Below are 72,089 nucleotides of genomic sequence, written 5' to 3'. Positions count from 1 at the left end.
ACGAAAACTTACAGAATTAAAGTTCAATATTTTCGTACGTACAACATTTCCTATAACTACCACAAAGTCAAATTTGGCTCAACAAGTCTTACCTCAACTTAGGGATGATTCCCAATATTCCCAATCAACACCATTGGAAATGAAAACTCACAGTATTAAATTTTAATATTTCAACGCGTATAACACTTTTTTCAACTGTCACAACTTCAAATTTGACTTAAAAAGTCTTACCTCAACTTAGGGATGATTTCCAAATTATTTTCTCCAACGATCCGCTCCGGCATATTTGTAGAGAATTTCGCCAGGAGCGTCGTGGTGACTTTGGTTTGTCGATCCGACGTAAAATTGGCTCAAAATCGAAGAGAGAGAGTCGTAGGAGAGAGAGAGAGAGAGAGCACTTCCAAAAAAATCTAAGCAAACTTCTTGAAGAAGCTTACACACTATTATGTGTGTGTGTATATATATATATATATATATATATATATATTAATATCATACTAAACATTAATTAAAGTAAAGCTTCTTGAAGAAGCTTTCACACTATTATATATATATACCTTTAACCTATATATTAAATGTATATCATAATAATTTACTTATATATATATATATACACACACACGTATATATATATATATACATGTTTCAATATTTATATATATATATATATTTTCCTTATCATACTATTCATTTTACTTGTTAATTTAAATAATTTATTTTATTTTATTATTTTATTATTATTAGTTTTTAAAATTTTATTTTTCTTGGTTACTACATTCCTCCCCCCTTAAAAGAATTTCGTCCTCGAAATTTACTATTCTCGTAACTCGCCATCCTTTAATCAGGAAAAAGGGTCTACTCATTTTATTACATATCCTCACTTATAACAGAGGAATACTGTGGCTACATTTCAAGTCTTGGGAGATTACATATATACAAAAGAAAATTTCTCCCAAAACTAAAATACTACACAAATTAAACCATTACATGTACCTGCAAAAGAAACTACCTAACTATTTGCATTTTATCCCATCAACTTTCTTGGAATAGATGCAAATATCTCTGTTTCATCTGCACCTCGGATTCCCAAGAAGCCTCTTCTACCGCATGATTCCTCCATAAAACCTTTACTTGAGGAATTTTCTAATTATGTAGCTTTTGCACTTTCCTATCCATAATCTGTACTGGTACCTCCTCATATCCCAGTGAATTACTAAGCTCCAACTCATCATAACTGATGACATGAGAAGGGTCTGAGACGTATTTCCTCAACATAACAACATGAAATACGTCGTGAATCTTGGACAATATAGGTGGCAAAGTTAGCCTGTAGGCTACCGGTCCCACTTTATCTAGAATCTTAAATGGACCGATAAACCTAGAACTAAGTTTACCCTTCCTCCCAAATCGCATAACCCCTTTCATCGGAGCTATCTTCAAAAATACGTGATCACCTACGTCAAACTCTAAATTCCTGCGGCGATGGTCGGCATAACTCTTCTGTCAGCTCTGAGCTGCACTGATCCTGTACCTGATAAGACGAACTTTATCACACGCTTGCTGAACCAGCTCTGGCCCCACTACTCGCCGCTCACCCACTTCATCCCAAAACAAAGGAGAACTGCATCTCTTACCGTACAGAGACTCAAATGGTGCCATGCCAATGCTAGATTGATAACTTTTATTATACGCAAATTCTACTAATGGCATGAACTGAGTCCAACTACCCCTAAAGTCAAGTACACACGCTCTGAGCATGTCCTTTAATATCTGTATCGTCCTCTCAGTCTTCCCGTCTGACTGAGGATGGAATGTCGTACTAAACGATAACTAAGACCCCAGAGCCTCTTGCAGACTCCTCCAAAATCGTGATGTGAATCATGGGTCTCGATCAGACATAATAGATACAGGCACCCCATGAGAACGTACTATCTCCTGAACGTAAATCTTCGCTAAACGGCTGAGGGAGTAGCTGATCTTGATAGGACTAAAGTGGGCGGTCTTCGTCAATCGATCAACAATCACCCAGATGGCATTATGACCATGTAACGCCGTCGGCAGTCTTGACACGAAGTCCATCGATATGTGATCCCACTTTTACTCCAGGATGAATAACGGCTACAACTGCCCTGCCGGTCTCTAGTGCTTAGCTTTTACCTGCTGGCACGTCAAACACTACGCTACATACTCGGTAATTTCTCTCTTCATACCACTCCACCAGTATAGCTCTCACAGATCTCTGTACATCTTCGTACTACTGGGATGAACTGTATACAAAGATCTGTGAGCCTCCTCTAGAATAGTCTTCCTAATCATAGTATCAGCAGGAACACATAATCTGGAACGGAATCGCAAAGCTTCGTCATCTGCGATACTGAACTCCTCCCCCTGCCCATTTTGTACTCTGCCTATCACCCCTACTAGCTCTGGATCTTCCTTCTGAGCAGCTTTAATTCTCTCCTGCAGGGTAGGCTGTACCACTAGGCTGGCAATACATATTGGAAGATCGCTCTCCACTAACTCTATGCCGAGTCTCTCCAGATCCATCATGATCGGATGTTGGATCCCCATAGCTACCAACACTGGCTCCCTGGATTTCCTGCTTAACGCATCAGCTACCACGTTTGCTTTCCCTGGGTGATAACTGATGGTACAATCAAAATCCTCAATCAGTTCTAACCACCTTCTCTGCCTCGTATTCAGTTCTTTCAGCGTAAAGAAATACTTCAAACTTTTATGGTCGGAGAAGATCTCACACTGCTCACCGTACAGGTAATGCCACCAAATCTTTAGTGCATGTACCACTGCAGCCAACTCAAGATCATGGGTAGGGTAGTTCTTCTCATATTCTTTCAACTGCCTGGATGCATACGCCACTACCCTGCCATGTTGCATCAATACACAGCCAAGTCCCTTCAAGGACGCATCACTATAAATGGTGTACCCCTCACCCCTAGACGGGATGATCAATACAGGCGCTGTGACTAACCTCTGCTTCAGCTCCTAAAAACTCTGCTCATAGCTATCATCCCACTCAAATCTGACATTCTTCCTCATTAGTCGTGTCAAAGGTCCTGACAGCGCTGAGAATCCCTCAACAAAATGACGGTAATAGCCTGCTAGCCTTAAGAAACTCCGAATCTCCTGGACATTTCTTGGTCTAGCCCAATTCACTACAGCCTCAATCTTGCTAGGATCCATAGATATACCGTCTCCAAATACAACATGCCCCAAGAACACGACCTTCTCAAGCCAAAATTCACATTTACTGAACTTGGCGTACAACTTCTTTTCCTGAAGTGTCTGAAAAACCTACCTCAAGGACTCTATTCATCAAGTCCATAAATACCGCAGGAGCATTCGTCAAACCAAACGGCATCACTAGAAACTCGTAATGCCCGTACCTGGTCCTGAAGGCCGTCTTCGAGACGTCTTTTGCTTTCACCTTCACCTGATGGTAGCCAGATCTGAGGTCAATCTTCGAATACACCCGTGTACCCTGGAGCTAGTTAAACAAATCATCGATACGGGGTAGAGGATAGCTATTCTTGATTGTCACTTTATTTATCTCCCTATAGTCTATACACATCCTCATAATCCCATCTTTCTTTTTCACAAATAAAACTGGAGCTCCCCATGGAGATACATTGGGTCGTATGAAGCCCTTATCAAGCAGATCCTGCAACTGACTCTTCAACTCTGCTAACTCCACTGGCGCCATCCGATATGGTACTTTAGAAATCGGCGTTGTACCGGAAGGTAGATCAATAGAGAAATCTACCTCACGATCAAGTGGCAAGCCTGATAACTCATCTGGGAAAACATCTATAAACTCCTTTATTACAGGCGTGCTAGCAAGTTTCAATTCATTCTCTGACATCTCTTTCACAACAGCCACAAACCCCTGACAACCACTCAACAGTAGTCTCCTAGCCTGAATAGCTGAAACGAGCTGAGGCGGGGATTGCACACGTGACCCTACAAACTTGAATTCTGCTTTCCCCGGAGGTCTGAATATCACTTCTCGTGCTCGACAATCTATGCTGGCAAAATTGGCTGCTAGCCAATCCATACCAAATATAACATCAAACCCGTGCATGTCTAACACTATCAGATCAGCAGACAAGGTCTTCCCTTGCATACCAACTGGACAATCTCGAAGTACCCTACTACATCTTACTACCGACCCAGTCGGTGTAGATACCAACCGTACAACATCAAATGATTGTGTTTCAGCCTCACATAATTTAATACACCTGAAGGATACAAACGAGTGTGTAGCTCCTGAATCAAATAATGCAATAACTTTAAAAGAAAGCATAATGACCATACCTGTCACCACGTCACCTGACGCCTCAGCCTCACCCGGCGTCAAAGTAAACACCCTGGCTGGAGCCGTATTCCTCTGCTGGCCCCTATGTGACGTCTGATAACCTCCCCGGTATGGTCTAGGAGCTGGAACTGCATCTGGTGGAGTAGGGTAGTCTCGTACCATGTGCCCCGATCTACCGCAGTGATAGCACACCGGAGCTGCAGCTGGCGGGGTAGGGCAATCTTGCACTATATGTCCCGATCTACCGTAGCGATAGCACACTACACCACCAACTCGACACTCTCCCCAGTGCCTCCTACCACAAGTCTAACAAACTAGAGGACCCTGCCTTGTCTGCACCTCACGTCCTCCCATCTCCTGTCTCCGCCCTCTACCATGATTACCTTTCCTCCACTGACCCGGCCTGTGACCCTGCTGGTAGCTCGTAGATGCAGATCTCTTCCTCTGTCCCTGCTCATCCGCATCAAGACGCTCACCAATCTCTGCCAAGGCCGCCCTGTCGACCAACTCAGCAAAGTCCTAGATCTGCAGCACCACCACCTGCCTAAATATACTTCGCCTCAAGCCTCTTTCAAACTGCCTCGCCTTCTTCACCTCATCAGGAACAATGTATGAGGTGAATCGAGAGAGCTTGATAAAATGTGCTACATACTGCTGGATGGATAGCTGTCCCTGCTTCAGACTCAGGAACTCTTCTACCTTAGCCTCCCTCACAGTAGTTGGAAAATATCTGTCAAAGAACAGATCTTTAAATCGGTCCCATGTCATAGCTATCGGAGTCACCCTCTGTTGCTCCAATAGTCTCACCGTAGTTCACCACCTCTCAGCCTCTCCGGTCAGTCTATAGGTGGCAAAGAGGACCCTCTGTTCCTAAGTACACTGTAGCACAGCCAAGATCTTTTCAATCTCATGCATCCAGTTCTCAGCGGCTACAAGATCAACTCCACCTGAGAACGCCGAAGGATTCATCTTCGTAAATTTCTCTATAGTGCACCGATGGCCTGTTGATGGACCACGTTGCTGCAATCTCAGCCATAACCTGCTGAGCCACACTACGTAATACCACATCAGAGTCGGTCCCAACTGCACCTGATGGTCCTGCTCCATCACTGCCACTCGCATAGGCACTATTTCCTTCTAGATCCATCCTGGAAAATAGCAGTTGCAATTCAGTAATCCTATCCTCATAATTTACCCACCTATCTTCACCACTTATCTCAACATCTCTAACTCATTGCTAATCCCCAGTCCTATATTCTAGGAACACAACTCGACAATAGCTTACTATGGTTTTCCTGAAATCGTCACCCTAGGAAAAACACAGAAACTACCACGGAAGTCCTGCCTCTAGACTGTAGAACAAAACCTCAAATCCTTTCCTAAACTCTGGTATTGTTCCTACTGCACTCTAAAGTCTACAGAACCTAGCAACCTAGGCTCTGATACCAAGCTATCATGACCTGCTCATTTTCAGTGGGGCTTTTCCGGCTCTCCTATCCGAGGCTCCTAAAAAATTAATAAGATTTAGGGGTGAGACACCTCTCAATAAGGGAAATAAACTAATACCAGTGTGTGGCAACATGAGTAATCTGTGTTCTACATATACAATACATAACATATTCAGTATTGTTTATCAAATCTAGGAAAACTTATATATAAATCAAAAATGGCAAAACATACTTCATTTTCATAACATATCTCATCTTCTATCATAATAATAATAACATAAAACAATCCTGGTAGGTTAGCTGGCTGTTGTCATGTATTATCACCACATGACTAGGTTGTGTGGCCCGAATGCGGGACCTCACAATGGTTAGCTAACCATTGTCAAGTCAAATAGTAGTCTGTAGGTCCGATGGGTCTACCCAGACTGGTCCGTACACCAAGGGCGATAACAGCACACTTCTTGAAAATAACCACATCGACCATCCAATCTCACACCACTCCATACAGCGGCGTTAACACAAATATCATGATCACAAAGACCATGGACACATAGCAACGGTACCGTGCAAGTGCTAACCTAGACCAAACCAACCAGGTTCTGATATCATATACATATACTAAAATCGTGATACATGGATAACTCATATCATTAATTATCAAATCATTCATATCATTTTTTACATATACATATATCATGAAAATCATTGGCACGTACGCCGGCAAATCACATAGCACAGCCCGTACGTTGGCAAATCACATAGCTCGGCCCGTACGCCGGCAAATCTCATCCACATAGCACGGCCCATACGCCGGCAAACATATCCACATAGCACGGCCCGTATGCCGGCAGACATGTCCACATACCACGGCCCGTACGCCGGCAAATCACATATATATATATATAAATATCTCGGCCCGTAGTCCGGTTTTCCATCATAAAAATCCATATCATCCACATTCCCAGAAAACAGTATTTCACAACATTTTTATACTCATGCTACACTGAACAAATTTTCCACGTATTCAACATATTATCATTTAAACAGTATTTTCCAAATATAAGTCATATATATAAATATATATACATTTTTCACAAATCAGATGCTATATATATATATATACATACATTTTCTCAAAACAAAATTAGCTTAGTTTATCCCCTTACCTGATTCCTGCAAAGCCCCTAAGAAAATCTTCCCTGCACCCGCAGGGTTCCCAACTCAACAACCTTGGAAACGAAAACTTGTAGAATTAAAGTTCAATATTTTCGTACGTACAACATTTCCTATAACTATCACGAAGTCAAATTTGGCTTAAAAAATCTTACCTCAACTTAGGGATGATTCCCAACGTTCCCAATCAACACCCCTAGAAATGAAAACTCCCAGTATTAAACTTTAATATTTCAACGCATAACACTTTTCTGAACTGTCACAACTTCAAATTTGACTTAAAAAGTCTTACCTCAACTTAGGGATGATTTCCAAATTGCTTTCTCCAACGATCCACTCCGGCAGATTTGTAGAGAACTTCGCCAGGAGCGTCGTGGTGACTTTGGTTTGTCGATCCGGCGTAAAATTGGCCCAGAATCGAAGAGAGAGAGTCGTAGGAGAGAGAGAGAGAGAGAGAGCACTTCCAAAAAAATCTAAGCAAACTTCTTGAAGAAGCTTGCACACTATTATGTATATATATATATATATATATATATTAATATCATACTAAACATTAATTAAAGTAAAGCTTCTTGAAGAGCTTTCACACTTTATATATATATACCTTTAACCTATATATTAAATGTATATCATAATAACTTTTATATATATATATATATATACATACATACACACACACACACACACACACACACATATATATATATATATATACATGTTTCAATATTTGTATATATATATATTTTCCTTATCATACTGTTCATTTTACTTGTTAATTTAATTAATTTATTTTATTTTATTATTATTTTTTAAAAAATTTTATTTTTCCCGGTTACTACAACCTATATGGTGGAAAGTGCGAGATTTTCACAGATCACAAGAACCTGAAATATTTCTTCACCTAGAAAGAGCTAAATAATTGACAAAGAAGGTGGCTAGAACTCATTAAAGATTACGACTGCACCATTAGTTACCACCCGAGAAAGCGAATGTGGTAGTTGATGCTCTGAGCAGGAAATCAGTGAGTCCAGTGTTAGCAGCCATGGAGATTTAGCACTTGATTCTGATGGATTTGGAGAGGCTCAACATAGAATTGGTAGAGGATAGTCCTCAAGCATTTGTTGTCAACCTAGTGTTTCAGCCTACGCTATACGAGAGGATTAAAGCAGGTCAGGGTGCTGATGTGGAGTTAATAAGGGTGATGGCTAAAGTGCGGGATGGTCAGGGAGAGGAATTCAGCATATCAGATGACGGAGCCCTGCAATTCTGTACTAAACTCTGTGTTCCTGTAGATACCGAGATCAGAAGAACTATACTGGAGGAGGCTCACAGATCCCTATACACGGTCCATCCCGGTAGTACTAAAATGTACAGGGGTCTGCAAGAGTATTTCTAGTGGAGTGGAATGAAAATGGATATAGTCGAGTTTGTACAGCAATGCTTGACATGCCAACAGGTTAAAGTTGAGCACCAGAGGCTGGTAGGGCAGTTGCAACCATTGTTCATTTCAGAGTGGAAATGGGACCACGTTTTGATGGATTTCGTTACGGAGTTACCACCAGTATAGCAGGGACTGAATGCGATTTGGGTGATTGTTGATCGTCTGATGAAAACTGCTCATTTCATCCCTATTAAAATCGGCTATTCCATGGACAGGTTGGCAAAAATATATGTTTAGGAGATAGTTCGTGTCCATGGTGTGCCGGTATCCATAGTCTCAGACCGAGATCATCGGTTTACTTCATGATTTTGTAAGAGTTTTCAGGAGGCTATGGGTACACGGTTATCTTTTAGAACTGCTTTCCATCCCAGACAGATGGTTAGACGAAGAGGACAATTTAGACACTAGAGGATATGCTTCATGCTTCTGTGCTTGATTTTGGAAGTAGTTGGATTCAGTTTATGTCGTTAGTCGAGTTTGCTTACAATAATAGCTATCAGGCTAGTATCGGCATGATTCCATACGAGGCATTGTATGGTAGGAGATGTCATTCTCCTCTCTTCTAGGATGAGGTAGGCGAAAGGTGAGTTTTTGGTCCAGAGATAGTACAACAGGCTTATGACAAGGTTCGACTAATTAAAGAAAGAATCAGTACAGCACAGAGTCGGCAAAAGAGCTATGCAAACACTCGCCACCGAGAGTTAGAGTTTGATGTGGGAGATCGAGTATTTTTTGAGATAGCTCATCTGAAAGGAGTTATAAGATTTGGAAAGAAGGGCAAGTTGAGCTCTAGGTATATTGGCCCTTTTGAGATACTAGAGAGAATAGGGTCAATTGCCTATAGGCTAGCTTTGTCGCCATCTTTGGCTAGAATTCATGACGTGTTTCATGTTGCTATCTTAAGGAAATACGTTCCAGACCCGTCCCACATCATTAGCTATGCAGAGATAAAGCTTAAGGATTCATTGGCATATGAAGAAATACCAGTACAGGTTTTGGACCGAAAGATTTAAACTCTACGCACTAAAGAAATACAGTTAGTTAAATTTTTGTGGAGGAATCACGCCATGGAGGAAGCTTCTTAGGAGCTTGAGAAGCAGATTAGACAAAAGTACCCGCAGTTGTTTTAAGAGGTATAGAGGTAATCAGGTAAAGTGTAATAGTTAGATAGTGTTTCTTTTGCAGGTACATGTATAGATTTAGTGAGTAGATAGTTTCAGTTTTATATATGTAATCTCCCAGAACGTAAAATGTAACCACGATATTCCTCCGCCATAAGTGAGGGCAGGTAATAAAATAAGTAGACCCTTTTCCTTTACGAGATGATGGAGTGTATAGATGGAGATATAGATAGTAAATTTCGAGGACGAAATTTTATTAGGAGGGGAGAATGTAACGACCCGAAAAATAATGGTATTTAAATAATAAAGAGAGAGAAAAATGGAAACAGGAACAGAATGAGGCAGTAGGCTTCGTCGACGCACTTTGGACGTAATAACTCAGAAGTTTTACACAGGGCCTCGTCGACGAACACAGGGAGTTCGTTGACGAGCTCATAAGTAGGCCTCGTCAACGAGAAGATACCGAGAGGGGTTTTTGGACAGTCTGAATTTTGTCAACGAGGAGATTGGGTTCGTCGATGAAATTACTTAAGGACTCGTCGACGAGGTGACATGTCTTGTCGACGAATCCGGTTCTATAAATAGTGAAAACCCAAATTTTTCAACACAATTCTGGCGCAAAAGATACTCTATCTCTCTCTAAAAACGTCTTTCCCTCCTTCTCTATTCGATTCTGGCCCCATTTCTCGCCGGATTGAGGATTGAAGATCTGAGGCCACCACGACGCTCTTGACGAAATTCTCTGCAAGTCTGCGAAGAGCTGATCGTGGGAGAAGTTGGTTGGGAATTCATCCCAAATCCGGAGTAAGACATTTTATTCAGATTATGCCTTCCTCGTAATTATAAGAAATGTAGTAGGTAAGAAAATACTGATATTTTATTCTGGGGGATTTTGTTTTCAGGGTGTTGCGTGGAGAACCCTACGGGTGTAGGGCTAGAATTTAGTGAGAGGCTTTTCAGATTTAAGGTAAGGGAAATATGCTATGCTAGGAATTTTTATAATGTTATCAGAAATTATATATATATATATATATATGCAAGTATACCAGATATGATACAGGATGTGAATTTTTAAAGTATGTGTGGCCTGAGTACGTGATATTGATATGGAGTTTTATGCAGTTTTTTAGTATTTCAAGTTATACAGATATAGTTAGATAATTGCAAATTTTATACAGACAGAATATGTATATATATACAGTTTTATTCAGATAACTGCATAGACAGAATATATATATATATATATATATATATATATATATATAAAACAGTATACGGATATTTATTCATAACAGTATTACAGTGTATATAGAAAGCTATGATTTTCCTAAATGCCATAACACTCATATTATACAGAAAGAAAGTACAGACAGATTATACAGTTATAGCATCAAGATACTACAGATATTACAGTATTTACAGTACAACAAAATAGTGTTATGGTTATTTCGGAAATATAATGAAAACAGTATAAAGAGTATAGTATGTATATATATAGTATCAAATCCCTGTGGAAAGATTATAGACAGATACAGTACAGATAAAGAATACAGAGCACGGTATCGTTGCTAATACAGATAGAGTGCAATCACATATCTCAGATAGTGTGTGAGTATCGTCAACCGTGCTCAAAGAGTATGCAGCTCCCCAGTTCGCTGGGTTGAGGGGGTCGGTTTGACGAGGTAGCAACCAGTCCCGCGCCTAGGAGAGTATGCAGTGTGGTCGGGCTGAGGTAGTGTAGAGTATAGTGACTTACCTGGAGGGTCGACCAAGTTAAGTCCCGCCTACGGGCCGCACAATCTTATCATGAGGGGTCAAATCATGACATACAGAGTCCCAGGGAAATAGCACAGTTATTTATATGTATACAATTTTACAGCTTTTATTGTATATAGTATGATATAACAGTATGAATGATAGAAAGTTCAAATGGTATAAATGTTTTAAACTACTATACATGTGTTTTATAGATTTGCCAAATCATGCTGTTTTAAATACTATTATTATAATTTTATGACTTGGTTGCCATACACTAGTAATAACAAATTTCCACTTACTGAGCGTTGACTGACCCCATTACTTTAATTTTTTTCAGGTGAGCCAGTTAGGCGAGCAGATCAGGCTCGCGAATAGAGATCACTTGGTCACCCTAGTTATAGGGTAAGTTTTGTGTAGGGTTTTGTACTTTGGGGTAGTTGACACTGGAGAGAGAGATATGTTATGTAGCTATGGTTGAAAATACTGAATTCTAGTATTATATATATATATATATATATATATATATATTTATTTATTTATATGTGGTTATGTGATTTATGTTTTCCGCTGCATAGGGGTGCCCATTATATTCAAATATTGAAGTAATTTGTTATTATATAAAACAAAATAAAAATGGTGAAAATTTTGAGGTTGTTACAAGGAAGGTAAGACAGTTTAATGAAGCTTTGCTTGGGAAGTGGTTGTGGAGATTTGGGATGGAGAAGGTTGCTCTTTGGAGGCAAGTGATAAAGCTAAAATACGACTGTGAATGGGGTGGTTGGTGTACTAGGCCTATTAATGGTCCATATGGTGTTGGCTTGTGGAAGAATGGAGATTGTATTTTGGCTCTGATTCCAAATGATGCTGGACAGGATTAAGGATCTTCAACCATGAGGGAATGTAGAGAGGAGAAAGGAAGAAGAAGAAGGAATAAGAAAGACGGAAGAGAGGAGGGGATGCAAGCGGGAAATCACACATTCACTTCTCAATTCAAATTCATCAACAACTACATCCTACGTGGCTTTCACAAAGTATTTATAAGAAAGCCTCTAAGACATAAAATTACACATATACCCCTAAAAAACATGAAATTACAAATACACCCATAAAATACACAAATATTACAAACAAGCCCTCAAATACACATAATTTAAACTAAACACACCTAATTTACTAATTGATTAAACACAACAACCATTGTCCAATTCTTTAATCTCCAATAAGAGTCAACTCATGGTTTGACTTCTTGTCCTACGTCACTCATCTTTTCTGAGCTGGCTTTCCTTTTTTTATATATATAAACTCTGGTTTATATATGTTGTTATAGTCATATATATAAATAGACTTGTTTTTGCATTAAGTTTTTTTTCTATCGATTGGGGCCCTCCCCTCACCACTTGTGTGAGGATGGGTCTATAAAGTTCATAACTGTTCCTATTGTAATAGGATGCTTACCTAGCAAACACTTTGATCCAACTCCATTTCTTCATTTTCTAAATAATGGTTCAAGATGTCAGAAGCAACGAATAATGCATCTCCTACTATAACTTAGTAATAACAGTATATAACAAAATACTTAACCCTAAAAGTCTATATTGTTGAGAATTCCACTTCTTAGTTAATGCAACCACTGAACTACCTTAATCTGTTTCAAATCTCTTGCATTAGTTTAGATTTGCTTGTGCAAAAATTAAAAAAATATTATCTATTTTTTATCAACGAGCGAAGTATTATAAGGTGAAATTTCTATTTTAGTAAGTTTATTGTTTGTAATTTCCCAATTAACCTCATTTATTTCAACACATCTTTTATATGTACTATTTTTTGCAGTCTGTTTGTGAGAGAAGAAAATATTAATTAGTTATTTTTTCCTAATTATTAAAATGCATGCACTGTAAATAAAAAAATGAAAAAATACACATTGGTAATTTGCAATAATCTAATTAATTAATGCAATTCGTTTCAACTCTTGGATACTATGTTACTATATGAGGCCTTTAATTTGCTATGTCTCTCCTACAAAAAATTTATTGCATTTTTTTTTTTATCAAAAATATATTAACCTAATGAATAAGATTGAAAACAACCAAATTAAATTAATTAATTAATTAATTAAACAATAAGATTGTTGTTTCACATCTCCTGCTATATCGTTGAGAATTATACTTCTTGTTCCCTCGGTACTTGGAGAGCTGCAAATTACATATTTTTGAGGGGGGGATTAATTCTTATCATTAAAAATCATATCAATATATATATATATACTCGTTACCTGTACCAGTGACCCTAAGCAATTCCCATAGCCCAGACAAACTCAGAATCCAAATCTTACAAGCCTTGTCCTAAAATTTTTTAATCTGTGTCCCATTTTTTTTTTAATAAACAAGCCTCAATTCAAGTTTTTTATCTATGGCCTATTTTAAAATAAGCCCATTTTTTCTAAAATTATATAATAATAATAATAATAATAATAATAATAATAATAATAATAATAATAATACAGGAGCCCGTTATTTTTAAAATTAATTAAATCAAAACCTCACTATCAAAAATAGTACTCAATGAGTTGGCTCATTCTCGGAATCCCTAGGTTCAATCGCCTAACACCCTATTCCCCACAAACTCAGACCAAAATAGATCAAAGTGATCTGTTCAAATCAAATGCAAACAAATAAAATAAGAAAAAAAAAGGAACTAATCCCGAATCTCTAATTTGGGGATTTTTGTTTCTCCAAAAAAAATTTTAACCTGCAAAACAAATCAAAAGAAAACATAGACAAAATTAGGAATACCCAGAATTGTCAATGTCCTAGACGAGAGAAAAAAAAAAAAACATATCAAATGTTAGATCAAAAAAAAAAAAAAGAACAAAATACAAATCAGAGTAGATCCGAGGAGGTTTTGGCGAGCAGAAGATTTCCGTCATCATTTTTTGGAAGACAATGATGACCTCCTCAACAAAGGCGACGAGTACGGATCCGGAGCGTCAGCTACGGTGGCAATGATCTAGTCGGTGACGAAGAGTGATGGAGAGACTACGAGAGAGAGATCGGAGAGCTTGAGAGATGGAGAGATTGAGAGGTGGAGGGAAAGGAGGGAGATTTGGGGAACCCGCGCAGGTTTTTCAATGTGAGACTATTAGCGATGAATTTTCCAAACCGTCACTAATAATATTAAATAAATTATTTTTATATTTTTTAAATAAAAAAACTATAAGTGACGAATGCTTTAAACTGTCACTAATACCTTATTATTAGTGACGAATTTGACAAAACGTTACTAATATTTTTAACTAAATTATTTTTATATTTTTTTAAATAAAAACACTATTAGTGACGAATTCTCTAAACCATCACAAATTGTAACGTCCCTCAATAAAATACAACATAATAAATAAATGGTCAACCCGAACTCGTGGGTAACGGGGACTCCTGTCATACACAGCGGAAAACTTAGTAGCAATAAACATAAAAATCCATACATCCATCCATAAAACATAATACCAGAGCTTTCTATTAACATCAATATACTGTTCATATGTACAATCTCCAAAAAGTCAAAATAACACTAGGACTATGCAACAAAATCTCCTAGTCCTAGCTCAGGGCTTACCTTTCTAGTAGGGAAGCACCAATCACTCAATGGCAGCCCTGACCCACCGGTCTCTCTGGGTTTCCTGAAAAATATATTTATGTTGGGGTGAGACATTTCTTAGTAAGGGAAAGTAAACTAAATATAGCTGTGTGGCAACATAAATATTTAAAGTGCTTATACATATACAGTACATTTCATAACTCTGGAAATAATCGTAATATCATGCTGGATAATCATGTATTTTCATAACTTTGGAAATAATCATAATATCATGCTGGATAATCATGTATTTTCATATTCGTTAATAAATCATAACATACATAAACATCTGTTATAACTCGTAATACTGAAAATATACCCAAGATAAATAGCTAGCTAATGTCATATATTAACCCCCCATGACGGGTTGTACAGCCAGAAGGTGGGACCCGACAATGGCTAGCCGACCACTGCCGAGTCAAATATGTCTGTAAGTACAATGAGCCCACCACACCCTGGTCTGGACTGCCAGGTGGACGTCCAAACTCTACTGAAAGCCACATCGACTATCCATCTCCCATCCCCTCGTGGAATGGTTAGCACTAGTACGACCTCATGCCAAATCTGATCTACCCATAGCTACGGTATCGAGCTCTTGGTCTGAACTAAACTAACATCCTGGTTGTGATAACATATAATACATGATCATACATAACATCATTACGGCCTCATGCAGAAAACATAGATACGGCCTCGCGTCGAAATCATAGTAAATATGGCCTTGCGCCAATAATATAAATACGGCCTCGTGCCAATAGCATAAATACATGGCCTCGTGCCAAAATCATATAAATACGGCCTCGTGCCGATAACATAAATATGGCCTCACACCAAATACATTTTAGGTATTTACATTTGAAAATAACTCATTTATCATATATTCGTTAACTCAATATAACATAACCCATCTTTCCAAAATACCTGAAAATGTGTTTTACTCGTAAAAGCATTCATATCTTATCTCATTTCACGTAAAATAATATTCATGCCACACATGCTCTATTAAAAGTCATACTTCATATTTTAAAATCATGATTTTCTGACATCTCATACATACATATACTTTTTAAGCATCATAGTAGTATTTTCCCAATCGTACATTTCATTCATAATAAACGAATATATCATATGTTTTTCTGAAAATAAATCTACTCATAATCAATAATAGTTTGCATGGAAAAGAACTGCTTTAGTTTACTCCCTTACCTAGCTACTGAGAAAGCCCCTCAAATTTCCTAGCCTGACCCCCGTAGGATTTCCTACTCAACACCCTGAAACTCAAAATCCCCAGTACTAATATCAGTATTTTCATGCGTACATCAATTTCTATAACTATCACAAAGTCTAATTTGGCTTAAAAGGCCTTACCTCAACCCAGGGATGATTTCCAAATTTGTTTTCCCGACGATCCGCTCCGGCAAACTCGTAGAGAACTTTGCCATGAGCATCGTGGTAGCCTCAAATCTTCGATCTGGTGACTGGCGGGGCCAAAATCAAAGAGAGAGAGTGAGAGAGCCGAAGAGGAGAGAGAGGAGTGTGAAAAATGAATAAAAAATCAGATTTTTGATATTTATAGACGGCAGAATTCATCGACGAGCCCAACCTTCGTCGACGAGTTCTTCACAAATTTCATCGACGAAATCCACTCCTCGTCGTTGAAATTCAGTCAGCCCCGAACCCCTTTCGGTATTTCTTCGTCGACAAAACCCTGTGTTCGTCGACGAAATCCTTTAAGCCTTTGTCGACGAAACCCTATGTTAGTCGACGAAGTTTGGCAGCTTCCTTCTTTATTTTTGTTTCCATTCCCCTTTCTTTATTAGTTAAATTTCATTTAAAAATTCGGGTTGTTGCATAAATACCCTATTATTAGTGATGAATTTTACAAACCGTCACTAATATTTTTAATTAAATTATTTTTATATTTTTTTTAAATAAAAACACTATTAGTGACGAATCCTCTAAATTGTCATTAATACACTATTATTAGTGACGAATTTTACAAACCATCACTAATATTTTTAACTTAATTATTTTTTATATTTTTTAAATAAAAACACAACTAGTGACAAATCCTTTAAATCGTTACAAATGTACTATTACGGTTCGACATACGATACGATGTACGGTTCTTATACGGTACGATATACGATTCGATGTGTAACAACTTGCTAATTCTTTAACATTTTTTTCATATCATAAATAACATATGTATAAAATACTACTGACAATCCCAGGCTCAGAGGAGCACTGAGGAAACTCTGATGTCATACACACCTAAGCAGCGGTAACTGTAAAACTATAATTGTCATATATATATATACAATACCATAAAACTACAATATTCTGAAATATATTTACAACACAAAATACCCAGTGACATCCCCAAAATCTGGAAACTACCCCAAACCACTAGTATCATAACAACACCTACCCTTCCAGTATGTGCAGTGCAAAATAATCTCTACCCGTGAGCCCGATCAGTTCTCCTATCTCTTGAAAAATAATAAGTCACTGGGATGAGACAACGCTCAGTAAGAGGAAATATGCTATTACTAGTGTGTGGCAGCTATGTTACATATATAATACAATGAAATAATACTGATACTGTAAAATGAGTAAGCTGATATACTGTACAAAACATATGTAGTGTAGTTTAAAATACAACTGTGTATCTGAGTTTGCTATCTGTACATACTGCTAGTATAATAATATAAACTGTTGTTGTGTGATATATCTGTACATAGGAACTTCTGCTATACCCTAAGATCTGTATATAATGATATAACCCCTTATAATATGGTTGTGCGGCCCGTTGGCTAAACTTACTCTAGTTGGCCTACCATGCAAGTCAATCTATATCTGTAACATCCGCGAATCTAGCCCACTGCAATCTCTCCGGGCAATCTCCATTGCTATCATCGTCTAATCGGCCACCTTAACCCAGGTCATTGGGGAGACTACAATCTCTTTTGACTCGGTTAGATGGAATCCACATATTAACTGAGTAATGTGATTGCACTCTATTTGTACTAGCAATGGAACCGTGCTATGTTGTATATTTATCTATCTATAATTTCCACAGGGTTCTGATATCGTGTAATACTGTATACATATAGAAATATATATTTATCCTGTTGCTTTTAACATGATTTCAAAACAACCATAGCACTATAAATCTGAGCTGAAATATCTGACTGAAATATTTATAATATTTGTCTATAATATCTGTAATATCTGTCTAAAATATCTGTATATGTCTGTAATATATGTATATCTGTCTGTAATATCTGTCTGAGTGTTATGATTTAGAAATCATGTTATTCTGAGAAATGCTATAAATCTCATTTTCTGCTAATAAACTGTATATCTAGATATCTGTAAAATTTCATAAGCATCTTATTAAACTATAATAAACTCAGGCCACACAACTAGGTAATCAAAATCTCATGTTTCTTATCTGTAATTTCACTGAAATAATAATACTCATAATATTCTGGAAAAATAAATTAATCAACATGCTTGTAAATATACATACATAATCTGCTAATAAACATTCTAAAAATACCTTGGTATAGCATATTTCCCTTACCTAATTTCTGAAAAGCCCCTACTGTATTCCGGCTTTATACCCGCAGGGTTTCCCACTCAACATCCTGAAAACAACAATTCCCTAAATAAAATATCATTATTTTTCTATGTACAATATTTTATATAACTATGGTAAAGACAAATACTGAATAAAATGCCTTACCTTGAGATTGAGATGAAATTTGAATCACTTCCACCAACGATCCGCTCTGGCAGACTTGCAGAGAACCTTCCCAGGAGCGTTGTGGTAGCCTCAGATCGTCGATTAGACGAGAAACGGAGTCGAGATCGAAGAGAGAAGGGGAGAGGGTCGTTTAGAGAGAGAGAGGGAAGATTCTTGCGCCAACTTTGATGAAAAAATCTGGGTTTTTGCTATTTATAACCCCGGGTTCGTCGACGGGACACGTCATCTCGTTGACGAGTCCCTGAAGAAAGTTTGTCGACGAACCTGCCCCCTTGTCGACGAATTTCAAACTGCTAGCATTTCTTTCCGTTAGAGTCATTTCATTTTTGGACCATTGACTTACTTAATTTAGATGAGCCTTAGTAGGATGTGGAGAGTAGGTAAGAAGGCACTAGGGTGAAATACCCAACACCTTAATTATGGTTGGATTCTTTCTCTAGAGACTAGTGTCACTCCATGCTTAATTTCATCTTTTGTTTTTATATGCGAGATGTTTGTTCACATTCTTCCTCACATATGTAGGTAAAATGAACCAAATCTCATGAATGATTTTGAGTGTATGTCTGTGAGGCTAAGTTGAGATGATGGTTGTAGGTGATTTGAGAGGTATCTCAGCTATAAGCAATCAATCATACACTTTGCCTTGCTCCTTTATTCTTATGCTAACTTTTATATAATGATGTTAACACTTATTATGGGGTTATATTTGAATGACTGAAAAGGACATTCATATTCTGCACAATTGTAAGGTTATTGTGGTAGGCATGTTTGGGCTATACTTGGTTAACTTTCATTGTATCTTATTCATTATTTTGAGCATGTTATTTTGATGTTTTCTAGCCACTATTACGTGTGTGATTAGATATGTGGTAGGAACTTAAGTTGCACTTTATTGGTTGTCCATCATGGTAGGTGTTTGTGGGTATCGCCTTAGAAGCTCTCACGAGACTATAACTCGTCCACTAGGCTACCTAGGGGTTTAACGTCTTATTGCATATGGTAAATGCAATCATGTTTTTCGCGGAAGTGGAAGTAGTTGAGATTTATTATTATTATTTTTATTTGTTTTGTTTTTCTCGGTGACTAGCAAAATGTAAGTTGGGGGCGTGATGTGTGCCTAAATATGTATATTTAGGCTTGCTAACTTAGTTTGCTAGGATGAGCTTTAGGGTCTATTAATGCATATTTATTATATTTTTTGACTTCCTTTTGGTTTATCTTATATTTCAGGTATTTTGGAGCTTAAACTAAATAATTGGGTGTGAAAAAGTTGCTGTAAAGATATTCAATATTGGGCTCGATTATTTATTTATAGATGAATAAATTGCTCACAATTTGCTCTATGAAGTAAATGAATAAATAAATTAAAGGAATCATGGGATAAGGAGGAAACTTTCCTTTTCAAATTCAAATTTCCTTCATCAAGAGTCCTTTTCAAAACTCAAATTTCTCTTTCGAATTTCCTGAAACACCCTTCAGTATTTAGAGTATAACTTTTTCTAGAGAACTCCAAAAAGGACGATCTTGGTATCTATGGAAAGCTACGAAAAAAAAACCACAACTTTCATGTTGAAAACTTTTAAAGATGAGAAGATATCGACAGAGAAAATCGCACATCAAGGTGGCGGCAAAAAAGGAGGGGATTTTGATGATCTTATTTTGGGGAGATAAGAAGGGAGGATGACCATAACTTTATAAAAGGAGGGCAACCAGGGAGCACTGCACGAAGAAGAGAGAGTTGCACATCAGCGTTTTTTCTCAATGTTTTCTTTTTCCAAATATGTGATGTTTAACCTCATGATGAGCAGTTAATTTCATTGTACCTAGATCTGGATGAAGCCTAAATTAATATTTGGACCAAGTGGTATCCATGAACTAGATTTTCCTAGACTTAAAGAATTTGCATAAGTTTTTAGGGCACTCTAGGAAAATTCATAGAATTTGAAAATTTCTACATGTAATTCAATTTAGCGCAAAGCATATAGGATCCAACATGTACCAACTTATCCCATTGATTTTGCATGCATTTTTCAATAAATGTAATCCTAAAGTCCAACCCATATGCAATAGTTTAAGTGACCACTTAAGGTTAAAAAAATAAGTTCAACATTGTCACTACTATAATACTTCATAAGACTTGTAAAATAATTTTGTATTTAAAATCAATCTTATGGAGTTATATCCTCGCGGTCAACTAGTTGGCATGTATGACTGTATATGATCATTCAAGACCACATGCAAGATCCTAGTTAACTACCAGCATGCAATTTATAAGGATTTGCATTAGCTATGCAGATGGCATTTAGCTCAAGCATGCAAGTACCCTAATTATCTCTACAGTATGCAATTCAGTATATCTCAATATTAGTTCATGTTGTAAACAATATTAACTATCCATCAAATATATTTAAACATTTAGCAGGATATGGATAGTGATATGCAGTTCTCACCAAGGCATAAAGCATATAGATATTCCTAAAATAAGCATAATGTCTTATAGTGTTTATCCGATGAATTTCAAAATTGCTGCTGCTCCCCCTCAATAATGCGGCCAACTCTTAATTATCTTATGCCCTCAATTCTTAATATTTTTTTATTGAACCTTGAATGTATAGGCTTAAGGAACCAAAAGGTCACAATCAATATTTATTTAGTGAATTTAGCCTATTTTCACATTTTTGCAGCATGTGAGGGGCACTAGTGCGAATGACCTTCCATTTTGACTACTTGTGCATAGGTTTCTTAGACATTTTAACCTTCTTTTAGATTGAAACCTAGTGCAGCCATTCTAGCCATTTAACATCATTCAAAAGCTCTAATTAATTTGATTTAAGGTCAAGAGCTAATGAGGGGAGAATGCATAAATACTTTTACACAAGATAAATCAATTGTGAATTTAGAAAAGTATTCAAACTAACTTTACTTTCTATTTAACTCAATCGTATGATGTGAATAATAAAAATCATATTGCATTTCACAAATACTTTGAGGTTCAAGGTTGAGTGAGGGTTCTTGGATTAGTATTAGAATTTATCTTTAGAGAACCCATCTTTGATAACATCATCCAAACTTTCCACTAAGATGTTCATTAAAAAAATGTAAAAATTTAGCAACTCTAGTATTATGATCTTTCTTGAGAGCTCTTGGATGAGTTTAGGGTTAAAAGATAAACAGTACTATGATCATTTCCCTAAAGCTCAAGCTTGTGTAATGGACAAAATATGCTATAATTAAGATAATCACATTTAAGCATTCATGTAGCATTAAACTCATTTAACAAATGAAGACATGTTTGCCCATTTGGAAGTGGATTTATTTGAGCAAGTTATAACCAAAATTATCATATTTTGTCCAATCATTATGATTTGTTAACGTTAAACGATTAGATTGGACTTATCACACAAATTTTTCAAATTGGCTTGCTTTTCAATGGTTCTTAGTATAACAGTGAAAGTCTATACAAAGACTAGACATTAAAGCACTATTCACTAATTAATTATCACTACCCCTTTTAGACAAATTCTAAAAAACTAAGGAAAAAATAATTTATGTAATTTCTTTTGGAACTCATTTTTCCTTGGTTTCTAAGGGGTTGATTTTCTTGATAACTCATTCTTCTTTGAGTCTTGGCGGGTTAAAACCCGACGTTTCTTTGACTCTTCAGACTTATTTGGGTTTCACACCTTTTCTTTTGAAAGGGCAATCAAATTTGATATGACCCTTTTTTTTTGCTTAAAAAGCACGTGGTGTGAGCATATGGGCCGGAGGAGGTACTAGCATAATGTTTAGATACTCTTACAAAGTATCCCATGTATAGGTTATTTTTCTTCATATTTTCAATGTCATTAAAATCTACACCTTCCTTATCTAAGGTCATCTTTTGAGAACCTAAGAGCTTATCAAAATTTTCTTTGCCCCTAGTAAATGTGTGAATGATCTTAGATTGGTCCTCTACTTTTCTTTCTAGGCTTATCATTTTTAAATCTTTTAAGCCTTTGCAAACTGCTTGCAATTTTACGAATTCTTTGGTCATAATGTTTGCTTTACCCTCAAATTCAAAAATAAGAAGATCCTTTGTATTATCACTCGAAATTTGGGATCTTAAGACTTTCAGTTTTTTTCCAATTTTTCATTCTTATTTTCTAATCTCATAATTTTCAAATCTTTTTCCTTATTAACAAGAATTTCATATTCTAGTTCTTTAAATGATGCCTTATTCTTATTTTCTAATTCCTTAATTTCTACTTCCTTTTCAATCTTTTCCTTCTCTAGGATATTATAAGATTCTTTTAAATCAACTATTTGTTTTGCTAAAATTTTATTTTCATTTTTCAAAAATGTTTTCTTTTTAGACAACTTTATTAGAATCTTATGAGTCTTAATAAATCCCTTTTGTAATTTCTCATAAGATGGCATGCTATCATCACTACCAAATTCATCACATGATTCACTAGAATTTTCACAAGATAAATCGCAAGAATCAGTGCATGAATTATTTAAAGAAATAGAAGGAGAGGAATGTACCTCTTCATCAGTTAGAGCAATAAAGCAAACATTTTCTCCTTCTTGATCTTTTGAACTTGAAGCATCTGGAGTAGTAGTTACATTCTCCTTGGTCTCTCCATATCTCCTATTGAGTTCATCACATATCTCCTTTACACTTGAGCATGCCATGATTTCCTTAAAGATGTTGCACTTGAATTAATTTGCAATAAATTCATATCATGCTCATTTAACTCATTCTCTAATTTAGGAATTTCAATATTATCAACAATTTCCATAGGCACAAAATTCCCTTGAGTTATTATTCTCCAAGCCCTCAAATCCATAGATTTGATAAAAACACTCATTTTTAATTTCCAAATAGTAAATTTTTCACCACAAAAAATTTGAGGCCTAAAACAAGATTGTCCCTCACAAAATAGGGACACACCAACATAAGCCATTGCGATATTTGACAAATGCATTTAAGCTTTTTGTAACAAGGCTTTGATACCAATTGAGAGTTATGATGTATTTCCAAGAGAAGGGGTGAATTGGGTATTTAAAAATTCTTTTTAGGTCAATTTATCCCTATTTTAATTTCACAATCAGTATAACACAACCTAGGGTCTTTCTAAACAAGCATGAATCTCACAAATAATAATGTATGCAAATATTTAAAATAATTATAACATTTAGCACAAATTGAACAAAAGCATACAAGTGTAGAAAGTAAAGAACGGAAATTAAATAGAGTAGGGAAGAGGGAGCGCAAATACAAAGTTTTTAATGAAGTTCGGCAACTCCTGCCTACGTCCTCACCTTAGGCAAACCACCCAAGAATTCCACCATCCGCTCCTTTAAACTGGGACGGAGCTTCCTGTTACAATCCGCTTCTTATTAGGGTGAAGCTTCCCTTTACAATCTGCTACTTACACGAGGTGTAGCTACCTCTTTATAATTTGCTGCTTCCACACGAGGTGTAGCTACCTCACCACGGTTCACAATCCAAACCGTAAATACAAATGACATAAGGAATGAATTTTCCATACAATGAAATGCTTCTCAATAAGATTAGGTGTATAATGTAAAAACCTTAATGCACTCTCAAATGATTTATAAAATTTGAAACTTGGTAGAGTAAGGATATTCCTATCGAAAATATTTTTCAAATAAAAATGAGAGAGTGGAATGATTTGTTCAAAACGACCTTGTAAAACTCAAAATATTTTCTCCAAAGGATTTTTCAAAATGAAGAGTAAGAGAAAAATATTTCTTCAAGATTGACCTTTAAAAACAAAGAGCCAAAAGGCTCTCAGGAAAAATATATGGAAGAGAATATATGCTTAAGCCTTGTTTGTGTAACCTAAAAATAATTTCCCCAAAAATATTTTCAAAAAGAAAGAGTAGGAGAAAGTAGATTTTGATCTTCAAATAGAGTATAAAGATGAATAAGAATGAAAGAATTTTCAACAAGGCTTTCCAAGTGTCTCTCTTGTCTTCTCCAAGTGTATAAACTTGGTATTTATAGGCAAATTGGAGACATAGCCATTTTATGGCCGTTGGGGTATTAAAATATGAATAAATTTGAAAACTAGCCGTTTTTCGGCTGTTTGGGCGCTTTCTGCGCGAACACCCTTCAATTTTATAGGCATAAATTTTTCTACACAACTTAAAATTGGACGTTCTTGGCATACATAAAAAGCTAAGAGAAACTCTCACAACTTTCATGTTGAACACTTTTTAAGCTAAGGAGTTTTTGATTGATAAAATTGCTCATCAATGAGATGGAAGAAACATGAAGGGAATTTTTCTATTGCGGACACCTTTCAGTATTTTGCACATAACTTTAACTATATAACTCAAAATAGAACTTCCTTGGTATCAACATATATCTAAGGTAAAATCTCACAACTTTTATGTTGGACACTTTTTAAGATAAGGAGTTATTGATAGAGAAATGTGCTCATCAATGCAACGTAAGAAACATGAAGGGGTTTTTTGAAAAAAAAAAAAAAAACTTGTTTTGGAAAAAATGTTTTCATGAAAAGTTTATGCCCCTAAGGTCAATCTAAGGTCTTGGTCATTTTGTGAGAGCTTCAATTCAAATCATAAGATTATGCATGCACAAAATGGAACCTAATTACTATTACAACTTAAAGAATAAATAAAATCTTCATGCTTCTGCTTCTTAATACTCCATGGAATACGCCAAAATTTGTTCTCGATTAGGTACTCCTCGACTTCCATTTTGCATCCCTCATTTGTGCCTTCTGCATCATAAATCTGTTCAAAGACTAAACATACAAATAAGATGTTGTGGTTTGTCATAATCAAAATAGGGATCAGACTCAAAAAATCAACAGGTAGCTAGGTGTCAAAGATACTAATTGCGTGTGGTGCTGTTGTTGTCAAGCAGGTGGTGTGTGTAGACTTATAGGGAGCTCATCAAAGACAACATGCGGGAAATAAAAAGTTTTCTACTTGATGGATGCAAACATTTATAGGCCTTGTGTTGGTTGTTGTAACCAACAAAAATGCAGAGAAGTGTTTTGGGGTCAAACTTGTGACGTCATGTATCCCAAGTGTAGGGAAAACACTTAGACCCGGGTTCGAAGTGTGGAGTAAACTGGATGTGTTCCATGTAATGCATAATATGGAATTTCAAAATTGAGGGTTGATGAGGGCAGTCGATTCATTAAATAAATAGTGATAGTGAAGGCTTCTACCCATAAATATAAAGGTGCACCTCAATGAAATAACATGGTCATACCTAGTTCTCTTATAGTCTTATGGCGTCTTTCGACCATACCTGTTTACTCGGGTGTATATGGAGCTAATTCTTGATGCACAATGCATGTGGAAAGAAAGTGAGTAGACAATTTGGAATTTATGAACTCACCACCTCCATCTGAATGTAAATTTTTAATTTGCTTGTTGAATTGTCTAGCTACATAATTTTCAAAAGCTATATATGCACTGAAAAAATCAGATTTTTGATGTAAAGGAATAATCCATGTATATTTAGAGAAATCATCGACTAAACAAGCATAATATCTAAATTTTTCAATAGAAAGAGTAGGAGCAGGTCCCTACAAATCACAATGAATTTTTTCAAAGGAACTAGTATTTGAATGTTCTGAACAAGAAAAAGGTAACCGACTAAGTTTTCCTAATTGACAACTATCACAAAGATGCTGCGTTTTTGTTGTCCCTATAACATCAATTAATCCTTTATTTTTTAGTCTTTGTAAAGCTAAAGACTAGGGATGACTAAGGCGATGATGCCAAACTGCTGCAGAGCTGGATATGAATCGATGTGAGAAATATAACTCTAGTGAAGTTGGTAGGACATAAAGATCACCCTTGCGTTTCCCTGTTATCACTACTTCTCTTGTTTCCCCTTCCTTAACACAAAAATCAACATTAAAAAATTCACAATTAACAGGAAATTGAGTAGTTAATTGACTTACAGAAAGTAAGCTTTTTGTTAAGTTAGGGACTAATAACACATCATGTAGGGGTAAGGCATACTTGTTTTGTTTTAAATAAGAGTCTCAAATGGCAAGAATTGGCAATGGAGATCCATCTCCAATTAGTAGTGAGTCAGAACCAGAGTATTTCCAAAGATTATTTAACATATTTGACTTACCAGTCATATGATTGGAAGCACCAATGTCGGTAGTCCATTCTGTGTCTACAATGGTGTTGTCCAACATTAATATTGCAAGTGCTTGTGGAATGTCATATTGAGAAACTGTATTCTTGGGTTCCCACCAGCATATTTTTTCAATGTGGTCTATCATGCTACAACATTGACACTGTTGGTCACAATATTTGTTCCTCTCAATAGGTTTCATGCGGTATTCATTTGGTGGTGGAGGACGCCGCTGTGTATTTGACTAAGGGGTATATTTTGTGTGGGCTTGCTTTGAGTCCTTGTTTTTTTTTTTTTGCCTGAAACTCACGTCTAGTTGATGTGAATTTTTGTGATGGTTCACGATAGCCTGAAGGGCTTCATTGGGGTCGTCGCTGTTGTTGTACATAAAATGCCACCTGATGGGTGAGGGATGTGAGTAGAATATTTGTGTGGTTGGAAAAACAATTTCACCTTAAATCAAAATTTTGGAGTTGAGAGACCAACTCAAAGTACGATGGTCTCGGAGGCTTTAACATAGTTGTTGTGAAGAATTCATATTGTGGACCAAGACTAGTGAGAAAGCAAAATACCTTTTCTTAGTCTAGAACAGGCTTCCCAATTGCTGCTAAATTGTTACAAAGACCTTTGAAGTTGCAGATGTGGTATGTGATTGTTATGTTATATTCTTTCTGAAGATATGTAACTTGTTGGCACAAAGTAAACTCATGTTCTTGTGAGTTTTGAGCATATGCATTTTTTAGATCCTCCCACGTCGCATGAACTCGAGGCCAACAACAAATTCAAGAGTCTCCTCAGACAATGTCCTAATGATCCACCCTTGAAGGAGACAATCGAACTTTCGCCATGCTATAAAAGCATCTAATAATTAGGGAGTTGTGTCCCCTACATTCATGGGAATGCTTGGATTTGGTATGTTGTATTTTGTTGGTGCTTGCTCTTTATTTATGAGATGCCTAACTAATTCTTGACTCTCAGCTAAAGCCAGTGCTTGCTCATGCCATAATGAGTATTTGTTTGGGGTGAGTTTAAGGGTGATGAAGTTGCTAACATTGAGGGATAGTGTAGCCATGGAAAAAAAAAAAAGAAGGATACAAAATAAATGGAGCAGAAGATAAGCAAGAAGGTTGAATGTCATAGGGACTATATAAATTTTTTTTGCCTAGTGTTCACACAGACTTTGATACCATAAAAAAATTAAAAACACAATGAATTTGGAAGAAAAAAAATGATTTTATTTCAAAAAAAATATATGGCAACATGAACATTTAGGCTGTACAATGAGTAGTATTTATAGGGGATGAATGATACAGTTGTGGTATTTTGAATTTAAAAAATTTGGCTCCTTGAAGATTAGAATAAGATCGTAAATAAGTGTGCATCAACTGTTTGAATGTTTGAATTATTCTTTGATTGGCAAGGAGTGTTCTCATGGATGGAATTAAAGTGTCTTCATGGGTGGAATTGATTTCTTCATGTTGGTGGAATTGAAGTGTCTTCATGGGTGGAATTGAAGTGTTTTCATGATTTGCTGAAGTGTCTACATGGGTGGAATTGATGTCTTCATGAATGGAATTGATTAAGGGGAGTGTGTTGCTAATATATAGTAGGCACATCAATATACTCTTGCGTAGACTAGGTCACGTACTCATTCACAGACACATTGTAATTTTTACATGCAATTTAGTGTACTTGATTGATCACTTTGTTGAGCTTAATTGTGTTAAATTGCATCATATATTGTTGATTAATGTCTTAGAAAAAAATTGAATCCTCCACGTCAAAGTTCCAGTGTTCGAATTCAAAATAAAAAAATCAAGCAAAAATCTCTGATAACTAGAAGTTTCCTTCTTCAATTGGGTATTGATGAACAACTACATGTGCGTAGATCCTCTAATGCAATCAAGCATTAACTATATAATTGAGAAGGAGCAAGTTGGACTTTTACCACTTGTTTTATAAATACTAGCCAAGAATGACTGAAATTGAGGACACAACACACAAGGACATAGAATTCTTGTTATTGTTTCACACTACTATTTGATTAATTTGGTTGTTTTGTTGCTGCTGTAATTTAATAGTTTTATTTTATATTCTATCTAATAGGTTGAGTCATTCTACTAGGTTCTCTAAACTCACGGTTTTTGAATTTTAGAACTTGTTCAGGAAACTTAGAAAAAGACCTCAAAGGTTTACTAGTAAGTCGTTAGTTTCTTGGGCGTTATCCTAGATTTGGATGTGTGTCTTGGAGTGCTTCAACATTGGGTATTGGGTGTAATTTTAGTTGGGATTGTGCTCCCAAAGTATTGAGGCACTATGTTTCGCTAAGGGTCATATTGGGGTTGTGTTGACCCCATAAGCCTATGTTGTCCCTTGTGCTACGACATAGTTGTTGACAGGTGTTCAACAACAGTCCTAGATTATAATATCGCAAGAATTAATGAAAAGTTCAGACGTGTTTGTTTGAGGAATGGATGTAGGTCAAGGTCCAAACCACTATAAAATCAGCATGTGACTTTTATCCTTCTCTCTACTTTATAGTTTGATTGAACACTTTGTTTTAAATATCCTTATTCAATCAGTTATATAGTTGGATTGTAAGTTTATCTTGCACTCTTAATTGATCAATTAACTCAATCAACTAGATTTTTATACGGTAAAAATATATTATGAATAAATTTTTTCAAAATCTTTAAAAAATTATAAATATTTTTTATTTTAATTATATTTATATTTGTATGGATTTGAGCGTTATTTATAATTTTGTGTAAAATGATTGATTTCGTTTAAAAAAATTAAGTTTGAACATAAAATTACTGTAGTTGGTTGAGGAATTAAAAAAAAATTATAGAATTAAAATTTTTAATTTTCTTTAAGGTTGTGCAAAAAAATAGACCACTTAAAAAAATAGGAAAAACAAAATCATATGAGCAAGAACAACCCCTAGCTAGTTCCGCAAAAGTTGCAGGAACCCTGCGTTTTTTCGGCGAGGAAGAAGAAACGTAGGTGAAGCCTCTGGAGTCTACGTGTGGACCGAGGGCTTTTAGAAAACGTCGCTGCGCAAAACGAAAGCAACCGTATCTATTCCGGCTGCTGACCAAACCGCCACCGCCGTGCCCAGCTGCCTGAACTCGTCTCCGTCTTTATCATAGGCCGTCACAGAGTACCCTGGTGCTTTCGTGTTGGGGTGTCAAGCTTGAAGGAATCCAGGCCGTCCATTCTTTAGAGATCCAGCGGCTGTTTGTTGACATTTTTGTTATGGGGGCATTGATGTAATTTACCTGTAATTAATTGTAAATAGAAAAAAAACAGCCGCGGCGGAGGGGGAGTGGGTTTTAATTTTTAGCTTGGCAGCTTCAGAACATTTTTGGAGGGAGACTTCTTGCAGAACCGAGAGCCTTCGCCTGCGGAGAGACCTACAACCCGAGAGAAACGTCGCCAGCCGAGAGAGATCCTTCAGCCACAGCGCACGAGAGAGGGAGACGGCAGGAGGAGGGTTCGTTGTTGGGAGGGAGAGCATTTTTGGCTTGGCAGCTTCAGAACATTTTTGGAGGGAGACTTCTTGCAGAACCGAGAGCCTTCGCCTGCGGAGAGAGACCTGCAACCCGAGAGAACCGTCGCCAGCCGAGAGAGATCCTTCAGCCGCAGCGCACGAGAGAGGGAGACGGCAGGAGGAGGGTTCGTCGTTGGGGATCTCTAGCCTCCGGCGGAGGTTCACGCACGGGTAAGGGCTAAACTTTTTCTTTTGCCCTTTTTCTCCAAGGGCTAAACTTTTTTTTCGATTCCATAAAATGTTAAGAGCTACAATTCTATAATTTTCCTGCTTTTTTATTATCATTTAGGTACTTCCGTTTGCTCCGGTCCCAAACCACCCAAACCAAAAAAAAAAAAAAAAAAAAATCCTTATAAAGCTGATCTCGAACTTTCTTCAATTCATTTTTGGTGGCAATGCCTCTGGATGTGTTCAATTTAAAACATTAGACATTCTATTGTTTTAACCATCTTCAATTTACACAGGACCTAATTAGAGGCTTTCTCCTTAAAACGGATACTGACATTACCCAGCCCTTTCATATTCTTAATTTTTGGGGGCTGAGAACCTAGGGAAAAGCCCATGGTCTCCTTCAATGTTGCTCTTTGTAGTTGCATGAGCTACTAAAAAAAAGTATGGGTCCCAGGGCTGTAGATGATGGGGTCTGAATGGAGACTGCTGCTGTGCGGGACGTTCTTTAACTTCTGGGTGCGGGCCCACATGTTCCCATTTGCGAAGGGGTTGACGGTGAAGGAGAGGGAAGGTGCCCACCATTGTGCATGTGTGGTTTGGATTAGTTTCCCATAATTGTATCTATGCTTTGGATAGCAATCAGAGCTCCTACTGGTAGTACCAATGCTTCTGGCGGCAATGTTAGGAAATTTTATGTACAATATATGTAAGTTAATTACAGATTGAGGGTCTGAGTTGTTGGAACAATTTTTAATTTAGATTAACATTAAGTTATTTGAAGGGCAGCTTGGTGCACAAAAGCTCACACGTATGCAGTTCCGGGCAAGGGTGGACCATGATGGTTCTGTAGTATGCAACCTTACCATACATTTTTGCAAGAGGCTGGTTCCACACCTCGAACCCGCGACCTCCGGGTCACATGGCAACCACTTTACCATTGCGCCTAGGCTTCCCTTCTACATAATGTTATTTTAACGTGTAATATTTTTTTGGAGGCATCAATAAGGGTTTGTACCTTACAACAATACTGTCCTAAAACTCAGCCTAGAAGGCACTCTCCTATATTTTTGTATAGCAAATTTAGTCTACAATATCTCAAATAGTGTTCATTACAATGGCTCCTGTTCTACCTGAACTCTAACATTTGTGGTCCTTTTTAATCTTTATATTTTTCTATTAATTATAAAGGTGGCATCTAAATTAGTCATTTTCTTGTATAGAAAATTTAGTCTACACTATGTCAAACACTGTTCATTATAATGACTCCTGCTCTACTTGAAATCTTAAGTCATAATGTATCCTTTGGAGTTCAGCATTGATTAGTCTAAAAGTAATTAAAATTTCAATTTATATTCAGTGTAGGGGTCTTGCCTTGCAAAAAAAAAAAAAGAGAGAGAGAGAGAGTAGAGTTATTAGTTGTACTAAAATTGGCCTAGCCTGTGTTGATTATTTTTCTTCTTTGGTTATTGTTCTGTAATATTTGTTGTGGTTGTACATTCCTGAAGGGCTAAATTGTTGGTGGTAGAGGAGTATTTCAATTGGATGGACTAACTAGAATAGAAATTATAACTGAAGCTTATTTATTGTGCTTATGAGCCACATAGAGCTTTGCTATTTTTCTTTCGTCCTGCTTACCATAAAGCAATACATCGTTGGACTAATCGAGAAAAACATTTGTGGAGCTAGTTGTATTCGTTAGAGTTTGATATGGAACAAGTGAACTTGGGTTGTTTTTATGTCTTCTATATTAGTAGGATATCATGGATCTTATTCTTCTCTTCTGGAAGTCTTCTTGTTGGTTTTTTTGATGACAATGGTATTTTGCATTAGCATGTTCCTTTGTGTTGCAATTGAGTCACTTTATTTTAGATGTTTTATACTGGAATTGTATCTTGATGATGATATTTTGAATTAATCTTTTTCCTTTGTGTTGTGACTTAGTCACTTCACCATATTATATGTTGTCCACCGTATTTATTACTTAAGCTCTGTTGTTGCTGAGCCATATTGTTCATGAAGCGTTTGATTAGGTTGTTGTGGAGCATCTATCATAACTTTATTTTGGGGATAAATTCAAACTTATTGGTATTATTCTACCGAATTTTCCCTGGCCATTAAAAAAATAATAATTGCAATTATGCAGTTTTAATTTATATAGGAAATTAGTGCTACATTTGCCATATATGCTAGCTACGGTAGCACAAATGGGAATGCATTAGTTTGTTAGCTACTGAAGATTACGGAAAATGGTTGGTGGTTTATTCTTAGGAAGGGGTGAAATTGGTAAGAAAATAGTTTAGAACCTTAGATAAAATGGGGAAAAATGTTTTTTTTTCCCCAATTTTTCAGCATAGGGGGAGAAGTAGAAATTTAGATTGATTCCAATTCCGATGTTTGACTAGACCAAATGACAATATTTTATTCCATTCCATTTCCATGTCAAACCAAAAAAGTAGGAATATACAATTCCACTTTCAATTCCATTACATTTTGATTCCAATTCTGATTTCAATTCAAATGCAAACCAAACACCTCCTTAGTTTTTTGGGAGAGAAATGTTGCAGTTGTGGGAAGAAACATGGTGTGCCAAATTCTTATTCGACCTTTTTACAGTATTTTGACTATTGTGGATGTAGGGTAATGCGTGTATTTTTCTAGGGAAGTAGTCGTCTTGCTGGTTTGGGAAAAGTTACATTATTTGATTTCTATTTGGTGTGTGGGGCAGGGGTATTTTAAGGGGGTGAGCTTTTATGATATTCAGTGTAATTGATGTTATGTCCTGGAATGTTAGTTTGTGTTTGTTTCTCTCTTGTTTTTTAGTTTTAAGTTTGTTTCTTTGTGTTTTTTATTTGGATTTTCCGGACTATGTTAGGGAGATGTCTTATTCTCCTGGCTGTATATTCTTATTCTATTTTTTTTGCTAGACTATATTCTTATTCTATCAATGTAATTCTTTACTATCCAAAAAAAAAAATAGTCTTCCATTCAGTTAGAGGACCCATCCTGTAGTTGAACCTTTTGAAGTTCCCAAATAAATCTATAAGGTTTAAAATAATTTAGTTCTAAGACGTGGCACACTATATATATATATATATATATATATATATATATATATATGCACATATATGTATTTATTTATATACACGTGTGTGTATATAGTTGATGCAAACATAATATGAGGATATCATGGTTTGGGAAGATGAAACAACTCAAGCTCAAAAAATAAAATAATGTTCAGAGAGCAAAAAAAGGGTGAAATATTTCATTGCGTTAGTATATCATTACCTTGGAAGAATCTCTAATTTGACTGAATTGTGGTTCATATGCTTAGATTTTTGAACTAATAGATGAGGCATACTGAGTTGAATTTTGGCATATTATTTGGCATATGGTTAGACTTTTTGTTCTGTTATTCTGATGCTTCATTGAAACACAATTGTCCATTGAACAAGTTGATCCATCGCAATTAGTTTTAATTCCTTTCTAGAGTAATTTGGTTTAATTTTTTCTATTTGTATGGGTTGTTTAAATAAGTTTCATATTTTTCAGCCACTTCAGAGAACTGATTTTTTTTTATTAAAGGATGTATTTACTTATGTTGGTCTGTATTATTGTAGGTTTCTCAATTCTTAATTGCTGTATCTGGTGCCTTCAGCTGATCAGTTGAAAAAAAAAAAAAACTTGGTCTTAAGGGATGGTATGTGTGCCTATATTTTTTTCTCCTTTTCTCATATATCATGTTTTAAGGTGTGTAATAATTAATTTTAGTTTATAAATTTTTTTGTTTTAAAAGATTTTTATCTCCTGGTCTTTTTTCAGCTTTATTTTTATTATTATATTTTTGGAAGATCTTGTGTTGGGGGCAAGGCAGCACTTCTATGTGTTTCAGTAGCCAGTTTTTTGACAGAGTATGGGTTATCATATTATTATTTCTTGCATAGCAAAAGAAGTTCAATAATGAAAAAAAGAGAGAAATATTGGATGATGAGAATTTCTACTATGAGAATCTAAAAGCACTTATAAAAGTGAAGAAAAGAAAGAAAGATTTATAGGAAAAGAAGCTGAAAGTATCCCTTGACCAAATATGTAAGTCACACCATGATTGAAAAACAACAAAAGAATAAAAAACTTTCAACAAAATAGCTTGCTCATGAACCTCTTTTCCATTAAAATTTTATAAAAATTTCCCAAGAAAGAGAGCTCCCTTCCAAAGAATAAAAGAATGTGATGGTACCATTATGAATGGATGACGGCCTAAAAAGGTGAGGCCCTGAAATTTACAAAGAAGCCCACCCACCCACATATCTTCCTGAAGCTGAGACATATTACCACTAGAAACCTTGAGAGGGGTAAAAGGAAAGAGCAAATAAGCAACCTAGGAGACGGATGGACTCATATAAGGATACAGAGGTGTGTTCAACAAGTTCAAGTGAAATTGGTCTGCGGGAAGGTGACTTAATAATGCAAACAATGTTAATTCTTGAAGTTGTGAAGGTTTTGGCCAAAATTTGAGCCTGATTTTGAAAAGGTTCTAGTGCTTCAAAATATGCAGATCACCTATGGAAATAAAGTTGAAGAAGTGCTCTTTTTAGTAGATTAAATTACACAGTAATTGGAGTTCTCTTGTAGAAAATATGTTCATCTGAACGTTAGTATGCAGTCTTATCAGTTTAAGCTTATTATTTGTCTGTTTGTATTCCCTATTTAAGAAAACGTTAAGTAGCATTTTCCTATGCATGGAGGGCTTTTCCAAGTCTATAAGCATGTCAAGGCATGCATTAGTAGATGAGTGTGTATTTTTGAATTGAAATTGGAGACTTGGCATTGCCTTGTTTTCTCTTCTGTTCTGTATCTCCTTTCTTATCTTTTAAACTCTTTATCTCTAAAGGGTGAGTTATTTGTTATCTATATCTTTAGAGTGGTTAGTTTTCATGTTTCTGCATCTCTTTGGTGGATTCCATCAAGCGATGAGGAAGCTATCTAGTGTGTGTGGTCTGCTAGCTCCTCATTTCTATTAACTGGGTATCAGCTGGTGTTAGAGCATGCTTCTTATGATCATTTGCGGTTGTTATGTGCAAGGACAACATGAGAGAGACATTCGTGATTTTGAAATGGATGAAATGAGAAGGAAAATCCAGGAACTCCAGCAACATGTTGAATGTTATGAGAATCGTGTTGGTGATGAAATTAGTTCTGAAAATGATTCTAGCAATGATGATGGTGATGTTAACCCTTTCAATCATGTTCTAGATCGTGTCTCTAGTAGCAACTCTTCTTTCATCACTTTAGAAGAAACAATGGAAAGTTTTCTAGAGATTTGATGTGAAAGTTGATATTTCAGAATTTGAAGGGAGAAGCAACCTGATGATTTCACTGATTGGATTCAAATTGTTGAGAGGGTCTTTCATGTTAATAAGTACTCAAGACAAATGCAAAGTGAATCTAGTTGTTGTAGAACTCAAAAAATATGCTTCTTTATGGTGGGAAAATCTCAAGAAGCAAAGATCATGTGAAGGAAGAAACAAGATCAAGTCATGGGACATAATGAAAAGCTAGCTAAATAGGAGATTCTTGATGGAACATTGTTGGCAAGAAACTTTTCTAAAATTTGATAATCTGAGTCAAATCAAAGAGATCTACTTGTGCAGGAGTGCACCATGGAAGTTGGGCAGCTGATGTTCAAGCGTGACATAGTTGAACTTGAAGAACAAATGATAGCTTGCTGGTGGGTTGAAGAAGGAGATCATGAAATGGTTAGTTTACCCCCTTATTGGAGTTCTAATGATGTGAGGAAGCTTGCGTTGATAATTAAAAAACAACAAACTAGAGTTTGAAGGTGGTCTCAAATTTGGCATCAGGGTGAGCTCTTCGAACAAAAGGAGTGCATCCATGTCAAAGCCTAATACATCAACTAAATCCTTTTCTTCCAAGGCACCAGAAAGAAGACATGATGGGACTTTTCCTAAGGCAGCTAGTTCATCAAATGCTAGCTGAAAAAAAATTGTTTTTTAAGTGTCAAGTGTATGGACATATTGCTTCTGATTGTCCAAATTGCAAAATTTTCTGTGTATAGAAGAAGAGATAGAAGATGGAGATTGCTTGCTGATTTGCTCTGATAAGGAAGAAGAAGTTAATCTGACCAAGGAGATTTGCTCGCCATTCAAAGGAGTTTTGAGTGCTGCCCATGAAGAAGATGAAGATTGGTTTTGTTGCAACATTTTTCACATAGGATGTAGTTCTAACAGGAAAGCTTTTGATGTTATTATTGGGAGTTGAGCTTGTGCTAATGTTGTGTCCACATAAATGGTAGACAAGTTGCTGCTTGAAACGGATGCACATCCTCATCCTTACAAATTGAGGTGGTTGGATAGGGCTCAAACTAAAGGTAAACGGAAGCTGTCTTGTTTCATTTTCAATTGGTAAGAAGCACTATGATTAGATTTAGTGTGATGTTAACCTATGGATGCATGTCATTTGTTGCTTGGCTGTCCATGCAGTGATAGCAGAGGTTATCATGATTGTTACAAATATACTAATTTTTTTGTCTTGGACCCTTCTAAACCTGAGATCATTTCCAAATCTTTTAAGAGTTTGGAAATTAATTTGATTACTTGTTTTGAACAAGAAAAGCTTTTGGGTAGTTTTGAAATGGCACATGCTCTTGCTGTTTTTTGAAGAAAATGCTGAAGTGAGTTGCTACTCGAAATTCAATCTTTACTTGATGAGTTTCAAGTATGTTGTTCTTGAAGATATGCCTCCAGGTCTTCCTCCAACGTGATTATTCAACATTGCATTGATTTCATTCCTGGTTCTAGGCTTCCCAACAAGGTAGCCTATAGAATGAGTTTCGAAGGAGCATAGAAAAATTACAGAAGCAAGTAGACGAGCTTATGCTAAAGGGTTTCATTTTGAATTGGTAAACAGAATCTATCGTGTTTCATTTTCAATTGGTAAGAAGTACTATGATTAGATTTAGTGTGATGTTAACCTATGGATGTATGTCATTTGTTGCTTGGCTGTCCATGCAGTATGATAGAAGAGGTTATCATGATGGTTACAAATATACTTATTCTTTTGTAGAAGATGGTATGAAGATTGTCTTGGGCCCTTCTAGACTTGAGATCATTTCCAAATCTTTTTAAAGGTTCGGAAATTAATTTGATTACTTGTTTTTAATTAGAAAAGTTTTTGGGTAGTTTTGAAATGACATACGCTCTTGTTGTTTTTGATGAAAATGCCGAAGTGAGTTGCCGTTTGAAGTTCAATCTTTACTTGGTGAGTTTCAATTATGTTGTTCTTGAATATATGCCTCCAGGTTTTCCTCCAGTGTGAGCATTCAACGTTGCATTGATTTCATTCTTGGTTCTATGCTTCCCAACAAGGCAGCCTATAGAATGAGTCCGAAAGAGCATGAAAAATTATAGAAGTAAGTAGATGAGCTTATGCTAAAGGGTTTGGTGAGAGAAAGTAAGGTTCCATGCACTGTACCAGCTCTTTTTGTGCCCAAAAAGGATGGATCTTGGCAAATGTGCATAGATAATAGAGCAATGTTTTATATTTCTATTGGTTATCGCTTTCCTATTTCTCGCCTTGATCATTTCCTAGATCAACTACATGGTGTTACCACTTTTTCAAAGACTGATCTCTGAAGTGGTTATAATCAAATTAGAGTGAGATTGGGAGATGAATGGAAGACAGCTTTTAAAACAAGAGGTGGTATTTATGGAAGGAACATCTTGACCATAAACCTAGGAGATTAGAGATTGTGTGCTAACTTGAAAGAAGTATAAATTTTTACCTAACAGCCTGGTTTTCTTTGGTTATGTTGTTTCCACTTAAGGACTAATGATGGATCCTAACAAGATTGAACCAGTTATGTGCTGGCCTAGAAAAGCTATAATTCTAGGGTTCCAAACTCTCTCAACCAATGGAAAGAATCTAGATGCTCAACCAAACAGTTCAGAAATTTAAAGTGGGTTTTTTTTATTTACAGAATCAATGCTACCTTTCAACTAGATGATCACGGGACAATAATCAGATAATTCCGGTGATAGAAATTCAACAGATGAGAAAAGATAGAGAAACCCTGATGGTATAGGTTGTGTTAATTGTCCAATTTCCTTGCAATGAACCCATCATCTCTCTTATTGCAATAAAAAAGTACCAATAAATGGGGAATCATCAAGATCACTTTTGAGGCAAAAGTGCATTGAAATCAGCATAATCGTGCATACTAATATTTGAAATTACATTGTTGCGTTAACTGCTTGATCCAACAGTGTTAAGAGTCTCTCATACTATCCAAGTAGAACTGAGAAGAACCAATATGCAGAGCAAATTGATGAAGTGGAGATTGGAGAGTTTTCTTATTGGAAACATTATTAAATGCATAAAACAATAAAATCTCTAACTTGTCTAATATAAAATCTTGAGTCCTTGAGTTAAGATGACGTTAAAAAAATGAAAATTTGGAAATTTATAGGATCGGTTAACCATACCAATTGAAGTTTGGAATTGTTTGAGGGATAAAGAAAATATTTGGTTGACTAATTTTTTCAACATTATTGTAGAAACCAGGAAAATGCCGGAAGAATGGAGGAGAAGCACATTAATACCTTTATACAAAAACAAATGTTATATTTAAAATTGTAATAACTATCATGGAATCAAGATTATGAGTCATATAATGAAATTATGGGAAAAGGGTAGTTGAACGAAGAATAAGACTAGAAATGAGGATTTTAGAGACTGAGAGATCAACAATAGAAGATATTTATCTTTTAAGAAGATTAATAGAAAGTTTAGGGAAAGGAAGAGGGACTTGCATATGGTTTTTATTGATCTAGAGAAAGCATATGATAGAGTACGTAGGGAAGTTTTTTGGTGGGTTTTAGAAAAGAAGGGGGCTTGCACTACATATACAGAGGTTATTATGGATATGGATGACAGAGTAGTGACCAATATTAGAATTGTAAGAGAGGAATCTAGAGATTTTTCAATCACAATAAGTGTACATCAAGATTCTAGTTTGAGTCCTTATCTTTTTACTTTAGTGATTGATGAACTTACCATGGATATTCAAAACGAGATCCCTTGGTGTATGTTGTTTACAAATGATATTGTGTTGATTGATGGAAGTAGGAACTGAGTGGAATCTAAGTTGGAACTTTGGAGAACCGCATTAGAGTCCAAATGTTTTAGGATAAGTAGGAATAAGACAGAATATATGAAATGTAATTTTTTTAACATGAGGAATAGCGGAGAAGATTAAGCTTGATAATCAATAAATTATTAGCACTAATAGATTTTGATATCTTGAATCTTTTATGCAAGTAGACGGGGAAATTGAAGAAGATGTAATACACATAATTAAAGCAGGCTGAGTAAAATGGAGGAGTGCGTTAGGTGTATTGTGTGATTGTGGAATAAGCTTAAAATTAAAAGGAAAGTTTGCGAGAAAGGCTGGCTGTGCTTTATGGTTCACAATGTTGGAAACTAAAAAATAACATGTATAAAAAGTAAAAGTTTTCAAAATGCGAATGTTAAAGTGAATGAGTGATATAACATTAAAAGATAAACTAAGGAACAAGCATGTATGCAATAATTTAGGCGTAGCACCAGTCGAAGACAAGATAATTGAGGGACAACTTAGATGGTTTGGGCATTTGAAATGCAGGCCTAGTACTACAATTGTGAGTAAGAGTGAGTTAGTTATTGTTTCTGGCATGAAAAGGAGTTGGAGTAGGCCTAAAATAACTTGAAATGAGGTAATGAGGAAGGATTTAATAACCCTTAATCTAGTAGAGGAAAATGCTCTTATTCGGGTGAATTGGAGAAAAAAGGGTCTTGTAGCCGACCCCACCTAGTGGGACTTAAGGTTTGTTGTTGTATAGAACACTGAAATCCAAAAAGCTTCTACCAAAAATATATCTTCAGCTTTCATAGTTATATATTAACACAAACATCTATAAGCTTCCAAATCATCGAACCCAAGCTCTTCCTATAATAGCTTTTGAGTTGCAGAGAGATTCTAAAATATATCTTCAGCTTTCACAGTTATATATTAGCATAAACATCTGTAATCTTCCAAATATTTGAATCAAATTGAACCCAATAGAAGAGCTTTTGAGTTGCAGAGAGATCCTAAATATGAGAAATCCCCCTTGGATTCGAGAAGGAAATGAAGAATGGGAACAAAACGAAATGAGGCATTCTAACTCTAGTTTCTGATGGGCTTTTCCCAGTTATGTCTGGTAACAGAATATGATGGCTTGCTCTGACCAAGACACCACTTTTTGTTATGATCACGGAGCGTATATATTTCTGGAATGTATAAAGACCAAATAGGGAATGAAGGGATATTCAAGAAGACCCACTTTTTTAGAAAACATTTTGTGATATTCTAGAGGGATTGTTACTCTGGATTCTGGCTTCCTAGAGTCCCATAGAACTGATAGCTTTGTTTTTATAAATCTTCCTAGCTGCACTTTGCTTTTGGGGATCCTTCAATCCTCTAATACTGTAGCATGACATGCTTAACATAGATCACTGGGCTATTTTTAGGTTTTCTTCCTTTACGAGTCTCTTGAGCTTTTGTTAGACATTGAGCTAATCTTTAAGTCATCACCCAAGAATTATTGTTTTAGGTCTCTAATTAGAATCTTTCTCATTAGTATCTTCATGTGGAGAATATTCAAAACCTGTGGACCAGCAGAAGAATTAGCAATAACAACAACAATGACAAATTTGGATGGAATGGTAATCTTATCATCCACAACCTTTCAATTAGGAATTTTTTTCATATAAGTTCTTTAACTTCTTTAGGACTCCAAAGATGCAAAAACCTTGGCTTGTTACTAATATACCAGGGTTTGTTATGAAGAACCCAATCCCTTTCCTTTAAATCCAGTTTTTGCTTCCTGAGGTTTGTCATATGTGTCCACAGAAGAAAAAGAAATATTTAGCAGATCAATTAGATTTGTGCATCTTGAAACAGTAGGATCATTAGAAGAGAAATCAGCAACAAATAATTCTGCAGGATCGAACGTCAGAGAGCGTAGAGATTCTTACTCATTTAACTTCCAAAGCTGGTTTTTAAAGCTTCATCGAATATCACACTTGCTTTTAATCTTCTATAAAAGTCAATCAATGAACACTGTGAATGGATGGAAATTAGTTCAAGAATGAAGATGGTGTAGGTTGAGCCCCTTTCTAAAATGCACTGAAAGCAACTTCCGTTCATAGTTTCTCTATTGAACTTTTGATTTCTACTGAATTGTAGTGAAAATTTAGTAGATGATTCTTAGATGGCCCAAACCTTAGCAACTTCTAATTTGAGTCTCTTCCAACCCCATCCCTGTCCCACTCATGCCCCCACGCCTGCTTCTGCTACCACTCCTCCTCCTTGCTTCTAAAACATCCAATTTAACAGTTTACAATGTCAGTGCGTAGGTCTGATGGTTGGTTTTGGTAATTATGTTGTTGGATGTACAGCTTACAATATGTTGTTGATTGTTACAGGCTGCAAAAATTCTTGCCAACTTGATTGTGATGGGTTCCGCAATACTAGGAAGGGCTTTTATCCAAGCATACCGCCAGGCACTTCAAAGTATGTATTTGTGGTGAAATACCTTTGTTATTGAGATACAAACTTTTAGATTGAAATGAATATACAATTTTTTTTTCCATGTGTGTGTATTGTTTTTCTTTGATTTCAAGAAATTACAGGAAGCCTCTCTCTTTTAATTGCATCAACAAGTCATTGATGTCCAAAACCAATTGATCCCCCAGTCCTACCATGAATATTAGTGTTCGATTCCCATATGAAACATTTAAATTTATATTTTCTAGCCCATCAATATTTGACTTAGGCAGTGTTGTTCTATAAATTATCGTATTTATGCAAAATTGTATGATGGAGTTCTACTTGTGCTGCTATTTAAGCAATTTTATTAGAGGATCAATTCTAAGAAATTAGGTGATGTGGACAGAATGAACAAAGGACAAGAAAGAGAAAGAAGAGAGAGAAATGAAGGAGAAAGGAATGAATGAGAGAGAATGGAAGGTGGAAGAAGGGGAAGATGTGAGAGAGAGAGAGAGAGAGAGAGAGAGTGTGTGTGTGTAAATGTCCAAATTCACTCAAAATTCAATTAATCATCAAAATTAATATATCGATAGGAAATTAAAAAAACTGTGGAGATAAAACATTCAAAATTAAAAAATAACCCCAAAATTATACAAACTTATAAAATAATCCAAAGTACTTGAATACCAAAATAAACCCCACAATAACTAAAAGGGCAAAATTTACTGACCTTCCCTGAGGTTTGGCAAACAGACAAGGACCTCCCCCGAGGTTTCAAAAATTCCATTAACCTCCCTTGAGGTTTTAGAAATGCCACATACCTCTTGTGAGGTTTGAAAAAGACACATACCTTCCCTCAAAATGTAAGTAAAAGGGGGAATCCCATTCCTGCATGGAATGGGAATCGGAATAAAATTACCGTAAAGCAAACGTTAGGAAGGGGAATCAACCATTTTGATTCCAATTCTTAGAGTTAATTCCCAATTACCAAACACCACCTAAGAGATTAAGATCAAGCCCACAAAGATACCATCCTAGGAATCCAAGACTAGGCAAAATCTTCCATCAAAGAAGTCAAAAAAAAAAAAATCTAGTATGAGCTCAATCTAGTATGGCTACTTTTATAAGAGGCTGAAGTCTAGGAACTTAGGGTGATGTTGGATATGATGGAAGGGGAGAAGAAAGAGAAATAAGAGAGAGAAATAGAGGAGAAAAGAAGGGAGGAGAGGGAAGGGAAGGAAGAAGGGGAAGTGCGGGGAGAGTAAAACCCAAATTTTATTAAACATCAAAATTAATATATTTATTGGCAATTAAGAAACACTAAATATAAAACAACAGAAATTACAAAAATAACCCCAGGCTAACTCTGGCCCGTCAAAGAATTTTATTTTTAACCTGAGATCCTGACAAGATTTTTTAAATCAATTGTGAGCTGTATTATTTTAAGCTGCCACTAATTTGTGCTCTCTTTCTCTGCTGCACATGTTTTCTTCATTTCACATTTTACATTGGTTGATTGTAGAAGACAATTTTGCTCAAATTATTTTTGGTTGAAATATTCACTATTGTTTGTTCATTGAGTAAGCTGCGGAAAATTCTTAAATGTAAAATGTTAAATACTTTTACCAGTTTGTACTATTCTGACCACTAAGAAATGCAATATTTGGTTTCACATAAGAAATTGAAAGCTAGGTATGCTCGGTGGGTAGAATTCTTGGATGAGTGCGCCCTTGTTGTCAAGTATCGTTCAGGTGTTGAGAAATAAGATTGCTGATGGCCTTGAGTTCATGTGATGGCTGCTGATGTTGGATTTGAAAGATTTATGGACTAGTATCTGATTTGCCCTTATTTTGGGATCATCTTTCAAGTGGTGAGTGGTGGTAGCCATAGGAATTATCCATGAGGTTTACATATTTATGAGCATTAGGCTATGTGTTCCTCACACTTAATATATAGATTTCTTAGTTTGGGAGTTGTATGCAGGTGGTTTATCTGGCCATTTAGGTAGGTATAAGACCATTGGCATCGTTAAGAATGTGTATTTATTGGCCTTAAAGCAAGATATTGGTAGGATAATATCTATTACTGAATTTGTCATAAAAACCAAGAGAAAAAAATACTAGACTCTCACTCTACAGTTTGTTGTTTGCCATGCATACCTTTGAAAGACATGTATTTTGTTTTACGTTGGATAAAACAACCTGCAATCATGATTCCGTTTTGTTCGTAGTTGATAGGCTCTCTTAAATGGCACATCTTATTCCATTGGAAGATGCTTTGGAAGTTGTGTGGTGCTATCTTGATGTTTTCATTTACTTTTAACCCCTAATTGATGGTCAAGCTATGTAGTTTGGGTATTTTCTTAGGGTGTTGTAGGAAAAAAAAAATAGGTCACATGGACTTCGTATTGAGTCTATTGACTACCATTGAGTTTACTTATAATATTTTTGTGAATAGGTTTTTGTGATTCCATTATGTTCGTAGTTGATAGGCTCTCTAAAATGACACATCTTATTCCATTAGTTACTTTTTGGAAGATGCTTTGGAAGTTGTGTGGTCCTATCTTGATGTTTCATTTACTTTTAACCCCTAATTGATGGTCAAATCATGGTGGTTAACCGTAGTTTAGGTATTTTCTTATGGTGTTGTAGGAAAAAAATAGGTCACATGGGACTTCGTATTGAGTCTATAGACTACCATCGAGTGGACTTCGTATTGAGTCTATCGACTACCATCGAGTTTACTTATAATATTTTTGTGAATAGGTTTATGGGCATAAATCTATTCTAGTCTCTGTTGAACACAAACGGCCAATTCCCGTTGATCTTTTTCATTTACCACTTAATGTGAGCTGATTTTCAGTTCTCCAAGATTTGTAACTGCTCACTTGTGGAAAAAGTTTTATCTTTCATTTCCAGTTTTTCAAATTATTACAAAAATGGCACCTTGTTTTCCAATTTTATAAATTTGTTCAGGAAAATTGGGAAACATCTTTCGATTGTTTACTAGATTTCTAATTTTCTATACCATATGTTTGGATTTTGGAATGACCTTGGATTTGGATTTATATTGGATTTGGATAAGATGTAATATAATATTGTATTGAAATGCACAGGTCCTTAGCTTCTTTCCAAATAACATTATTCAAAAGAAAAGAACTAGCTAGAAGTTTTCAACAAAATGAGAATAAAAATTTCACAAAGAGCTAGACACATTCTCAGTCCAAATTCTTAGTCATTTCTCATTTGAGGAGCGAAAGACGCAAAACTTAATAGAAATAGTGAGCTCATCAGCCCCTCTTTAATTGAGATTCTTGAAGAAATGAAAATCCCAAGAAAGATAACCATTAAACCCCCTTCAAAAGAATTAAAGGAATTAATTGAAGCATCATGAACTTAAGATAATTTATAAAGGCAATGAACCAACGATTCAAATGAGCAACCAAAATATCCTCCCAAAACCTATGGATATTCCCATCACCAACTCTGGGCCTTGGTAAGAGGATAAAAGAAATGAGCAACCTGTGAAATTTACTTCTATGAGCTCGCATGAGAAGCATTACTACTTCCTCTGATATCCCACCCATTCCAATGCATGCTATATAATAAGTAAAAACCTTGTGTCATAAAGAGTTATCTTTTGGAATCTCCATAACTGATTTCCAACTAAAGATATTCTTGAACACCATATTACCGGGGTCCAAATCCCCCTCAGACTTTCTGATCCCAAATAACATGATGAGCTCTCTTCTTATGTCTATCTTCTTATGTCCTGTTCCCGAACACAAAATCTCTTGCAAGCATCCAGGGCAATTACCACACTCGCAGGAACTCTATAAGGTGAAAGAAAATAAATAGGACAATTAGAAGGAACTGTGCTAACAAGGTTATGATGGCATCCATAACCATTTTCCAACTAAAGATATATTCTTGAACGCCATATTACCAAGGTCCAAACTCCAAACCCAAACCCCTTCAGACTCTCTGATCCCAACTAACAAGATGATCTCTCTTATCTCCTGGCCCAATCACAAAATCTTTTGTAACCTCTCTGGGGCAATTGCCACACTCGGAGGAACTTTAAAAGGTGAAAGAAATTAAATAGGACAATTAGAAGGAACTGTACTAACAAGGTTATTACTGCCTCTAGGGATAAATAAGCCCTCTTCAATTCATCTAACCTTCTATCCACTCTCTCTGCTTTAGGATCTCAAAAAGCAGGAGAGCTAGCATTACCACCAAGAGGGAGATCCAAATAAGTCAAAAGCTAATCTGAAGTTGTATAACCTGCTGACACAACAAAGCCCTTTAGTTCATCTTAATACCAGCTACCCCACTCTTAGGCATGTTAATCTTCAACCCCAAAGTTCTCTTGAAAATTGAGTAAGTTAAAAGCTTTCAGAAATTTCACAATGCCGTCTTCAAGAAAAGCATGGTAACATCTGCAAACTGAAGGTGGGAATTTGAGACACTACAACCTCCTCCCTGCCTACCCCAAAACCACGAATTACATTTAAGCCAACCTACTACTCAAACACATCGACCACTACAATAAACGAGAAAGGAGAAAGAGGTCCCCCTTGTCTTAACCCCTGAGAGTCTTGAACCAATCTCTAGGTTGACTTTTACAATAATGCACATATTCACTGTAGATAAACACCTTAAATTTATTCTCTCCTAGTTAAAACCAAAACCCTTCTTAGCCATAGCCTTATCTAATAAACCCCAATTCGCCACCTCCATCCCCTCCTAACATCCTCAACCACCTAATTAGCAACCAAAGTTGCATCTAAAATCTGTCTATCATTAATTAAGGCCACCTGCTCCAAAGTAATAGTGCTCCTGAACACCTTAGTCCAAATATTGCTAAATTTTGCAAAATCGAGCAACCAAACAGGTCTGTAGTCCCTAACCCTCCTAGAATGCTCCTTCTTGGGGAACAAGAGCAAGAAAAGTAGAGTTGGCGCTCTTCCCTGCCACCCCATTCTGATGGAACTCATGAAAAAAAACTCATATATCCTCTTGAATCACCTCCCATCTATCCTGGAAGAAAGGTATCATTAAACCATCAGGGCCTGGGGCCTGATCCCTTCTTTTCAGCCCAAACAGTGCTCCTAACTTCCTCTAACCAGAAGGTTGATCTAAGCAGACAGCTAGGTGCTTATCAATTGGGCTTCCAATCAAATCCTCCACCAGCAGCCTGTGCTGAAAACTCTCAGTATACAGCTTCCTATATAAATCCAAAATCCCCTTCCCAATCTGTCCATGATCTCTCAAGTCTCACCACACATCGTGAATATCTCCAACTCCTTGATGATGATTTCCTTCTCCTCCCAGTAGCTACCTTATGGAACAGCATAGAGTTAAAGTCCCCCTCTTTCATGCACTTTATGCTCGAATTCTGCCTCCTACTTTTGTGAAAAGTATAATCTCCAAATTATTACCAAGGCAAACCATTCTAGCCCTATTCTCTTCTCTAGCCAAACAACAATCTTTCCAAACACTCAAATCTCATCAAGATCACCCTTCTTCTGTGCTTTTATATTATAAAAAATCTGTTTATTCCGCACTTCCAAATTGTTTTTCACAAACTTCAATCTTTTCAAAAATTTAAAACCTTCCCACTCATTTGTGCAATCTTCACTCCCGCAAGTCTTAATGCAATCCCGAAAGGTAGGGTGCTTCGACCACATATTTTCAAATCTAAAAGGGCTCCATTGAACGGGATTGACATCCAGCAACACAGTATAGTAATCTGAAACAAGCCTAACTAAAACCTCTTGTACTACATTTGGAAACATATGTTCCTGATTGTTAGAACAAGCTACTCTCCGCACTGATATTGAAAAGCTCACTCTTTTAGAAGAGATTAGTTGGAGACAGAAGCCTAGGGTGCTACATTTGAAGGAGGGGGATGCAAATACCTAATTTTTCCATAGAATGGCTAATTCTAATAGAAGAAATAATGGTATTGAGAGCCTTGTGGTTGATGGTGCCTTGTATTCCGATCAAGGTATGATTGCTGATTGCATCACTCAATTTTTCATGAATTTATACTCTGAGCAACAAGTTAGTCGATCATTCCCATAAGTCTTGGTATTTCCAAGAATATCCAGTGATAATGCAGATTGGCTGGATAGACCATTTGAGGAGGCGGAAATTTTTGATGTCATACAAAATTTTAATGGTGATAAATCGCCTGGATCAGGTGGATTTACAATGGCTTTCATCCAAGCTTGTTGGGGGATTCTCAAACCTGATCTTATGGCTGTGTTCCATAATTTTTTTGATAAAGGCCAGTTTGAGAAAAGCCTGAATGCTACTTTCATCACTCTCATCCCTAAAAAAAAAAATGAAGCAATTGAAGTAAAGGATTTTATCCCTATTAGTCTTGTTTTGGGGGGGGGGGGGGTGTTATGAGATCATTGCTAAGGTCTTAGCCACCAGACTTCGCACAGTTATGGAAGATATAATTTCAACTTCCCAGAATGCTTTTGTGAGGAACAGGCAGATTCTTGACCCTGTACTTATTGCTAATGAATGCCTTGATAGTAGATTAAAAAATGGGATGCCAGGGCTTCTTTGCAAATTAGATGTTAAGAAGCCTTTTGATCATGTAAATTGGGGTTTTCTTATGCAGTTACTAGAACGGGGTGGGTTCTCTGCAAAATGGAGGCGGTGGATTTTCTTTTTGTATATCTACAGTTCGTTTCTCCATTCTGATAAATGGCACTCCTTGTGGATTTTTGAGAGCTCTAGGGGGTTGAGACAAGGTGACCCCTTATCTCCTTTGTTGTTTGTCTTGGTTATGGAAGCCCTGGGGAGAATGTTGGATAAAGCTGTCCATGATGGTCACATATCAGGCTTTGGCGTGGGATGTATAGAGGGAAGAGCTTTGGTGGTGTCTCATCTTCTCTTTGCGGACAACACTCTAATTTTTTGTGACGCTGATCTGGATCAGATTTTGTTTCTCCGTGTGATACTTATGTGGTTTGAGGCGGTCTCTGGTTTAAAAATAAATTTGGGCAAGTCAGAGTTGGTTCCTGTTGGTACGGTGTTTAATTTTGATTTATTCTTGCACGTCCTTGGCTGTAAACAAGGTAGTCTTCCTATGAAATATTTGGGTCTTCCTTTGGGAGCCAAATTCAAGAATAAGACAATATGGAACCCAATTTTGGAGAAGATAGAACGAAGGGTTTGTACTTATCTAAGGGAGGTAGAGTCACATTAATTGAAAGCACTCTATCTAATTTACCTACTTACTTTCTATCTTTATTTCCTATTCCTGCTGCTGTGACTAACTGTATTGAGAAACTTCAAAGGAATTTTTTATGGGGTGCCATTGGTGATGAACCAAAATTCCATTTGGTTAAATGGGATACTGTTTGCTATCCCATTTCTTCAGGTGATTTGAGGATAAGGAAGGTAAGACAGTTTAATGAAGCTTTGCTTGGGAAGTGGTTATGGAGATTTGGGATGGAGAAGGCTGCTCTTTGGAGGCAAGTGATAGAGGTGAAATACGGCTGTGAATCAGGTGGTTGGTGTACTAGGCCTGTTAATGGTCCACATGGTGTTGGCTTGTGGAAAAAATTAGTCGGGGATGGTCTTTTTTTTCTTTGCCGCGTTCTATATGATATTGGAAATGGGTCTAAGGTGAAATTTTGGCAAGACCATTGGTGTGGTGAGATGTCTCGTGCAGTCAGCTATCCGGATTTGTATAGATTTCGCCAAGATAAAGAAGCTAGCATGGCTGAGCTTATGAAGTTTGATAATGGAGTCTTGTTTTGGGATGTAAGTTTCTTAAGGGGTATGCATCTTCAAGAATTAGAGACCTTGGCTGGTTTTATGGATACCATATATGGTGCTTCAGTGAAGGGGTCTGGTGAGGATAAGATGTGCTGGAAATCTGATAGAGAGAAGGGCTTCTTGGTTAAAGGTTATTATGGTATTTTAGTGGGCTCCAAAGATTGTGACTTTCCTTGGAAAAGTATTTGGAAGCAGAAAATTCCATCTAGAGTAGCTTTTTTTGTTTGGACTGCTGCTTTAAGGAAACGCTTAACGATTGACAATTTACGAAAAAGAAAGGTTTGGATATTGGATTGGTGCTACATGTGCAAGTGTAATAATGAGATGGTTGATCATCTTTTTATTCATTGTCCAGTTGCAATGGACTTGTGGGTTATGATATTTGGTTTGTTTGGAGTGAGCTGGGTTTTGCCGCAATCTGTAGTGGGACTTCTAGCATGTTGGCAAGGCAGCTTTGGTCGTTATCGAAATGGGTTTATTTGGTTGATGGTTCCTCATTGTTTATTGTGGTATCTTTGGAGGGAGAGAAATAGTAGGTGTTTTGAAGATGAGGAAAGATCCATTTTTGGACCTGAAGCTATTTTTCTTTACAACTTTGATGGATTGGTTGGCTGCTTTGCGAAACCAATCATTTGCTTCTGTTTTTGATTTACTAGATTCTTGTAATTTCTGTTTTTGATTTGTTTACCCCATGTACACTCCTTGTGTAATTGGTCTTCATTTTTGTTATCAATAAACTTATTACTTACAAAAAAAAATGTTCCTGATTGTTGGTGAACAAAAACCTATCGGTATGAAATGATGCAAACCTATCACCCGAAGCCACCCAAATAAAGTGAACATTAGTCGAGGCACAGCCCTAATCCCACAACCACAAATAAAGGACTCGAACATCCTGGTCACTCTTGAACCTCCTAATCTATCACTAGAGAATCGAATGACATCAAAGTTCCCTACCCCACTCGCAGTTGCTCTTAACTGAAAAGAATCTCCCCCCCCTAAATTAAGACTACTGAAGTCACTCTTTCACCACTTGATGCTTTCTACTACCCCCATAGCACTCCGAACATTCCATTATGGAAGTCTCTTTTAACACCACTAATAATACCAAAACTCTTACCTCACTTCATAATTAGCTGAAGAGGTAAGTCTACCTAATTCTGCTAATTTCAAAGCATTTTTCTTCTGCCCCTGCAACCTCTTTGCCAATCCTAACAATTTCACCACAAGGGGTTTGCAGGACTAAGATCTAACTCATCGGGAAGGGTTTAGGCATCCCAATTGTCCCTCTCATCCCCCAGATAATTCTTGGTATGCAAGTCCCCTTTATTGGTTAACTCCTCCTGGTGCAAAAGTGATTGAAAATTAGTATTAGAATGCATTGGAGTGCAAAGAATACCATAAAAAATTGCAGCACTGCTTATTAGAACTCCAGCCCATGTTGTTTCTTACCAAGATTGCTAGCCATATTCTCTGGAATGGAATCAAGAATTGAACTAGGAATCACTGAAGGTGAAGCAATTGGATTAGATTCTGAGTCTGGCTGGGGGTCTCCAAAACTCGACCCTCATATGAAGTCATATTCCCATTGGCAGAGATAATACAATGCTGAGCCAATAAAGAGGCTTCACAGTTCAGTCCTTCCCTTCCCTTTATCTGCCCCGTGCAGCCTTGGAATTACATTCATCTTGTAAAATCTGTTCACTAGGAAAGCTCAGACGTTCCTTACATTGCAGCTGAAGGCTCGAGTTGATTACACACCAACATCTCCTTCCCATCCAGCTTTGAAATTTGAATCATCCCCTTCAGCCCTCATTATCACCTCCACATTCGCATAAGCTTCCAAGAGTGAGTGTAGAACACTTTTGAGGCTGTTTTGAGTCAGACTTTTGCCAGCAGTGTTGTCGCCTTCACTGATTTCCTTCAGACATCCACTGCGTCTCATGAAACAATCTTGCAATTTGCATCACGTCAGACATTGCAGTAGCCCTTCGTTTTTTGGAGCCCACTTGAATCAGACCCTTGGAGATTCAGGCTGGGTCACCTCTGTTCCTACATTGAAATTGCTAGGCCCATTTGCAGTTGGGTAAGGGTGAGATATGATCTGGCACTTCATCATATGCATAATGTCCATGGTTGAGTTTATGAAACTAGGCCCAATACTCACGATTTGTAGTTTGGGCTTAACAGTTTCCCAATGAGCATGGCCTTCTCCCACATTTGTCTTGTTTCATGTTTTTGAAGATGGCTTCACAATTTGAATCGTAATTCCTGTTTCTTTATTGGCCTTATGATTTGAGGCAGTGTTCTAAAAGGCTCAATTGAGGCTTGCCTCAAGGCAAGGCATGCCTAAAATGCCTTGAGGCTCAATCTAAAATACCAAATTCCAAAAAAGCTAACGCATCACATGCTGAGGCTTACGTTTTTTTACGAAAAGCACACCTTTTGGCGCCTTTTTAGTTGAGTCTTATGCATTTTGGGTGTGTGATTCTCAAGATAGAATTGGTTAGAAAATTTTAACTACATGTTCATATAAAAGGAATGTCATAATATGAGTTCATTTCTAAAACTCTTAAACTGAGTTTTTTATCTTACATCATGAAAAATAATTTGAACTTTGTAATGATATAGCTATCTCTTGTCATGATTTATGTCATGTATTCAAGTTGGCAATTTTTGAATGGCCAACAAGTATTTTTCAAAGTACATCTAGTTTTTCATTTTTTCATTATATTTGTGATTTTATTAATTTTTACTTTATTTTAAGTAGATATAATTTTTTAACATATTTTTATCTTAAAAAAAAATTCTCATGAGGCTTATGCTCCAACGCCTTAAGGTTTACGCCTCATCTCTTAAGGGTTACAACTCCTCGCCTTATGCCCGAGTGCCTTAAGGCTTATGCCTCGCCTCTTAAGGGTTAAAACGCTTTGCCTTTTGCCTTCGCCTTTTAAAAAATTGTTTTGAGGTGTATTGCAAGTTTCTAAAATTGGCCTCATGATTCAAATTGTGTTCCTTTGGAAGTAAGTCCTTGCCCCTTGATCCCTGATCGTTTCTTCTTCCCAATTTTGCATGAGTGGAGACTTCATTGCCACCATCAGCCCTAAAACCTTCCCCTCCTGTAGTTCCGAGACTCCCAACCTTGAGGAAACTGGCTGTCAGTGACCTGATTTGTGGTTTTCACACTCTTCAAGTCCCACATGAACAATCCCTGACATATAACCTAAACATCTCATAACCAAGTCAACTTCATTAACTCCAGCCTGCTGCTTGCTGTGGCCACTACCTAGGATTGTTCCCTTCACCTTGACAAAAAAACTACAATCCAACTGACCACTTCCTTGCCATCAGGAACACAAAGCCGTTCTGGTTTGCCAGCATAAAGGAACTTCTCCATGGAAGAAACCTTCCTTGATCTTTGGCTTGCTAATGGAGCAATAAAATATTGCTAGGTGTCCGGAATCTTTTTACACATGGACTGACAGTTTTTGTGAAGATTAAGGATTGCAGCTTTTGATGACAGCCATTGTTTTTCTTCAAGAGATAACGTGATAAAGTACGATCAGTGATTATTGCTTTTCTGTGATTCTGAATAATCTTCCATGGTGCTAAAAATAAACTGTTTCTTCTTGATGGTTATGGTGTTCAACACCCCAACCCACCCCCCCCCCCCCCCCCCCCCGGCGCGATTATTCTATAATTCAATTTTTGTGTTCCCTGTCCTTGTTGCCAGCCACCAGAAAACCTTGCTCTGCTAGTTGATTACTGAGAGTCTGAGATATTTATTTTTTAAGATAAGAGAACTTATTAAGAATCAGAACAAAGTACAGATAGGCCGAGGACAGTGTGTCCACAAAGAACAGTGATCAACAACCAAAAAGATTACAAAGAGCTGCCCTCATCCCCACTTCCCCCAAAACCAAATTAATGGGCCCAAAAAGAGGCCAAGAACCCTGCTCTATCCCATAAAAAATGTGGACGAGATGGGCAACCCTAAAAGTTCTTTTGTTCCTCTTAGACCAAAATGAGCGCCTTCTTGAGGTAATTTATTATTTCTGATATAAATTATAAACTTGTTGCTGATGCGCATCCATGGTTTTAAATCGTGGTAGCGGGTAGTGTAACGTAACGGTAATGGGAAGTGGGAGTAGCGGATGTTACATAACGAGAAGCTGGTGTAACGACTGAATTTGTTTGAAGCATGCACAACCTTGTGCATATTAGCTTACTTGCATGTTTTAAGCTTTTAGCCCTTCTTAGAAAGAGTTTTAGTGTATTTTGGATCCTTTAGTTCGAGTAACTAAGTTATTTGGTAAGGGCAACAAGTTTACATTTGTTTTAAACCACCATTGATGGAAAAATTACGTGTGCGCACATATTTGTACTTCTCATTGTTCTTATCTGTGATAAATTCTTATGTGTGCTACATTAATTAATAAAACAAAATACATTAGACACTTCATTAATCTATTAGACACATAAGACATATGAATAATACAAATATAAAATAGCTAGAAAAGAAAGAAGGTTGAAGTTGAAAAATATAAAACATAAATATCACATTACTAATATTATCAAAATAAAATATTTTCCTGACAAGTTAGTATTTTCAAATTGTTAATTGATGCATCTATTGTGAGTATTTAAAGAAATAGAAAATTTTGTATCATTGTCATCCTCTTTATAATCTTTTCCCCCTCTTGCCACTTGGTATATTGAGAATGATATACGAAAGAGAGGGAAAAAGTGATAAGAAAAAGTAAAAAATAAAATAATTTTTTGGTGTAACAGTCCAGTAGCGATTACGTAACGGTCCCGGTCCGTAACGGCCGCTACAGCCGTGATTTTTCTTCCCACAGATTTCGTGGTGTGTAACGGTATCGGTAACCCAAAAAACCATTACGTAACGGCGTTACGTAATGGTCGTGGCCTTTATTTAAAACCATGTGCGCATCTCAAGGCTACATATTTTTTTGTCATAGTTTGCATTTGTTGTAATTCCTGAATGCTCTATGCAAATATTTCTTTTAAGAAATTCTGATTAAAAAAGATACCTCATTCTAAGAAATTTCATGCCTGTTCAATTGGTCTGCTTTCATCATTTGAAAACATGGATCTTAATGCATATTTTCTTGATTTGCCTAATCATATGAATGTCAATCCTCTTTCCCATGTGGCAGATTTGACACCTTATTGAGGCACCTTCTTGCCTCCTGCCTCTTCTAGTATTTCTGCAGTTGTGCAGCTCTTGTAGTTCTTCAGGCAGCAACTATTCCACAGCAGCAGGCAGGATAAGATTGTGGCCATATTACATTATGAGTTTGTACTTCATTCAATGGAGGTTTTGGCCAACACCTAGTTCAATGGAGATGTCACCTTGCTTTAGAAGCTACTTGGATTCTTGCCAATGATATCGCAAGCTTGTTCTTAGTGTGTTAGTTACAATCTAACTCTTCGGATTCCAGTTCTTCTTAATTGAGGGGAGAATGGTGGGGGGCTGAATGTGCTGTTAGACATTTCTTTCAAGGTGCGGCAAGGAAGTTAGGGATTTGATATTGGTTTGGGGCATTATCTGATTTGGAGAATTGTAGTTTTGGGGATTATTTTGATGTTTAATAACTTTGGGTTTATTTTTATAATTTTTGATTGTTTACCTTAGGGTTTCTCAGGGTCTGTTTAGTTGTCAAAACCGTTTTCATTTTCCATTTCCAGTTTTCCAAAAAATTACAAAGACGCTTTTTTTTCCCCTCCAAATTTTAACTTTTTTTTGTAACTTTTCCATGCAAATGTTGGAAAATTGGAAAATAAGATGGCATTTTTGTAATTTTTATGCAATCAGAAATGGAAAATAAAACTGTTTTCACAAGTGAAAAAGGCCCTTTGTTGTTTATAAATATAGGGGATCTAAGGGATTATGAATTTTGATTTCCAGTTTTCCATTTTCCATTTCCAGTTTTCCAAAAAATTACAAAGACGCTTTTTTTTCCCCTCCAAATTTGAACTTTTTTTTGTAACTTTTCTATGCAAATGTTGGAAAATTGGAAAATAAGATGGCATTTTTGTAATTTTTATGCAATCAGAAATGAAAAATAAAACTGTTTCCACAAGTGAAAAGGGCCCTTTGTTGTTGATAAATATAGGGGATCTAAGGGATTATGAATTTTGAATGATTAATTGAGATGGCTCTAAGCTCTCTTGTCTCTCTCGCTTTTACATCTAACTCTTTCTTTACATCTGACCTTTCTCACACACACACACATACACCTGCACCTTTCTTCTTCCTCTTTTTATTCTCTTCTCATCTCTCTATTGTCCCTGTTTTCTTTCTCTATCTCTCTATTTCTCCAAATCTTTTTCTTCTCCTCATTGTCCTACATCACAGTGATTGTCTGCTAGGCACATAGTAACCAACTTATGAATATGGCATTTGGAATTGGCTCAAATTTTTGCAGGCAATCTTTGATGCTGTTGCTTTGTCCCTTTCGACAGAATATTTGTACAAAATTGTGATTGACAGCTAGACACCCTGTAACCAACTTATGAATAGGCCACTCAGAATTGACCAAACTCTTTGCAGCCAGTCTTTGATGCTCATGTGATAGGTTATTTGGTTTAGAGCCCTTGATAATTACTTGATACTCCTTACATCCTGCAACTGCGTAATCCCTTTGATTTGCTTAACTTTTAAAATAGAGTTTGTTTTCAGCCCTCGTCTCTGCAACTACCAACACTTCATTCCCAAATTTTTAGATGGACGGTTTCACTAGTTTCTCCCCGAGGGATAGATCAAACTTAAAACAAGTATTGTTGCTACCACTGGTCCCACCAGCAGAATTTCACCTTTGTTTGGTTGGAGGAGACTTGAATTTGCAGGGACTGCAATACTACTTTTTTTTCCTGGTTTGCCTACCACCTAATTCCTGACCTTGCATTGACTTGATTGAATATCATCTTCAAGTGAGCATTAGGGGACTCAAATTCAGTATGAATTCATATCATCTGGTGATTGACAAAGCCATCTACTTTATCTAACACCTAGGACCATCACATGAATGTTCAGATGCTTAGTTCACAATTTCCTTTCCTCTTTCAACAATTCAGATTGATTGTAGACTACTACTTGTGTCAGCTGAGCAGAGCAGCATTCAAGGAAGTATATTTTGTGCTTGTGATTGGGGTTCAGTGGCTCATCCCTTAGTCCCTCACATGGGAGGCGAGGGTTTGAAGCCTCCCATGATGGGGTTTCCTGCATGGAAAATTGGGGTTATCTTTCTTTCTTTATTTTTATTTTTATTTTTATTTTTATTTTTTTAGGGGGGGTTAATGAAGAGGAAAAAGATTGGTATACCGCATGCAGTCATTTTCAGCCATCTGCCTGGCGTTGAGAACGTTGTCAGGAAGCAAATTTCCTGGCAGTTGTTTAAATCATGCTTCTCGGATTCTACTGGAAAAATTGGTCAGATTAGTCCATGGAGCATTTAAGTGTAATGTTTGTAATCCTATCCATATCCAATGCTATTGAGGAAACACAAATAGCCTACCATAGTTTCTGCAGATATGGGTTGTCTTCAAATTCTGATGTCTAGGATATTTTAATTCTGGAGATTTATATAGGCCGGTGTGGAGAAAAATTCTTCTCTCATTTTGAGGCCTGGTGCCAAGGGTAAAACATATGGTTGGGACCTATCAAATTGGAAGCTTGAAGCATTAGGTCTCTCGAACATAGTCAGATATCTTTTATATGCACCAGCAGACTATCAGAATCCACTTTAAGGCATGAATGTGTTGCATTTTTGTTTTTTTGTTTTTCCTTCGTGTTCTTGTTCCTTTAATTTTTAATTTTTAATTTTTATTTTATTTTTTGGATAAGAATATTTGTATTTGTATATTATTATTATTTTTTCCCCGCCCCGGGGGGGGGGGGGACTGGGGGAAGCGTTCAATTGCAGGAAGATCAAACCTCTAGACTATCAGAGTCCACTTTCTCTCCACAAAAGAATCAAAGATATTACCGCAAGATCCACTCAACTAGAAGTGCAAAATCAAGAACCTTTGCCATTTCAATTTGTCTTGAAAGCTTTCATCTCCTTGAAAAGCTTTAGCATTTCTTTCTTTCAGGCAAGTCTAAACACAGCTAGAGATGAGGCATCCTTTTGATCCTTGTCCCTCTTCCTGCATATTGATCCCCTGCAGTCTATGATTCCTGCTCCATTTGATGGGCCATTGTTGCATAAATTAAACTCCGTAGAGTGTTAACCCACATGCAATGCCAGAGAAGATAGTTTATTTTCTCTTCGTGATCTTAAATCTTACGCGCTAAACACTATTAGCTGTACAGAATTCCATTTCACCAAATTACTAGAGTTAAATTCTTTCCCAAGCTGCCTTTCAAGTACAAAAAAAAAAAAAAAAACATTTTTGAAGGAGCCTTGTTTTTCCAAATTGCTTTCCAGTTTAACTTTACTGCCCTTTTATACCCTTTACAAAGTCCTGCATATTAGGATTTTACGGATTATCTCATAGACTATGAATGGGTCCATCTAACCCCATCTTCCCCTTCGCTATAGCCATTCTACTAGAGAAGCTTCTTGCGACATAGATTCCCTTACTTTTGTATCTCTGAAGTCCCTTCTTAATCCCAAATTTCAAGTTCCCTACCAATTTGGCTTCCCTCGTTCATTAAAGTTGTAATTAAATAGGTCGCCTTTGTTAGAAGCTAAACTCAAGAAATCAGGAAATTCACTTTTGAAAGGGGTGTGCCCAAACCACACCATGCCAAAAAACCACTAATCTTTTCTCACTTCATACAGTGTCACAAGGTCTAAGTTCACATTGCATGTCTTGAGTCTTGGCATCGTGATGGCACCAAGTGGCACACTTGGTTAAGCCAAAGACACAATCTTAAGACTCATTGGTTAATCTTGCTAGTGTGTGTAAAGAAGTATGGCATGCACAAGCAACAATGGCATACATGAGGCAACAATTTACTAGGGCAACATTTCCCAACCTTATTTTTGTTAAAGACAAGGATTAGACACTCATTACATGTGCAAGAGCATTGTGCACAAGCACGAATACTCTGTAGTGCGCCATACCACGCACATGCCATATTAGTACACAATTGACACCCCAACTGTCTAGGGTCTGCAGTTGACAACCACAACGGCCTAGTTTGTGCTGGACGCAGCCAACATTTGCCAACAAGGCATAACTAGCTATGGCTACAATTATGTGGCTAGCGACATGTTCAAATGTCAACGTACAAATCCTTCCTTTAGTCAAGCTTGTATGTCAGCCTTACAAGGAAATTGTCAAGTAACTTCCCTGCCTAGTCAACATGCTACATTGCAGCATTTGTCATTTGCACTGCAAATAGCCCATGGGTCAACACCTTGTTTCATGCATGATTTCCTATTAACCACGACTTATTCCATATATAAGCAGCACTACATGTCAAGGAATCACTGGACATACCCAAGTTAACCATCAATCATGTCAACTGAAACCAGCCACCGTCAACAACCTTGTCAGGGACCATGGCCTCAACCATGTCCATTCCTAACCATGTTGAGTAGGCAACTCAGTGTCTATATGCTCCCTCCTTAGCAGCATACATTTTTCATTCATCAAATATCAAGATAACCCATGATAGTCCATCTCATGCTACTGCCTTGGCACTATGAGTTTCCCACAACATGTACTTTGCAGGGTCAAGGTAATCAAGGGTCTTGACGAGCCACCCCCACCAAAAGGCACCAATGTCCTTGTCGGGAGGTTGTTAGTAACTTAGCAGTCCTTTATCTGTTTCTCAAACTGCCATAGTGTCACATCATTTTCCTATATAGCTTCTGCTTTTGACTAACCCTTCCACTTTACTAAATAATGAGTTCTTCAATTTTTATTACTCAATCCCTTTGTTTTGTGATCAAGGATTTTGTCAACATCCATGTCAAATTGTTTCCTCATCAATGGTGGAGTTTTCTTTGCCTGTCTCTTGTGTTCATGTTTTCATGTAGGAGGTTTGCATGGTAAGTCTTCAAGAAACTCACCTGGATAGTTGGATGAACTTCCAATCAGTCTGACAGCCTCAATTGGTAAGCAACATTCCCCATCTTATTCTAAATTTCAAACAGACCATCATACTTAGGGATCAATCCTCAATGCATTTGTCTTTCGATTTTCTTCCATATATGAGGTGGTAGTTTCAAAAGTACCATGTCTCCTTGAAACTAAACATACCACCTCATTTTGTCTGCATATTTTTTTCATACTTTGGGCTGCCTTGGGTAAGGCTTGCCGACATCCACCTCTCCCATACCCCACTCAAAGTGGGAGCCTTGTGCACTGGGTACGGCCTACAGCGGCTGCCTTAGACAAGCTTTCTCTTGCCTCTTCAAGAATTTCTTGTTTGCTGCAGGGTAATCAGTATGCAGCAGAACACTTCCCATAGATACATTGTATAAGCACCTCATGTGGGGCGCGTTGTTGAAACCCCAAAGCCAACTCAAAAGGACTTGTCCCTATAGAGGAACATTTGTGTAGGTTGTAGCAAATCTTGGCAACATCAAGCAAATCAACCCAATTCTTTTGTCTTGTAGCGGTATAATGTCTTGAGTACCTCGAGCAAAGCATTCACCTTCTCACTTTGCCGGTTATTTTGAGAGTGATTACTTGTTGAGAATTTCAACTCAGTCCCCATCTAGTTGAAATAGAGTGTCTAGAATCTATTAGTAAATTGGGTGTAACTATCACTTACTATATCCTCAAACATTGCCAAAATATTTGGCCACATGTTTGAATGACAATCTTGTGGCGACCTCTGCAGGGCAAGCATGTGGAGTTGGTATGAAGGCTGCATACTTGGACAACTGATCCACTATCATGAAAAATGAACACAAGTCCTTTACATTTGGTAGACCCGTAGTGAAATCCATAGACACATCCCTCTATGGCTTCTCTAGAATAGGAAGAGTTTGCAATAACCTTGCTTCCCTTGTCTCTCCAACTTGTCTGGCTGATACACGAGAGATGTCTTGACAGTGGCTTCAACATCTTCCATCTTGGGCCAAAAATATGATCTCATTAGCAATGTCATTGTTCTTTCCCTTCTTGGATGACCAACCCATTGTGCATCATGCACCTCTAGTAGCAACTCATTTTTAAGTCTTCCGGTGGAAGGAATGTACACTCTGCTTCCCTTTGTGTATAACCACCATCCTCCAATCAATATCGGTGCACACTCGCATCATTCACCATTTTTTGGAGTCTATTGAACTCAGAATCTATCTTTACGACATTTTGAACTCGATCTAATAACCTGTATTTCAACTCTGAGGGTTGTGACATATGCCTTTGTTTATTTTGGACTCAAGGCATCAACCACTTGGTTTAGCCTTGTTAGGTTATGCACCCATTCAAAATCAAACTCAGCCAAAACCTCCTGTCACTAGGCCTGCTTTGGGGAAACCTTTTTTTGAGTTTTGAAGTAGGTATTCACCACATTATCAATCATCACTATGAACTGTGTACCTAGCAAGTAATGTTTCCAAATCTCCAAACAATGCTCTACTGCTATCATCTCCTTTTTATGAGTGGAGTATTAGGTCTCAGCTTCTTTCAATTTTCTGGGATGATCTTCTTGCACAAGGACTCCCCCAATAGCCCTGTCTGATGCACCAGTATGCACCTCAAAAGGTAGATCAAATATAGGCAATCAAATAATAGGTTCTGATGATACTGCTAGTTTCAAATCATCAAAGGCACATTGACACTTGTCTGTCCTTGACCACTTGTTTTTCTTTAATAAGTCAGTCAATGGGGCTGCTCTTTTTGTGTACCCTTGTATAAACTTCCTGTAGTAGTTAGCCAAACCCATAAATGAATGTAACTCAACCACTTTTGATGATAGTACATGTCATTCAAGAATGGCCTTTACCTTTTGTTCATCCATTTGCAGCCCTTTGTTGGCTCAGTGTCCCAAGAACATAACTTGGTGTCAGAATTTGCACTTCTCCCTTTAGACATACAATTGGTTTTCTTTTAACTTGGTGACCACTTTCCTCAAGTTCTGGACATGGTCTTCCAAAAAGTTGCTGTAGACAACTATATATCCAAATAGATAACAACAAAATGATCTATAAATTGATAGAAAACACCATTCATTAAATTGCACAAAGTTGCAAACCGCATGGTGCTACTAGGAATTCATAGGAGCCATATTTGGTTATGTAAATCATCTTGGATTTTCCTCCCTCTTCAATCCTCACTTGTCAGTATCCTAATTGTAAGTCTAGCTTTGTGAAGAATGATGCTTTTGCCAAACTGGTCAAACAACAACTTAATGTTGAGGACTGGATTTTTTTCTATTATTTATTTATTTTTTATTTTTTATCATGACCTCACTGAAGGCATAATAATCTACACATGATCCGTCCTGGTTCTCCTGGAACAATATCCTAGCACCATAAGGAGCCTTGGAGGGTTGAGCACGTCGTACTCTCAGCAAGCCCCGTCCAGTTGCTTCCATAATTCTGCCAATTCCAACAGTTCCATTTTGTATATGGCTTGTGCAAAAGGTCTAGCACCAGGCATCAACTCCATCTTACGGTCAGTTACACATTTGGGTAAAAGATATTTTGGGAGTTTTGCGGGTATGACATCAAAGAATTCTCCCCAAAGTTACACAGCCACATTAAGGATTTCCACCATTTGGTTTCGTTTGATCTCCACAAGTGTAGCTAGGAATGTGGAATCTCCCTTCCTCAATCCATCATTCAATTGCATGGCTGAGATGACACCCACCTTTCGCTTGCCACACTTATTGTTTAGATCCTTGTACACTGCATCGACAAAGCAAGATACTTTTCATTATAGATTAGGATCCCGAGCAAAATGTAGGGCATTACCATCACTCGGAATCATCTAAGGGCATCGTCATAAAGCTACATTTTCATTCCCACAATCCCACGGTTAGGACAACAACGACCATTCCCTGAATGGGCCTTGATTTTGAATTCATAGCCCTAATTCAACTTGATTTTTGAGTGAGTTTGAGGCAGAATTTTGTCATCTCATTCCTTGCAACCAAATTGTGGGTGGCCTCTTGAGTTTTCCATGACATCATTTTTAATGCCATTGATATTTACTCGAACATTCATTAGACCTTAAAAAAGAAGGAATTTGTAGCAGTGATAGCATTCAACAATTGTAATGGGTTGACATGTGAAGGCCCATCCTCATTTGAGTCTGAGGCTACCAAGGCATTCAACTTCTCCCTCTTTGGACAGTCATGACTCATGAGATCGGTGACGACCGTTGCAGATGAAACAACCAGCCTTTGAGGATTTTGGGAAGTATCCATCCCCTTATTTTGATTGTTGCCTTCATTCTTTGATTTCTCCTTCTTATCCTTCTTCCCCTTCTCTTCCTTACCTTTGCCTTTATCTTTGTCTTTCTTTGCCTTGGCCTTAGAATCCTTGATCTTAGCGTTGATTCTGAAATCAACCAAGCCATGCTGCTGAAATGGCTAGAGGGGGATCTTTCACGCCTTGTTTATGTAGTTCTATTTGTGCCCATGATTGTAAACCAGAAAGAAAGTTGAACAACTTGTCCTCCTTTGACGTGTTCCTGACGTCCAACATCAAGGTATTGAATTCCTTGACATAATCTCACATGGTTTCGGGCTGCTTCAGTCGTTTAAGGGAATTTATTGTAACCCAAGCCGTGTTGTGAGGAAGGAATTGATTTTTCAGCTCCTTCTTCAGGGTCTCCCTAGTTTGAGGTCTACTTTCACTTGCATCGTCCTTTGTTTGATTATGCCATCATTGTTTATCATCTCTGGATAGATACATTAGCGTTAGGGAGAGACTTTTATTCTCTGAGATGTGGGTAGCCTTGAAGTACTGCTTCATATCCCACAAGAAATTCTTGAGGTTCTTGGAAATATGACTTCCTTCAAAGGATTTTGGTTTAGCGACCTGAATCTTATGAGAGGCGTTGCCCTCACCAGAACTTGAGGAGTGACTCTTTTCAAAAGAGTAATCTCACCATCTATTGAGCCAAGTTTGCCATTCATGGTTTCAATAAGGGTCGTCATGTTATGCAGCAACGTGACATCTTGGCTTCTATAGTAGCCACAAAATTGACATGTCGTTGCTGTAGTTCAACCAATTCCTTGTTTAAACACTCGCATTGTATTTTCAATGGAATTGCGCTGTCGGTCTGTGGAAAACCAAGGAAGTTCTTCAAATAGTCCAATTGATCCTGCTAACCTGAGTTCGCCATCACCAACCTAGGCTTTAATTCCAATTGTCACAGGGTCTAAGTTCATACTGCACGTCTTGACACTCTGATGGCATCAAGTGGCACACTTGTTTAAGCCAGTGAGACAATCTCAAACTTCTTTGGTTAATCATGCTAGTGTGTATAAAGAAGTATGGCATGCACAAGCAACAATGACACACACTAGGCAGCAATTTACTGGAGCAACACCTCCCAACCTTATTCAAAGACAAGGATTACACACTTGTTGTATGTGCAGGAACACCATGCAAGAATTCCCTCTAGTGTCCCATACCACCCACATTTTAATACACAGTTGGCACTTCCAACTGTCTAGGGTCTGCAGTTGACAATCCCAACTGCCTAGGCTGTGCTGGCTGCAAGATTTGCTAACAATGCATAACCAACTATGGCTACAAATATGTGGCTAGCAACATGTCTAAATGTCAATCCATGAATTCATCCTTCAGACAAGCTTGTATGTTAGCCTTACTAGGAAAACTGCTCAGTAATTGTCCGCCAAGTAATTGCCCTGCCTGGTCAACATGTCAGTATTGCAACATTTGACATTGATATTGCACAGCCAATGAGTCAATGCCTTGTGTCATGCATGATTTCCCTTTAACCATGGCTTATTCCACATACAAGTAGCACTATATGTCAAGGAATCATTGACATACTCGAGTTGACCATCTGACCATGTCAACCAAAACCAGCCACCGTTAGCAGCCTTGTCAGGGACCATGGCCCAACTATGTCCATCCCTGACCATGTTGAGTAGGCAACGAAGCATCTATGTGTTCCATCAACTATTTCAATTGTTCATTCGTTGAGTATCAAGATTACCCATAATAGGCCTTCTCATGTTATTGCCTTTTCACATGAGTTGCCCACACCATGTACCTTGACAATGTAAAGATAATCAAGGGTCTGACATATAGACACTAGACTTGAGAAAAGTTTCTCCCACCCTTTTTGTTATATTTTCCCAGAGTTTCACACCATAAGGTCTGCTACTGTCTTTAAGCACCCAACCATTTTAACTTTTGGTTCTCATCGACCCTGCAAAATACCCTTTCTGCTGCAAGAGTTTCCAGAGCCAGTTTTGAAGTCTCAATTTTAGCTGCGGATATAACTGAAAGATGCTTTGTGAGGGCAGGTTGGTTGCACCCTAAGGTCAAGGTAACATTCATTTTGAAAAATGGTGATTTCGTCTATCTGACCTTGTGTTGTTGATGATTTACCTAATTTCATACCTTCCCAAGAAGTTGGGCTTGCTGCTCTTGAATCTTATTAAATGATTATTTCAGATTTAGCAGCATTCCTCTTGTGAAATACTTGGATGAGTTGAATTGATGTAAAAAGTAATCTCCTGGTTTTTTGATGGGACATTGAAGTAAAAAAACTAATCTCTGGTTTTTGATGGGACATTGACAATTTGCAACCAAGTGTTGGGGAGGAGTGAGAGCATCCTCAAATATTTTGTGATATTTGTTTTATGTGTTACTAGCTTGACTTGGTTAATTCCAACATGTTAGAGTGAGCCTGTAGCGAAGGTTTGATAGCATTGGTGGAATTGCATTGGCTAAATAAATAATTTGCTTCTATGCACAAATTAGACAAGTGCTGTGGATTGAATCTTTCTTCAAGTATTGGCTAACTTACTTCTTGGCTTTTGAACCTGCATAAGCTCTTGATTCACAGAAGGGAATATTCTGAGGCAGTAGGCATCCATTTTTCTCCCATGAAGATAATAATGGATGCCTCAGAATTACCTTGTGTTACCCACTAGTGTTTTACCCGGCCACATCAGGCTTACAACAAGATTGTACTGCGCTTGCTGCTTGATATATGAGTAAATCTAAAGCCATATCCTTCAGTTGTTTAATGTGCCCAATTTCAGTCCTTGGTATTTGTTGTGTTGGTTAATTTCTTGGTTTACTGCTGCTTGTTTTGTGGCTTTCTCATACTTGTGCTATTTGTCTCATTCTTTTTGTTTTTAAAAAAAATACAATGTAGATGCCTCAAAATCGGGGGTTGCTCAGGAAACGGTACAGAACATAAGAAGAGCAAGCAAAACCATGGCTGAAGCAGAGGCGAGACAGATCCTAGGTGTTACAGAACATACATCATGGGAGGAGATCATGCAGGTTCACTTTTACTTTATGCTGTTCTTTTTCTTCCATGCTCTCAAACACGGTAATTAGATACTAGAAGTTTTACAAGCAAGAAAATATGTTAAAATTTTATTTGTGTCTCTCTTTGTGCAGAAGTATGATAACCTGTTTGAGAGTAATGCTAAGAGTGGGAGCTTTTACCTCCAATCAAAGGTTCATAGGGCTAAAGAGTGCTTAGAAGCAGTCCATCAAAAGAAAGCTGAGTCTACAGATACGTGACGCTGAGAAGTTGCTGTGGTTTGCGTTCATCACAATTTCCATGTCATTCGAAGTTGCCTTTACCAGTTCTGCAAGATATATTTGTATGTTTAGTGGGTTGCTCAATTTTGTCATAGGATTTACGAGAAAGAGATTGGTTATAGCTGTCTTCATTTATGTATTTTATTTAATGGAGGTAATTTACGAGAAAGAGATTGGTTATAGCTGTCTTCATTTATGTATTTTATTTAATGGAGGTAATCTGCCTCAGATATCTGACTTCTGTGATGAGGAACACAGAAAATCTTGTCTAATTTTTCATATCATTTGTATGCAAAATTTAAATTGCATTTGCATCTTATATTGTAATTATATCACATCCATGATTATATGAATGAATGTTTGTAGAGAAAAGACTTTTAGTAATTATTGCTCTATAATCTCTGTTGGATCATTCCATCTTAAGATCACTTAGCCAGTGGTTGAATTTCTCAAGTTTTACATTTTGAAGCTCTTTAGAATGCGTTCAGCTGTTGACAAGTGTATTTTTTTTTCAAAAAAAAAAAAAAAAAAAAAATCCTAAAAAACGAAATGGATTCCAAAAAAGTCCTCAAAAAGTTCTCAAAAAAATTCAAAAAATTCTCTATTTAAAACGCCTGTCTAGGTCAACCATGAATGTGTAAAGTAGACGGCCGAAAGTGGGAAGATCCTAAAATAATTACACGCTGTGCGGGTCTGAGAAATTAACAAGTAAATTTTATGATTTTATATTCTCTTGATGATTCTAATTGATTGATTTTGATAATCTTCTGTAGCTGAGCTCAATTTCATTTTGGCCGAAACTTTAATTGATAAATTGGGTGTAATGTTCTAAGTTTTGATTGAAGGTTTGGTAATCTTCTAAGCTGTTAAGTAATTTGGAGAGGAGCTCAAGTACTATCTTGATTCACTATTTTGTTGCTAATAATTTGAAGCATTTTATTCTTGCTACATTTAAATTCTCAAGTATAATTTATGCAAAGTGAATTCTGCCTTTTAAAAACGTCTTAAATTTTTCTTTCCTGTTTTCGGAATTGAGCTTCTTATTAGTATGTCCTGGCATTTATTCCACGTGCATCCTAGAACTAGGAGCTCATAATTGAAATACATAATTCAATATGTGGTCCTTGGATTTCGCTGGATTGATGAAAAACATCTGTGTTTTATGCAGATAATCTACCGAGGATTGCCTGCCCGCTATTTGAAGAAAGGCCCCACACATATTTCCTTGACATGAATTCCACAGTTCGGAAGACCTTCAGCATTCATTCATGGGCGTATCACATGAATGGGCGTAGCACTGTGCTTCAAATCCAAGTTTCACAGAGAAGCTCCCAAGGCAATTACTGGATTGGGCTGTGTGCTTTGTCATCAATCTTGGCCTATAACCATCTACTACCAGGTGCTGCCTTCGCACCCCTATATAAACATATTAAAAAGTTTAAAAACTGTAGTGCACTGCGGTTGTATATGCAGGGAATTTTTGGAGTAATGTTAGGTCTGGTTTCTGGGTTCCCATTTGTTTTAACGTTAGCTATAGAGCATGGTTTGGTTTTAGGAAATGTCATGAACCTTGTTGGATTTGGACAAGTCTCCAAGTAGGTTGACTACTAGGTGAGGATTAATTGTAGTGAGAGAAATTTTTCAGTCAGTTCAACGACGTCAGTTTCCTGCTTAGGGGATTTACCATTTTAGGTCAATTCAATTGCTCTTTTTTGTGAAAAAATAATAGGTTGGACACGAGTCGTCATCGTTGGTAATATTTAAAATATGCTAGAAGGATAACAAAGTATAGTGGACCAAATGGAAAGCTAAAAGACGAATATATTTTTGGATAAAGCATGCCTAAATCTTATATAAAATATGCTAAACCCATGTGAAGGGATTTTCTTTAGCCAAAGGTAACATCCGATTAACCAGGCGGCAAATCAGGGGGGGAAGGCCGCTGCCTCATGAGTTTGGTGCCCATTGGGGGGTCCGAAGGGCCCATCGATGGCTGGAGTTCCCATTATCATAAAAAACGTAAGAAGTTATTTTCAAGTTTGTGTAAGTGTATCGTGTATGTTTCATGAGTATTTTATAAGTGTTTTAGAGTACTCATATTCTTGACAGCTTCTTAATTGGTATTATAGTCAAGAAAAATCCTACTATAATGGAAGCATGAATTTATGAAGTTTTGTTGTGAGTTTAAAATTTATTATGTTTATGGTCAGTTGTTATTAATAAGTTTTTATGTTATTAGGGCCTTTTTAATAATATTAAAAATTCATAGGTCGTTTTATTTATATTGCTTAGATGTCGCTGGAGTACCACTAGATGGATACTTCAAGAGTACCTGATGCCTATTCCTACAATTCACATGCATAAGAGTCAAATTGTGATTGGAACGAATGTTCGATACTTCCTAAATTTCTTATTGGAGGGCAAACAATAGTTCAATTTAGGTTTCAATTGGGTGGGGAAAGTATTTTATGAGAAAATTATCTTTCAATTCCTCATTTTATGGTGCAGTACAAAAAGAGAAATGTATTATTTAAAGTTTTGAAAGAAAGAAGAATAATAATTCTCCCCACAAACCCAAAAAAGTTTTTTTTTTTGGAAAAATAATTTTCCTATCTTTCTTTGAAATATATTTTCTTCTAATCGATAAGGTAGAAACTCAATAGTTATGTTTGTCTTGAAAAAATTAATGTCTAATAAAAAATTTGTTGACATTTTTAGTCTCTCTCTTTCTTTAAAGCAAGAACCAAGAGCCGAGCCAAGCTATGCCATATTCAAACTTGTTAAATTTATGAACGAACTTTAACTCTAACTTTGTTAAACTTTTACTCATACTTGTTCAGTAAAGTATTAACTAAGTTAGAGTTAAGTTGAGTCAAAATTCACCTTGTGTAAGCTTATTGATTAAATTTTCAACAAAATTTGAAGTTAAGTTGAGCTTAAATTAAGCTTGAATTATTTAAGCTTGTTCATCAAAGTACTGATGAGTTTACGAGGCAGAGCTTGTTATCAAGCTTTAGTTAATTTTAACATGAAGGATGATTTTTTTTGATAAATTTATAAAATAAACATACACAAAGATGAACATAGAGTGATGTGGTGATGCTTCCATGTTGATGTCCTTTTATCTTAGGAGTTATCTCGAAAGGCAACCTTGGGGTGAATTGGATTCTAGTTAACTCGCCAATTTTTATTAAGAAGATGATGGAATTAAAGTATTCAAATAAACATGAACAAATATATAAAATAAGGATAATAAAAGAGAAGATATGTGTTGGAATTGGTGTATTCCCAAGAGTGGAGGGGGGTGAATTGAATATTAAAAAATTTATCTCCTAGGTTCAACTAAATCTGCAGTATAACACAACCTAGGGTCTGTCTATGCAATCCCAAATGTGCAGATAAATATAATGTGCAAGAATTAAATCATGTGCAACATTCACAGTCTATTGAAAATAATCATAAATGTGCAGTAAATAAATTGTGAAAATATAAAGTGCACACACGATATGTTATCGAGGTTCAACCAATACTACCTACGTCCCCGGCTCAGCTTGCAAGCCTGAGGAATCTACGAATGCTCATTTAACGGGTGGAGCGGCACTGGTTACAACACCAGGTCAAATTAACAAGGTTGACCTCAACCTTTACAAACTCTCCTTACTGGGCGAAGAAGGCCCGAGGTAACATTAACAAAGCTGACCCTAACCTTTACAACCCGGTCCTTATGGGTTAGATCAACACCCCCTTAGGTCATGTTTGGAATACAACAATGAATAAAAAATATGCATATAAATAAAGATGCCTTTAACAAAAGCAGATTTGTACCGATACGCACAAGCAATAACCAATGCAGTTCAATAGGATAGGAAGTATAAGCTCAGTGAAGATATGTGAATCTACTCTCAATATTGTATCAATATGCAATCAAAGTATGAGAGTGTTAGAAAAATTTCTTTGAAACAATCTATATAAATATATCAAACACAAATAATGTTTCAAAGATTTCAAGTGTATAAGCAAATATCTCAAAATAATTTCTGGAAACTCAAGCACAAGAGATATTTAGAAAAGTAAGTTTGTCTAAAAATATTTTCTTCAAAAACACAAGACAAATTCAAGAGTCTTGCAATAAAAATGCAAATACTCACAAGCTTAAAAAGTCTTCCCCAAAAAGATTATATTGATTAAATTACTGGGGAAAAACTTTAGGCTTAACTCTCTCCAAAATCAACAATCAATATGAGAGTATAAGCTAGTGGAAACAATGTAGGAAAAACACTCTCACCAAATTTGTTTTAGCAAAGGATTAGGAATGGGTGGAGTATATAGGCTTGTTTGGGAATGAAAAGTTCAAGGAGATTCAGAGAGAAATCTTGTTAATCAAGGCACTGATCTCCTTGTTGTTTTTCGAAATGAAGGTATGTATATAGCCTTTAATAAAAATACGACCGTTAGGATATAAAGAGAATTATTAAAATTATTTAATAAGCCTTTAATCTAATTTACCTTTAATTAACCATAGTTACCGCAATTAAAAAATATGGCAACTCGAGAGTTTCGGTCGCCCGGACCTTAGGGCCGGTTGCCTGAATAGACATAGATGGAAAAGTTGAATTTTCAACTTCGGATGGCTGAGGACAAATTCAGGTGGCTGAACCAAGGAGATTTTCCAAACGCTCAAGGTTCGGTCGCCCGATTCATAGTTCGGTCTGCCAAACTTTATGATTTGGTCACTCGAGATAATATGAAACTTAGTATTTGGGCACCCAGGGCCGGTAAAAAGTCTCAACCTTTACGTTTAGTCGACTAAGAACAGTATGTTCAATTTAGGTTCGGTCACCCGAGCCTTAGTCAACATGTTGACTTTCTACCAGTTTGGTCGATCGAGGCATTTTTAATAAGTTAGGTTCGGTTGCTCGAAGCCCTTTCAAACTTAAACCTAGGTCCTGTTTTTTAGCATAAGTTATCCCTTAAAAAAAAAGTGTAGTCCCAAGAGGGAGGGGGGGGGGTGAATTGGATTTAAAAATTTCTTTTAATTCTCTTCAACAAATTCTTGACTTCTTATTGATTTATTGAATACACAGTGAATACTTAAAACAAAATTCAATTCACATCCACAACATGAGCATTTAAACAATCAAGTCACCAATTAACCAAGCCAATCAATTTTCCAATCAATCACAATATCCATACTAAGATATAAAATTCAGCTTTTGTTTGTTTGTAGCCCTATATATATGAAAGTTTGATTCAAGTCTTGTGGTTAATGAATTTTCTTTCAAAATGACGTGCAATATAAAATCCAATACTCTTTCCAAAAGCTTAGACGTCAAATAAACTTTTAGTTAAAGAGTCTTTGGGTATTTCACCAATCAATGTACTCCTTTACAGTTTCCGCAAAATATGGATCAACCAATGTACTCCCTTTCGGTTTTTGCAATCCCAAAAACAAATTAAATT

At 36.8% G+C, this 72,089-nt stretch overlaps 1 protein-coding gene across 2 annotated transcripts; it reads left to right on the top strand.

Annotated features, from left to right (window-relative positions):
• Nucleotides 1-29,736: 29,736 nt before the first annotated feature.
• Nucleotides 29,737-67,001, top strand: LOC131168304 (mitochondrial import inner membrane translocase subunit PAM16 like 2-like). 2 transcript variants are annotated; one of them, XM_058127632.1, is made up of 6 exons: nucleotides 29,737-30,543; nucleotides 34,161-34,240; nucleotides 37,624-37,687; nucleotides 42,064-42,151; nucleotides 66,232-66,362; nucleotides 66,483-67,001. In XM_058127632.1, exons 4-6 carry the CDS (start codon nucleotides 42,094-42,096, stop codon nucleotides 66,606-66,608), a joined length of 315 nt encoding a protein of 104 aa, XP_057983615.1. In that variant the 5' UTR covers nucleotides 29,737-30,543; nucleotides 34,161-34,240; nucleotides 37,624-37,687; nucleotides 42,064-42,093; the 3' UTR covers nucleotides 66,609-67,001. The 2 variants fall into 2 exon arrangements, with proteins under 2 accessions (XP_057983615.1, XP_057983614.1); XM_058127631.1 differs by lacking the exon at nucleotides 37,624-37,687.
• Nucleotides 67,002-72,089: the final 5,088 nt, after the last annotated feature.

Source organism: Malania oleifera, chromosome 11, assembly GCF_029873635.1.
Source record: "Malania oleifera isolate guangnan ecotype guangnan chromosome 11, ASM2987363v1, whole genome shotgun sequence".
NCBI lineage: Eukaryota > Viridiplantae > Streptophyta > Magnoliopsida > Santalales > Ximeniaceae > Malania > Malania oleifera.
The sequence above is the reverse complement of the archived record's forward strand: the minus strand, read 5'-3'. Positions and strand labels throughout refer to the sequence as shown.

What these genes read in the sequence shown, in the direction of transcription:
- LOC131168304 (XM_058127631.1), top strand. An exon ending in ATACCGCCAGGCACTTCAAA is followed by an intron (nt 42,152 to 66,231) that starts GTATGTATTTGT and finishes AATACAATGTAG; the next exon opens with ATGCCTCAAAATCGGGGGTT. An exon ending in CATGGGAGGAGATCATGCAG is followed by an intron (nt 66,363 to 66,482) that starts GTTCACTTTTAC and finishes CTCTTTGTGCAG; the next exon opens with AAGTATGATAACCTGTTTGA.